This window comes from Mytilus edulis, chromosome 13 (assembly GCF_963676685.1).
Source record: "Mytilus edulis chromosome 13, xbMytEdul2.2, whole genome shotgun sequence".
Classification (NCBI taxonomy): Eukaryota; Metazoa; Mollusca; class Bivalvia; order Mytilida; family Mytilidae; genus Mytilus; species Mytilus edulis.
In genome coordinates, this window is record NC_092356.1 from 14,025,740 (window position 1) to 14,097,828 (window position 72,089).

General features: G+C 34.1%; 2 protein-coding genes across 4 annotated transcripts; one reads left to right on the plus strand and one right to left on the minus strand.

Annotated features, from left to right (window-relative positions):
* The first annotated feature begins 3,884 nt into the window (after nt 1–3,884).
* Nucleotides 3,885–30,858, plus strand: LOC139500965 (alkaline phosphatase, tissue-nonspecific isozyme-like). 2 transcript variants are annotated; one of them, XM_071289893.1, is made up of 10 exons: nt 3,885–4,187; nt 7,564–7,784; nt 12,449–12,623; nt 18,941–19,110; nt 22,017–22,127; nt 25,672–25,774; nt 27,124–27,264; nt 27,618–27,809; nt 28,117–28,254; nt 30,228–30,858. In XM_071289893.1, the coding sequence occupies exons 1-10, from the start codon at nt 4,112–4,114 to the stop codon at nt 30,509–30,511; spliced, it is 1,611 nt and encodes a 536-aa protein (XP_071145994.1). In that variant the 5' UTR covers nt 3,885–4,111; the 3' UTR covers nt 30,512–30,858. The 2 variants fall into 2 exon arrangements, with proteins under 2 accessions (XP_071145994.1, XP_071145996.1); XM_071289895.1 differs by lacking the exon at nt 3,885–4,187 and adding an exon at nt 4,463–4,586.
* A 7,544-nt stretch (nt 30,859–38,402) lies between these two features.
* LOC139501317 (uncharacterized) lies at nt 38,403–50,543 on the minus strand. Of its 2 annotated transcripts, none has more exons than XM_071290351.1 (4): nt 50,306–50,543; nt 46,406–46,493; nt 44,527–44,764; nt 38,403–39,145 (listed from the first exon to the last, which is right to left on the minus strand). In XM_071290351.1, exons 1-4 carry the CDS (start codon nt 50,374–50,376, stop codon nt 38,514–38,516), a joined length of 1,029 nt encoding a protein of 342 aa, XP_071146452.1. In that variant the 5' UTR covers nt 50,377–50,543; the 3' UTR covers nt 38,403–38,513. The 2 variants fall into 2 exon arrangements, with proteins under 2 accessions (XP_071146452.1, XP_071146453.1); XM_071290352.1 differs by lacking the exon at nt 50,306–50,543 and adding an exon at nt 47,984–48,283.
* Between the last annotated feature and the right edge of the window lie 21,546 nt (nt 50,544–72,089).

Genomic DNA, 72,089 nt, shown 5'->3' on the forward strand with positions numbered 1-72,089 from the left:
TTCTTAATATTAAAAAATGATTTTCTAATATTAAAAAATGATTTCTTAATATTAAAAAATGAATTTCTAATATTAAAAAATCATTTATTAATATTAGAAAATGAATTTCTTATATAAGAAATTACTTTCGATTTTCTAATATTAAAAACAAAATTTCTAATATTAAAAAAGGAATTTCTAATATTAAAAAAGGAATTTCTGATATTAATAAATGATTTTTTAATATTAGAAATTCATTTCTTAATATTAAGAAATCATTTTTTAATATTAGAAAATCATTTTTTAATATTAATAAATTGTGTTTTTCTTTTTTAATATTAGAAAATCATTTTTTAATATTAAAAAATGATTTTGTAATATTAGAAAATGATTTTTTAATATTAGAAAATGATTTTTTAATATTAGAAAATGATTTTTTAATATTAGAAAATGATTTTTTAATATTAGAAAATAGCTCTTTTTGTCCACTTTGGCTTGCCATATAAACAACGTCTGTGTTTACATGTGAACACTACAAAGTACATATTACATTTAATATAAAAGTAAAGGGATGTGGTATGAATGCCAATGAGACTGAGCTATCCACCAATGTTGAATTAAAGTTAATGTAAGTAATTATAGGCAAACCGTAAGTCCTTCAACGATGAGGAACAACTTATACCGTATAGTCTGCTGTGAATGGTTTCGACATGAAAAAAATAAAAATAATTTGAATATGCATGAAATACCAATCTAATTAATGTATAGATCTCTGATTTCGTTAAAGGGGCATTAGCTGCCAAATTCATGTTCACCGATTTGACTCAAATTCTCATATTTTATTTATAGCAACGTAAAACATTTTCCCAAACTATCAAAAGTATAAAATAAACAATTTACAGGACATGGTCTCAATAAGATGTAGCTTCGTTTCGTGTGAAATTTAGCCAAGACGCCATCTAATTAATTATCGAGTTGACCTTCTATGACCATATATATAAGCGATGTAAACATAAACACAGATATAAATAGATTAAGCAACTCGTGCAATTGGATTTTTATAGGTCTGTTAAATTTTGTATTAAAGATTTAAAATGTATGTTTATCGTCGTTTTTACCTATATAAGAATTATTTTTTTGTGGATCGAATCAGTCAATCAAATTATTTACCTTTGTTTCACTTTCAATGACGAGACGTTCGTATCTGTTAACCTTCATTTTATGGCATTTTGAAAGTTTTGCATATCCTATTTCAACATAATGTAATTTAAATTCACAGTAATTAGTAATTACCAACGACGAGAAGAGGGGGAAAAATAAAAAGATAAACATCTGAAATTCTTTTCAGAAATCCTTTGATTGAGTTGAAATGTTTTAATACAGGCGGGAATCCCCCGGATATATATTCAAACAATAGGCAAATGTGACAAAAGTCTGTTACAAGTCTGTCCTTCATTGTGACAAAAGTATGTTACACAGTAGATGAGAGTCTGTCCTTCATTGTGACAAAAGTCTGTTACACAGTAGATGAGAGTCTGTCCTTCATTGTGACAAAAGTCTGTTACACAGTAGATGAGAGTCTGTCCTTCATTGTGACAAAAGTCTGTTACACAGTAGATGAGAGTCTGTCCTTCATTGTGACAGAAGTCTGTTACACAGTAGATGAGGGTCTGTCCTTCATTGTGACAGAAGTCTGTTACACAGTAGATGAGAGTCTGTCCTTCATTGTGACAGAAGTCTGTTACACAGTAGATGAGGGTCTGTCCTTCATAGTGACAGAAGTCTGTTACACAGTAGATGAGAGTCTGTCCTTCATTGTGACAAAAGTCTGTTACACAGTAGATGAGAGTCTGTCCTTCATTGTGACAGAAGTCTGTTACACAGTAGATGAGGGTCTGTCCTTCATTGTGACAGAAGTCTGTTACACAGTAGATGAGAGTCTGTCCTTCATTGTGACAAAAGTCTGTTACACAGTAGATGAGAGTCTGTCCTTCATTGTGACAAAAGTCTGTTACACAGTAGATGAGGGTCTGTCCTTCATTGTGACAAAAGTCTGTTACACAGTTGATGAGGATCTGTCCTTCATTGTGACAAAACTCTGTTACACAGTAGATGAGGATCTGTCCTTCATAGTGACAAAATTCTGTTTCACAGTAGATGAGGGTCTGTCCGTCATTGTGACAAAAGTCTGTTACACAGTAGATGAGGGTCTGTCATTCATTGTGACAAAACTCTGTTACACAGTAGATGAGGATCTGTCCTTCATTGTGACAAAAGTCTGTTACACAGTAGATGAGGATCTGTCCTTCATTGTGACAAAAGTCTGTTACACAGTAGATGAGAGTCTGTCCTTCATTGTGACAAAAGTATGTTACACAGTAGATGAGAGTCTGTCCTTCATTGTGACAAAAGTCTGTTACACAGTAGATGAGAGTCTGTCCTTCATTGTGACAAAAGTCTGTTACACAGTAGATGAGGGTCTGTCCTTCATTGTGACAGAAGTCTGTTACACAGTAGATGAGAGTCTGTCCTTCATTGTGACAGAAGTCTGTTACACAGTAGATGAGGGTCTGTCCTTCATAGTGACAGAAGTCTGTAACACAGTAGATGAGAGTCTGTCCTTCATTGTGACAAAAGTCTGTTACACAGTAGATGAGAGTCTGTCCTTCATTGTGACAAAAGTCTGTTACACAGTAGATGAGGGTCTGTCCTTCATTGTGACAGAAGTCTGTTACACAGTAGATGAGAGTCTGTCCTTCATTGTGACAAAAGTCTGTTACACAGTAGATGAGGGTCTGTCCTTCATTGTGACAGAAGTCTGTTACACAGTAGATGAGAGTCTGTCCTTCATTGTGACAAAAGTCTGTTACACAGTAGATGAGAGTCTGTCCTTCATTGTGACTAAAGTCTGTTACACAGTAGATGAGGGTCTGTCCTTCATTGTGACAAAAGTCTGTTACACAGTAGATGAGGATCTGTCCTTCATTGTGACAAAACTCTGTTACACAGTAGATGAGGATCTGTCCTTCATAGTGACAAAATTCTGTTTCACAGTAGATGAGGGTCTGTCCTTCATTGTGACAAAAGTCTGTTACACAGTAGATGAGGGTCTGTCATTCATTGTGACAAAACTCTGTTACACAGTAGATGAGGATCTGTCCTTCATTGTGACAAAAGTCTGTTACACAGTAAATGAGGATCTGTCCTTCATTGTGACAAAACTCTGTTACACAGTAGATGAGGATCTGTCCTTCATAGTGACAAAATTCTGTTTCACAGTAGATGAGGGTCTGTCCTTCATTGTGACAAAAGTCTGTTACACAGTAGATGAGGGTCTGTCATTCATTGTGACAAAACTCTGTTACACAGTAGATGAGGATCTGTCCTTCATTGTGACAAAAGTCTGTTACACAGTAGATGAGGGTCTGTCATTCATTGTGACAAAACTCTGTTACACAGTAGATGAGGATCTGTCCTTCATTGTGACAAAACTCTGTTACACGGTACTGAGATGAGGGTCTGTCCTTCATTTCAGACTCTCTGTTACACAGTAGATGAGTTAAGGAATATTTTATTTTATTTCGCTCATTTATATATTGTCTTTATAAAAATGTTATTCTGTAAAAACTTCTATATACATGTATAGTCTGGACATTATTCTTGACCGTAATCACCATATTTTAAATTTACACCATATGTTTAACCAATTCTGTATTTTTTGCAGTTATTCTAAATATCTTAACCCCCATCATGCCCCATAATTATTGGTTTTGCTCTTTATTCTGTAAAACCCCATTCACATCCTCTTTTAACGCAGGGGTCGGAACTTGAAAAGCCAGAAAACTCAGTAAATATTGCAATCATATCTTTTTTTAGTAGTAAATATTGCAATCATATCTTTTTTTAGTCTGATGACACAGTCTGGTTGTTTTACATCATTATTGGAAAAGGGGAAATTTCTTATTGATCCCCATAAATATCGATTTAATCCGATTGATCATTTAATCAAATGGATATGGGTTTATCAGGGGCTTGATTAAGGGGTTTGTTTATTTTGTCAGCTTTGACTACCGTTTGGTCAACGAATTTTCACACCCACGACAATTTAAATTTAAAAGTATTAAATGTTAAAATGTCTCCATGTGATAAACACGTGGTACTGTTCTCGATTATATTTATTCTATTTTGGAACTATATTTACACACAAGGTAGGTATTTTAAATTTCATTTTTATTTATTAATATTTTGTTTGATATCATAGTTTAAATTTGTTTACAGTGAAACTTGCGTTTATAATATTTGTTGAGAATAAATAGTTTTTGAATAGTTATTTATCATGATATTTGTTTTAAAATTATTTCATATTGTGAAATTTTACTATAATATTTCGAAAAACACGTGACTATAATGTTTTGAAATTACATTTTGACCTTTCATCACCTATACAGGTACCTTGCAGGTATGATATTACGCAACCTGATAACTAAATTACACCCGTTAATGTAATTAAACCAGTCCAACAACAAAAGAGGGTTAAAATTGGGAACGTCGGGGATTTGATCCTGTTTATACGGAATTATCAATTTAGATCATGCAGGTTTGAAAATGTATGTCATCTATTTAACTTATTGGTCACGTTAATACTTTAAATATGTCACGAATCATTCTAACGTTTACCTATACTTGGCCTAAATTAATGATTATCATGATTATTGGAATCAAATTTAAAAATACAAACCGGGTTATAACCGATTTAATTTCGACCTGAAAAGTGACAATAATTAAGTGAATTACTAGATTTTAACCGTCATGTCTCTATTGATGTAGTCCGACATATTGACCGTACCTCCTCTTTGTGCCATTCTACTGTTTAGCATTGGACCAGGATCCCAGGCTACTTTTAGTGTAAGACGGACGAAACTGGGGAAAAAGGGGGGGGGGGGGTAAAAAATATTAATTTATGAATGAGAAGATGCGGTATGATCGATGATTAGCCCGATAAGACAACTCCCAAACAGGGACCAAATGGTTTAGAAGTCGACAACTATATGTACACATGTTGATTTGAAAAGAATTGAAGAAATGATCATCGTATGACATCCAACCGCAAAATAAGCTAATCAGCCTCGAAATGAAAAATGTCAAACATATCACACTATTATTGTTTAATTATGATACTGATTCAGATGGGAAATGAATGGGGAAAAAAACTTTTGCTTTCCTCCAAGATTAGGGATAACGGCAACTTTTATTTTTTATTCAAATGAAAGTCTCAAAGTTGTCATTAGTAAAAATAAAAGTATACCCCTAACACCCCCCCCCCTTTTCCACCCAAACAAGAAAGATGAATGGTCGGTATCTAAATTAAATTAAAATTAAATGAAAAAAAAGTACCTCAACACTTAAGAATGTGAATAAAGACAAATGGGATGGCGATATGTCGATTTCACGGTAGACCGAAAGAAGTAGTAGTTAATATGTCTTACTCACCAAAAAAGGATATTTTTGATAAAGCGTATAAATCTGATCACTCATAAACTGATAACGACATGTTCCATATACGCTTAATAGAAGAACTAGAAGGTCACCTAATTTTAATTTCTGTGTCATTTTTTGTTTTAGAGTTATACCTCATTGACAATCATACCACACTTCTTATTTGAACATATATGAACAGGGAAAATAGACACAAAGTTTAGAAATGGAGATCCAACCCCTAAAATTGCATTGACAGTCACAAAAAGAAAACAACCCAATCTAGATCTAGTTAAATAGAAACATCAGCCAACTTTACATTCCTGAGATACCACATAGCAAGTTTAGAGAGAACACACAATTAAACTTAAATGTGAAGCCAGCTTACTTCAAACCTCAATATTAGCTCAAAATCCATCAAAGACAATGCTTATACTCATGAGAACTACTATTTACGAAAAGATATGATTTCAGCTTTCCGATATTGGACTGTTTATTTCTATGTAGCACCGCATGTCTACGGAATATAACTATCTCCAATGCAGTTGAAAGATATTCTGTAGTTTGCGTTAAATTCCAATCATAAAATTGTTAATGGAAATAGGGAATATGTCAAAGAGACAACAACCCGACCAAAGAGCAGATCGAAACTAGTAACAGCCGGAGGCCATCATGCAATGGGTCTTCAATGCAGCGAGAATATCCCGCACCCAAAGGTGGGCCTCAGCTGGCCCCTAAATAAAAATGTGTACTAGTTCAGTGAAAATGGACATCATACTTAACTCCAAAACATATAAATGAACTATATTAAAAATTAGAAAAACATACAAGACTAACAAAGGTTAGAGGTCCCTGACTTGGGACAGGCGCAAACATGCCATTTTCGATAGAGGGTTGATGCCAACTATATACGAGATATCCGAGATTTCACTAAGATGCTCTTGAGAAAGGAATACAAGTTTCTGCTCCACAAGAATGTGACGACATCCTCTTATTCATTTCCATTATATTTTAGCAAAAGATGTAAAATAACATTAAAAAAAATACCCGCTTAACACTTGACTTGCAACTAAAAAAGATGGGATGGACGGAAGTCAATTTGTAGACCGAAAAAGGATTTATTACTCACTAAGGTTGAGTAAGTGGAGTTGTATTTCTGAAGATCGATACATTACACCTCCAGGTTAATTAAGTAGGGTTTGGCATGTTTATTTGTAGATCGAAACATTTAATTTTCGCATGTCGATGTTTAGACCCAAAATAGACCGATTAGAACAAAACGGGAAAAATGAGGAGGGATGGGGTCATTAGGCCAATTTAGTTTTAACTGAGTAACTCGTATCACTCCATAGGTATATATTTGCATTTACTAATTTATTAATATAGTATAGAGGGTTCAGCTTAAGCGTATTGAAGTCGAACCCAAATTAACAATACTAGTTAATTAAAAGTAAACGTAGTTTCAGCTGAATGAAAGGACCGCTGATTCGATGCTCCTCGATCCGGAGGTTCCGTTCCCCAAACACCTGAAGTATATTAAATAGAGACCCTTGTGGAGCTAGTTATGATGGTTAATTCATATATATAGTCAAACTCCTCATGTTGTCTTGTTCGGTCCCCTTTCAAAATACTGGTTCTGTACCTGCACACTAAGAAATGTGGCGGATCATCCGAGGTTTGCTGTTTGAAAGACTAGATGGCAATGGGAGAAAGATAATTTGGTGTACTGACAGAAGTTTAACCGTACACTTATCACATAAAGACTCATCAACGCCATTTTTTTCTAGCGTCATTTCACTTGAAGAATGATTGACGCTCTACAAAGTTAACCTCCCTATTCAGACTAGATGTGACACATAATTTAACGTCCTTATTTCAACAGGATTTGACCTTTGTATTTATAGAAATACTATTAAGCCAAATAAACATCAGTCACAGTGGTCAGTCAGCATGTATAACTTTTTAACGAGAAAAGACCAGATTGTAAAAAAATCTATATTTCACTTCCCTTGGGGTATAGAACACAAGAGACGGATTCATATCATGTCCATTTATCAATTTATAAATCAAATATCAAAATTTTAATTACGCACGTTTTCTTTTCTACAGAAGCATACGTATGGAGGAAAGAATCTCAAGAGATTTTAAAGAATGCCCTGAATCGCAAACTCAACACAAATGTGGCTAAGAATGTCATTTTGTTCATTGGTGATGGGATGGGCGTGTCAACTGTTACAGCAGCCAGGATACTGCGTGGTCAGAAACAAGGTCGACCCGGAGAGGAAACTATTTTAGAATTTGAAAAATTTCCACATGTCGCACTTTCCAAGGTAAATTTAGTTCATATGTCGCTGAAAATATTGACTTTAATATGGTACTTATTGTAATAAGTGAGATCATGATCATGCACTCTCTAAAAAATGATCAAAAATGACACAAATTTCATTTGAATAAACTACTAACCTTTATAATTTTGATAAACCGTTTTCATTTCTGAAATATATTTAAAGCAGAAAAATCAGATGTGGGTTTAAAGTCAGGAACTTCACTACTTCTTGTCTGTTTTAGAAATAATAGTTTTTTTTCTGCCAATTGGGGGTTTGGTGTTGATGTCCAATTGTTTATAGTCCCTGAGAAATGTATTCACAAATTTGGAAACTCGAGGCATTCTAGAGCTTGACATTTATGTTCATGGTTCATCCGCGTCTATTTTTATGCCCCACCTACGATAGTAGAGGGGCATTATGTTTTCTGGTCTGTGCGTCCGTCCGTCCGTCTGTTCGTTCGTTCGTCCGTTCGTCCGTCTGTCCCGCTTCAGGTTAAAGTTTTTGGTCGAGGTAGTTTTTGATGAAGTTGAAGTCCAATCGACTTCAAACTTAGTATACATGTTCCCTATGATATGATCTTTTAAATTTTAATGCCAAATTAGAGGGTTTACCCCAATTTCACGGTCCACTGAACATAGAAAATGATAGTGCGAGTGGGGCATTCGTGTACTGGGGACACATTCTTGTTATCTATGAAATGCACTCGTTTTACATCAAACAACCGAATAACCATCACAACATTTTGTATTACAGGCACTTGTCCCTGAAAAATGTTCCTATATACTTTTTATGCCCCGCCTACGATAGTAGTAGGGACATTATGTTTTCTGGTCTGTGCCTCCGTTCGTCCGTCCGTCCGTCTGTGCCTCCGTTCGTCCGTCCGTCAGGTTAAAGTTTTTGGTCCAGGTAGTTTATCATGAAGTTATAGTTGCATCCATTTGTAACTTTGCATACATAGTCATTATGATTGGGAATTTCTAAAAAACTACTACAAATTTAGGTTTTGGTCCACATTTCATGGTTCATTGAACATGAAAATGAGATTGTGTGAAACAGCTCTTTCTCAGGTTAAAGTTTTTGGTCGAGGTTGTTTATCATGAAGTTATAGTTGCATCCATTTGTAACTTTGCATACATAGTCATTATGATTGGGAATTTCTAAAAACTACTACAAATTTAGGTTTTGGTCCACATTTCATGGTTCATTGAACATGAAAATGAGATTGTGTGAAACAGCTCTTTCTCAGGTTAAAGTTTTTGGTCGAGGTTGTTTATCATGAAGTTATAGTTGCATCCATTTGTAACTTTGCATACATAGTCATTATGATTGGGAATTTCTAAAAACTACTACAAATTTAGGTTTTGGTCCACATTTCATGGTTCATTGAACATGAAAATGAGATTGTGTGAAACAGCTCTTTCTCAGGTTAAAGTTTTTGGTCGAGGTTGTTTATCATGAAGTTATAGTTGCAACCATTTGTAACTTTGCATACATATAGTCATTATGAATGGGAATTTCTAAAAGCTACTACAAATTTAGGTTTTGGTCCACATTTCATGGTTCATTGAACATGAAAATGAGATTGTGCGAAACAGCTCTTTCTCAGGTTAAAGTTTTTGGTCGAGGTAGTTTATCATGAATTTATAGATAACAGGTATGCTACACAAGCTCTAGATTATAGTTTGCATCAACTTGCAACTAAACAGAACAGTTCTCTGTTCAACACATTGTGTGTGCGTGCAGTTTTGAAGATCTTGGAATTACTGAGTACAATAATGGCTGTGATGTTTTTGTAAGTTTTTATGCCCCACTTACGATAGAAGAGGGGCATTATGTTTTCTGGTCTGTGCGTCCGTTCGTTGTACCGTCCGTCCGTCCGTCCGTTCGTCCCGCTTCAGTTTTTGGTCAAGGTAGTTTTTGATGAAGTTGAAGTCCAATCGACTTCAAACTTAGTATACATGTTCCCTATGATATGATCTTTTTAATTTTAATGCCAAATTAGAGGGTTTATCCCAATTTCACGGTCCACTGAACATAGAAAATGATAGTGCGAGTGGGGCATTCGTGTACTGGGGACACATTCTTGTTATAACATTAAGGTATACATGTAGGAAATTTAAGTGCATGTGTTTTATATACGTAAAAGTAGTTTAACTTATAAATTCAGTGGCTCTAGAGTCGTATGATAAACGACAATGTATTTTGTATATTGATACTATTGATACAGTTTGTTAATTGATACTGTGTTTCACATCTATCTATTTACAAAACAAATACAGCAGGTGTTACGGAAGATAAATGTATACAAAACGAATACAGATGGTATTGCGGAAGATATATTATTATTTACACAAAAAGAGTTCAACATCACGACATGTGAGATATTTTTCATGAATAGTGTCTGCATTTTTGCACTGTAAAGAAACAAATCTTTTTTTTTAAAGAAAATTACATTTTGAACAATTGCTGTGTATTCGATCTTATATCTCTTATCTTATGTGAGGCAAAGAAAATCTTTTGAGTTTCCTCACAGAATGTCACCGCCTTTTTATTTTTTTAAATTTCGAATGGCTTGTTTGGAATTGATAACTTGAAAATTTTTATACAACATCAAATCAATAGAGGTTTGAAATTTAGAGACACATTTCTCCTTGTGGACAAGTTCATCTTTCATCTTTTGCAACTACTTAGGGGGTCAAGTTGTAGCATGTTTGCATGGAGATCGTGATTTCCATTCCCAAGTAAAGGAATATATCATTCTGAATATTAAAGCATGTTATATTAGCTCGCTGTTTAGCCACGGGCAGATTTAGGGGTCTGCAGGGGCCAAGGGCCTAATCAAGTTACGATGCTTCATATATATATGATAAATGCATGACATATTTGTTACAAGAATCACTTAATGTTTGTTTGCCAGACTCCCTCCCCTTTTCTGGATCCGCACCTGTTAGCATCCATAAATCATTTATAGATAAAGGCAACAGTAGTATACCACTGTTCAATAGTCATAAATCGATTAAGCAATAACAAATCCGGGTAACAAACCAAAATCGAGGGAAACACATCGACTATAAGGTGTAACAACAGAAGTGGTAATGGATTGTACCTGGTTTTTATGGGTAGCCAAACTTTCCTCTTATATGACGATGTAAAAAAAATACCGCTATAAAGACACCATTACGTGACTATAGAATGTATTACAAATGAACTCACTCGGGGGAGAGAAATAACGGTACATGAATAAATAATATAAAAGAACATTACAACATTTTAACCACAGAATAACAACGGACACCACCTCCAATGAATTTACGACAGTACAACACAATATAATAATGAACTGTGCACCACACGAATGTATCAACGCCACAAAACGTGACGTACTGTGTGACGTTTATTTGACCACAGGTCAATTTAAAAAAAAAATAGAATATAAAATTGGGATGGAGCTTGGTATGTTGTAATAATTTGTATTTTCTAACAATGTCGGTTTTTCTTCTAAATCAAAACTGTGTGAAAACAAATAAATCCTGTGCATATTGTTGCTTTAAACTAAATATCACATAAATTAACTAGCTGATTGATTATCTTCACTTTTACAAACATATAGAAAATAAAAAATATAATTCAAACCACATAGCGATAAGACATAACACAATATCTTACCAGACTTACAAAAGAAACATGATAATTAAATACATGAATGTTAGGTGCATAAATACAGAGACACGTCTAATAGCAATGCGAATTCACACTCGGCAAAAGATTTATTTTCGGTACTTAGCACAGCGGATGACGTAGATTTAGATGGTAGACCACAATCTAATAAGTGGGAAAAATATCGTTAGTTAGTTTAGACACAAACACATCGTATAGATCCACCAATTGGCGATGATGTCCATGAGTGTCGTTTTTAATCTTTCTTCCTCATAACTCTGTTGGAGCAGTTGAACACACTCCTGTTTATGAAGTCCGTATAGTGTGAACATGCACGATCGAGCATAACGTATCAACATAGATATGTAAACACAATAGGAATAGACACAGGGTATGTTACTGCTGAGAAATGGAAAATTGATATAATTGGAAATTTGAGATAGTTCCGTTCGTCATAGATTTTAGTGTGAAGTCGTCCATCTGTGTAAATATTAAGGAAAAGATCAAGGTATGAAGCAGTTCTTCTAATATCAGTAGTATCCTTAATTTCAAGTTGACTGGGATGTATGAGATGTAAGTATTGTCTGAAATATGGACAATTCAGTGTTGTGACATCATCAATATATCTGATAGTCAAATTTAAGAATTTCGGAAGGTGTTTTTCTATTTTGGCTTTCATAAGGTTCTGAATAAATCCTGCTTCTCACGAGTACATTGTACAAAACAAATGTGCCATTATGGGTACATATAGTTAGAACTCATTGGATTACCAACTGTCTGTTGATATATATTAATCCGGCCTCTGAACTTAACAAATATATTGTAGATCAAAAGGTGCAGCATTTTGATATTGTCATCTTCAGTGTATTGTCTGAAAGAGTGGTTCTTCACAAAATATTAATTATAAAACCCAAAACTAGAAATGTATATCTATGAATCCCGTTTAACGGTTGATAGTATAAAAACTTGTAATAGTTAACACTGTAAATTGATTATTTTTATAATTGCAGACTTATAACATAGACAAACAGACATCAGACTCGGGTGCAACAGCCACTGCCCTTATGGCGGGAATTAAAGCAAACTACTATACAATAGGTGTCGATGGAAGAGCCAAATACGCAAATTGTTCTTCAATTAAAAATGCAAAAGTTGATGGCATGGTCAATTGGTCAAAAAATGCTGGTTTGTTTATTTTGTTTTTGGATAAACTGTACACTTTTTGAATACCATTGCATTTATTCTTAGTTTTTGTAATGCAAATATTCGTTATATATTTACTTGGTAGATTTGATGCCATTTGAATCGGTAAAAGTAGACGTATAAACATCATCCACAGGCACTTGTTTCAATCAATGGGAAGGTCGATTACATATGAATAGTCAACCTTGCCTTCCTGTGGATACAAGCAAGTCTATCTATAGGAAGGTCGATTACATATGGATAGTCGACCTTGCCTTCCCGTGGATACAAGCAAGTCTATCCATGGGAAGGTCGATTACATATGAATATTCGACCTTCAAAGTTGCCTTCCCGTCTATACAAGTAAGTCTATCCATGGGAAGGTCGATTACATATGTATAGTCGACCTTCCCTTCCTGTGGATAAAGCAAGCAAGTCTATCCATTGGAAGGTTGATAACATATGAATAGTCGACCTTCCCTTCCTGTGGATACAAGCAAGTCTATCCATGGGAAGGTTGATAACATATGAATAGTCGACCTTGCCTTCCCGTGTATACAAGCAAGTCTATCCATGGGAAGGTCGATTACATATGTATAGTCGACCTTCCCTTCCTGTGGATACAGCAAGCAAGTCTATCCATTGGAAGGTTGATAACATATGAATAGTCGACCTTGCCTTCCCGTGTATACAAGCAAGTCTATCAATGGGAAGGTCGATTACATATGGATAGTCGACCTTGCCTTCCTGTGGATACAAGTAAGTCTATCTATGGGAAGGTCGATTACATATGAATAGTCGACCTTGCCTTCCTGTGGATACAAGTAAGTCTATAAATGGGAAGGTCGATTACATATGAATAGTCGACCTTGCCTTCCTGTGGATACAAGTAAGTCTATCTATGGGAAGGTCGATTACATATGAATAGTCGACCTTGCCTTCCTGTGGATACAAGTAAGTCTATCAATGGGAAGGTCGATTACATATGAATAGTCGACCTTGCCTTCCCGTGTATACAAGTAAGTCTATCTATGGGAAGGTCGATTACATATGGATAGTCGACCTTGCCTTCCTGTGGATACAAGCAAGTCTATCTATGGAAAGGTCGATTACATATGGATAGTCGACCTTGCCTTCCTGTGTATACAAGTAAGTCTATCCATGGGAAGGTCGATTACATATGGATAGTCGACCTTGCCTTCCTGTGGATACAAGCAAGTCTATCAATGGGAAGGTCGATTACATATGGATAGTCGACATTGCCTTCCTGTGGATACAAGCAAGTCTATCAATGGGAAGGTCGATTACATATGGATAGTCGACCTTGCCTTCCTGTGTAAACAAGTAAGTCTATCCATGGGAAGGTCGATTACATATGGATAGTCGACCTTGCCTTCCTGTGGATACAAGCAAGTCTATCTATAGGAAGGTCGATTACATATGGATAGTCGACCTTGCCTTCCCGTGGATACAAGCAAGTCTATCCATCGGAAGGTCGATTACATATGAATATTCGACCTTCAAAGTTGCCTTCCCGTCTATACAAGTAAGTCTATCCATGGGAAGGTCGATTACATATGTATAGTCGACCTTCCCTTCCTGTGGATAAAGCAAGCAAGTCTATCAATTGGAAGGTTGATAACATATGAATAGTCGACCTTCCCTTCCTGTGGATACAAGCAAGTCTATCCATGGGAAGGTTGATAACATATGAATAGTCGACCTTGCCTTTCCGTGTATACAAGCAAGTCTATCCATGGGAAGGTCGATTACATATGTATAGTCGACCTTCCCTTCCTGTGGATACAGCAAGCAAGTCTATCCATTGGAAGGTTGATAACATATGAATAGTCGACCTTGCCTTCCCGTGTATACAAGCAAGTCTATCAATGGGAAGGTCGATTACATATGGATAGTCGACCTTGCCTTCCTGTGGATACAAGTAAGTCTATCTATGGGAAGGTCGATTACATATGAATAGTCGACCTTGCCTTCCTGTGGATACAAGTAAGTCTATAAATGGGAAGGTCGATTACATATGAATAGTCGACCTTGCCTTCCTGTGGATACAAGTAAGTCTATCTATGGGAAGGTCGATTACATATGAATAGTCGACCTTGCCTTCCTGTGGATACAAGTAAGTCTATCAATGGGAAGGTCGATTACATATGAATAGTCGACCTTGCCTTCCCGTGTATACAAGTAAGTCTATCTATGGGAAGGTCGATTACATATGGATAGTCGACCTTGCCTTCCTGTGGATACAAGCAAGTCTATCTATGGGAAGGTCGATTACATATGGATAGTCGACCTTGCCTTCCTGTGTATACAAGTAAGTCTATCCATGGGAAGGTCGATTACATATGGATAGTCGACCTTGCCTTCCTGTGGATACAAGCAAGTCTATCAATGGGAAGGTCGATTACATATGGATAGTCGACACTGCCTTCCTGTGGATACAAGCAAGTCTATCAATGGGAAGGTCGATTACATATGGATAGTCGACCTTGCCTTCCCGTGGATACAAGCAAGTCTATCCATGGGAAGGTCGATTACATATGAATATTCGACCTTCAAAGTTGCCTTCCCGTCTATACAAGTAAGTCTATCCATGGGAAGGTCGATTACATATGTATAGTCGACCTTCCCTTCCTGTGGATAAAGCAAGCAAGTCTATCCATTGGAAGGTTGATAACATATGAATAGTCGACCTTCCCTTCCTGTGGATACAAGCAAGTCTATCCATGGGAAGGTTGATAACATATGAATAGTCGACCTTGCCTTTCCGTGTATACAAGCAAGTCTATCCATGGGAAGGTCGATTACATATGTATAGTCGACCTTCCCTTCCTGTGGATACAGCAAGCAAGTCTATCCATTGGAAGGTTGATAACATATGAATAGTCGACCTTGCCTTCCCGTGTATACAAGCAAGTCTATCAATGGGAAGGTCGATTACATATGGATAGTCGACCTTGCCTTCCTGTGGATACAAGTAAGTCTATCTATGGGAAGGTCGATTACATATGAATAGTCGACCTTGCCTTCCTGTGGATACAAGTAAGTCTATAAATGGGAAGGTCGATTACATATGAATAGTCGACCTTGCCTTCCTGTGGATACAAGTAAGTCTATCTATGGGAAGGTCGATTACATATGAATAGTCGACCTTGCCTTCTGTGGATACAAGTAAGTCTATCAATGGGAAGGTCGATTACATATGAATAGTCGACCTTGCCTTCCCGTGTATACAAGTAAGTCTATATATGGGAAGGTCGATTACATATGGATAGTCGACCTTGCCTTCCTGTGGATACAAGCAAGTCTATTTTTGGGAAGGTCGATTACATATGGATAGTCGACCTTGCCTTCCTGTGTATACAAGTAAGTCTATCCATGGGAAGGTCGATTACATATGGATAGTCGACCTTGCCTTCCTGTGGATACAAGCAAGTCTATCAATGGGAAGGTCGATTACATATGGATAGTCGACATTGCCTTCCTGTGGATACAAGCAAGTCTATCAATGGGAAGGTCGATTACATATGGATAGTCGACCTTGCCTTCCTGTGTAAACAAGTAAGTCTATCCATGGGAAGGTCGATTACATATGGATAGTCGACCTTGCCTTCCTGTGGATACAAGCAAGTCTATCTATGGGAAGGTCGATTACATATGGATAGTCGACCTTGCCTTCCTGTGGATACAAGCAAGTCTATCAATGGGAAGGTCGATTACATATGGATAGTCGACCTTGCCTTCCTGTGTATACAAGTAAGTCTATCCATGGGAAGGTCGATTACATATGGATAGTCGACCTTGCCTTCTTGTGGATACAAGCAAGTCTATCAATGGGAAGGTCGATTACATATGGATAGTCGACATTGCCTTCCTGTGGATACAAGTAAGTCTATGGGAAGGTCGATTACATATGGATAGTCGACCTTGCCGTCCTGTGGATACAAGCAAGTCTATCTATGGGAAGGTCGATTACATATGATTAGTCGACCTTGCCTTCCTGTGGATACAAGCAAGTCTATCAATGGGAAGGTCGATTACATATAGATAGTCGACCTTTCCTTCCTGTGGATACAAGCAAGTCTATCAATGGGAAGGTCGATTACATATGGATAGTCGACCTTGCCTTCCTGTGGATACAAGTAAGTCTATCCATGGGAAGGTCGATTACATATGAATAGTCGACCTTGCCTTCCCGTGTATACAAGTAAGTCTATCTATGGGAAGGTCGATTACATATTGATAGTCGACCTTGCCTTCCCGTGGATACAAGTAAGTCTATCTATGGGAAGGTCGATTACATATGGATAGTCGACCTTGCCTTCCTGTGGATACAAGCAAGTCTATCCATGGGAAGGTCGATTACATATGGATAGTCGACATTGCCTTCCTGTGGATACAAGCAAGTCTATCAATGGGAAGGTCGATTACATATGGATAGTCGACCTTGCCTTCCTGTGGATACGAGCAAGTCTATCAATGGGAAGGTCGATTACATATGGATAGTCGACCTTGCCTTCCTGTGGATACAAGCAAGTCTATCTATGGGAAGGTCGATTACATATGAATAGTCGACCTTGCCTTCCTGTGGATACAAGCAAGTCTATCAATGGGAAGGTCGATTACATATGGATAGTCGACCTTGCCTTCCTGTGGATACAAGCAAGTCTATCTATGGGAAGGTCGATTACATATGGATAGTCGACCTTGCCGTCCTGTGGATACAAGCAAGTCTATCAATGGGAAGGTCGATTGCATATGGATAGTCGACCTTGCCTTCCTGTGGATACAAGCAAGTCTATCTATGGGAAGGTCGATTACATATGAATAGTCGACCTTGCCTTCCTGTGGATACAAGCAAGTCTATCTATGGGAAGGTCGATTACATATGAATAGTCGACCTTGCCTTCCTGTGGATACAAGCAAGTCTATCTATGGGAAGGTCGATTACATATGGATAGTCGACCTTGCCTTCCTGTGGATACAAGCAAGTCTATCTATGGGAAGGTCGATTACATACGGATAGTCGACATTGCCTTCCTGTGGATACAAGCAAGTCTATCAATGGGAAGGTCGATTACATATGGATAGTCGACCTTGCCTTCCTTTGGATACAAGCAAGTCTATCAATGGGAAGGTCGATTACATATGGATAGTCGACCTTGCCTTCCTGTGGATACAAGCAAGTCTATCAATGGGAAGGTTGATTACATATGGATAGTCGACCTTACCTTCCCGTTGACATCTATCAATGGGAAGGTCGATTACATATGGATAGTCGACCTTTCCTTCCCGTGTATACAAGTAAGTCTATCTATGGGAAGGTCGATTACATATGAATAGTCGACCTTGCCTTCCTGTGGATACAAGCAAGTCTATCAATGGGAAGGTCGATTACATATGGATAGTCGACCTTGCCTTCCTGTGGATACAAGCAAGTCTATCAATGGGAAGGTCGATTACATATGGATAGTCGACCTTTCCTTCCCGTGTATACAAGTAAGTCTATCTATGGGAAGGTCGATTACATATGGATAGTCGACCTTTCCTTCCTGTGGATACAAGCAAGTCTATCAATGGGAAGGTTGATTACATATGGATAGTCGACCTTTCCTTCCTGTGGATACAAGCAAGTCTATCAATGGGAAGGTTGATTACATATGGATAGTCGACCTTGCCTTCCCGTGTATACAAGTAAGTCTATCCATGGGAAGGTCGATTACATATGAATAGTCGACCTTGCCTTCCCGTGTATACGAGTAAGTCTATCCATGGGAAGGTCGATTACATATGGATAGTCGACCTTACCTTCCTGTGGATACAAGCAAGTCTATCAATGGGAAGGTCTATAACACATGGATAGTCGACCTTGCCTTCCCGTGGATACAAACAAGTGCATGTGACATCATCCCATAAACTAGATTTTTACAAAATATTGATATCAAGTAGCCAAAAGAAATTTTAAGTTCTGAATCGAACCAGTTGAAATAATAAATCGCATAATTTCTGACACATTTATTTATTATGTTAGCTATCCTTTGTAATTGTAACGAGGATTATTGAACAGCTTCTTTTTCTACGCCATTCGTAAATACCAAGAGTCTTCTACTATATGACAATCACTAAAATTTCTTGAAAATTTTAATGTTTAAAATGTCTACTTTCCTTTTGTTATTGGTATTCTGCAGCATCATATTAAACTGCACGCTTGGTTCATCTTTAAAGAAGGCGAACGGAAACTATTGTGTTTGTCTTAGTTTTGTTGTTAGCTCGAAATTATTAAATCATTGCTCGTGTTGTAGGTAAAAGTACAGGAATAGTGACATCTACACGTGTCACACATGCTACTCCAGCAGCAGCATACGCTCATGCACCACAGAGAGAATGGGAGAGTGACATCAAATTACCAGCTAATCATGGCGAGTGCAAAGATATAGCATACCAACTTATAGTAGACCAGTCTGATATGCAGGTAAGTAGTTCATAACAACTCTCAGAAGACCAGTCTGATATGCAGGTAAATAGATGGCCTTTTACATATCAGCCTGGGTATCATCCCGAGACAGAGCCGAGGTGCTGATATGGGTCGAGGGATGATAGATACCCAGGTTGATATGGAAAAGGCCATGTATTAATCGCTTTATCATCTACTTCCGACAATAGTTTTATGTAAGGCAAATAAACAAATGCAATAACTAAAACAGTCAAAAACTTATAAAGAAGTTAAATTATGAATCACATATATACATACTATAATTGTCCAACAACAGCATCACTACCTCCATATATATGTATAGTAAAATTTCCTATAGAGGCATTTTGAAACATTGAAAATTTGGAAGAGTTTTATGATCATTATTACTCCATGTTGTACTATAAAATGATTCATAATTGTCAATGGCATTTGTTAGCAAGTACTAAACTATCCCAACAAAAGTTCCCGTAAATTTTGACGTCGTCATAAAGAATATCTGACGTCACAATGGAAAAGTAAACAACCGATACCGGAAACACCGGAAGTAACTTGCATGAGAGGCACTATTATGGGTTTTGTGCAAGAGATGCACCTGATATGGGTTATCAGCCCGGGTGGGAAATTATGGCTTCTTAGTAGTGTTGTCAAATCGTACACTTTTGCCTAACCGGTTACTCGGATAATCGTTCGACCGATTAACCGTAACCGGTAGTTTGAGTTGGTGCTTGCAAGCCTTATCAGTAGTATCCTTCACATGGATATAAGATGTGGTATGAGTGTCAATTTAACAACCTGTTATCTAAGTGATAAATTTATGCTTTTAGAATTGAAGTTTTTCCTCTGGCATTATCAGGCTTGTCTGTGAGGATTCTTACGAAGTTTGACTTTTGATAAGCAACTACACCGTATCAACTATAGCGTTTGTACCAACTTCAGATTGAAAAATAAAATAAAAAAAACTACTTGATGTCGTGGAATTGAATGTGTTTGAAAATTATTATTCTTTCCTTTTCACTTGTTGTCTCCGAAAATGATGTGGAGTGTTTCATTTTGAGTGATTAATTATAAAAAGAAGATGTGGTATGATTGCTAATGAGACAATTCTCCACAAGAGATCAAAATTACACAGAAAGCAACAACTATAGGTCACCGTACGGCCTGTTTCTTTACTTTGTTTGCATGTTACTCGTATTATCACGTATGCATTGAGCACATTCACATTGGTTTGCATTTCACAATTTTTGAGTTAGCATTTCGTTTAAAGTAAGACTAAACCTTGCACGACGGAGGTTGCACATTTAGATGTAGGTTTACACAATATTAGATCAGAAACGAAATAATGAAGTAAATCGTAAAATTTAATCGCATTACTGATTTAGAGTTACTGCTAAAAAAAACAAGTATACTAATTATGTTTCTTTAGATCCTGCCCCGAGCTGAGAGACAAATTCTAATTAATTTTATGTTGATGGGATTAACAATAGTAATCAATTTACAGTCAAATTAATTACCACGACGACATTTTTAAGTAAAACCTAACCTTTTAATAATTTCAATACAAATTTATATAAAATCTATCAAAATTGAAAAAAAGTCCGGTTAACCGGTTAGCGTTTTTGGTATTCGGTATTCGGTCGTTCGACCGATTAACCGTTGACAACACTACTTCTTAGGCATAGATTACCTTAGCCGTATTTGGCACAATTTTTTTTGTTAGAATTTTGGATCCTCAATGCTCTTTAACTTCGTACTTGTTTGGCTTTATAAATATTTTGATATGAGCGTCACTGATGAGTCTTAGGTAGACGAAACGCGCGTCTGGCGAACACAATTATAATTCTGGTAACTTTGATAACTTTGTGTACTTCCGCTCATTACACATATGCAAACGCTATTATATCAATGATAAGTATATGATAAAGTATATTTACTCACAGTAGACCAGTCTGATATATAGGTAAATAGAGTATATTTACTCACAGTAGACCAGTCTAATATGCAGCTAAATAGAGTATATTTACTCACAGTAGACCAGTCTGATATGCAGGTAAATAGAGTATATGTACTTACAGTAGTCCAGTCTGATATGCAGGTAAATAGAGTATATTTACTCACAGTAGTCCAGTCTGATATGCAGGTATAAAGAGTATATTTACTCATAGTAGAACAATCTATTGGGCAGATAAGTTGACAATATTTACTCATAGTAAACTAGTCTGATGGTCTAAAATTGCCTTTTAATACCATCATTATCATGCTAATTGTTTGGACTGATATTGTTAATATAATTGTTACGTAAGTGTGTCACTGTTTGTGATGTCCTGTGGTGTCTGTCGTTGATGATGATGTTCGTTGTTGTTCTACTGTTTGCATGTTGTGTCGACTATTATATTATTTGTTTGTTTGTATGTTTCTCTGTGATGAGTACTTTTGCGTCTGTTTGTGCTGTATTTGTGTCAATTTACTCAAATTCTACTTCCACCTTCAGTACACCTCTGAAATCCCACATAGATGATTTATAAGCAACCATTCATATCAAATCTGAATGTTTGTTTCATTCTCACTGATTACTCTTTAAGTACATGTTAACTTTAAAACGGATACTTATTTTAAAACAAAAATGTTCGTTAATACTCATTGTGTGTCATGTGTTAAGCTATTAAATTGTCTACATGCATTTGTTTGTAGCTTCGGTCCGTGTATCATAATTTATATTAGTACGTTTATTGTTGTGTTTTCGTCATTATTCAAAAGAAATCTGTTATTATTGTCTTGATTTGCAATGGGTTTTTTTTGTATTTGATTTAATGTTAAATATGTTTTAACAAAAAGAAAATCAGATGAGGTGAATACTCAGCATTTATTTAATTTATTTGTTTTAAACAGACATTTAAACATTTTAGGTTATACTTGGAGGCGGTAGACAGTATTTCATGACAAACACGTCTGTTGACCCTGAAACAAAAAAGGTCAACAGTGCAAAAGGCAGACGCGACGGTTTAGATCTAATACAGGTTTGTATTGTTCAGATAAATATTTGAGTTACATCCCTTTAACCGCGCAAAGAATGATATGTGATTCTTCTCTTATCAGTTGACAACATAGTTACTATTACTATGTCCGATCATTTGTGAATTTGAAGGGTTTATTATATTGTGGCGACATTTGATTGAATTGTGACATGAATACCCCTTTTTGAGATGAAATGAATCTTTTTTTTACATTTCAACTAATAGAATGAAATTCAAAACAGTGTAGCTGAGGCCATTGATTGACACATTAAAATCGTCCATTGACTGGGACAATTTAGGTGAACGTTTGTATGTAACGACCAATGCTCACTATGTACTTTTTAAAGACACTTAAACTGTGGGGTCACCAAAGGTTCTCAACACCTAAATAAAGTAATTCGAAAAATTAATCAGAAATAACACGATATTTTGATTTATATCAATTATATAAATCAAAACACAAAGGTTATTCCTGATTAATTTTTCGAATTATTTTATAATTAAAGGCGTTAAGAAACCTTTGGTGACCCCACAGTTTAAATGTCTATCGTAGATACGTCGTGAACAGTGGTCGTTACAGACAAACGTTCACGTAAATTGTCCCAGTCAATGGATGATTTTAATGTGTCAATCAATGGCCACAGCTACACTGTTTTGAATTTCATTCTATTCATTTAGCTGTAATTGGCAAAACGTTTTGGAACGTTTTGTTTGAGCGTCACTGATGAGTCTAATGTAGACGAAACGCGCGTCTGGCATATCAAGTTATAAGCCTGGTACCTTAGATAACTACTAACACCACTGGGTCGATGCCACTGCTGATGAACTTTACGTTCCCGAGGGTAACACAAGTCCTGAAGTCAGCACTTCGGTGACCGTGTTGAAATGGATATCAATTGTATGGTCATTTTTAGTAATCAAAACTGTTTGCAAAAGTACGAATTATTCGAAATACTAAGGATTTTCTTTTCTCCAGGCATAGTTATATTTGTTATTCTCATCGGATTTTGTCTAATGCTTAGTTTGTTTCTGTGTGTGTTACATTTTAATGTTGTGTCGTTGTTCTCTTATATTTAATGCGTTTCCCTCAGTTTTAGTTTGTAAACCAGATTTTTTTTTTTTTTTTTTATCAATTTACGAGTTTCGAACAGCGGTATACCACTGTTGCCTTTATAGATTACCTTAGCCGTATTGGGCACAAATTCTTGATTTTCAGCCTATTTTGATCTGAGGGTCACTAATGAGTCTTGTGTAGACGAAACGCACGATTGGCGTATCACATAATAAGCCTAATACCTTTGATAACTATATATTCTCCCGAGAATATCCACAGGCTAGTAATCAGCACTTCTGTGTTGACAGGAATTATTATTGATTATACTAATAAGTTGTTTACAAAACTTGAAATGTTCGAATTACCAAGGATTTTCTACCACAGACATAGCTTACCTCAGCTGATCATATCTGTATTTGGCAAAACCTTTAGGAATTTTGTAGAATGACGAGCCGTGCTTCTAGCGTGCACAATTTCTATCGTGGCATAATTGATGAGTTTATTTATTCATAGTGTCCGTGCTCTTATCCTGCCATCGTGCGATATTAGTAGTTTTAAAAAAGGGCCCCATGCCTTAAGAGACTGTCAATTTCACTTACACTCGATTTTGAATTGACATGCGATTTTAATTCAATCATGTGCGATTTGTTGTTTGATGTTTCAAATAAGAGTTTTATAGATTCATTTCAATTAGAACTCAACCGAAAAAATCGCGGGCATATACAGCTTGTAAACTGTTTTGGGATGATTTTTTTGTAAAATATATTATGTATGGAGAATTTCATAAAAGGTATCAAAAGCCCTCTCCCTTTTTCCAAAGTCCGATATTTGTTTCCTTTCTGTTAAATTCAAGTATTTTCGTGTTTCTGGCCTCAGACCACAATTATTTTTCTCCTTTGCTAAAATGCATCTTTTGGTAAAAGTAAAAATTTGCACCGCTTCAAACATGAAATAAATGTAACTGCTTATATATAGACCATTATTAGTCTAATAAAGTATGCTTCTAGGACAATCCATCAGTGCTTTTCCTTTTGAGAGCCTTATTAACATGCCAATGGTAGGATATGAATCTTGTATAAATGACTAAGACCGACTGAGGGTAATTTGAGGGGTGGTCGGAGGGGTCCTGATCCCTCTAATCTTTACCCTACTTTCATTTTTGCTAAATCAGTACTTTCACTTTTAAGTTTTAACAATACATTTTTATGTCCCATTTATGGGCATTATGTTTTCTAGTCTGCGAATCCGTGCGTTCGTTCGTTCGTTCGTTCGTTCGTCTGTCCGGCTGTCCCGCTTCAGGTTAAAGTTTGTGGTCGGGGTAGTTTTTGATGAAGTTGAAGTCCAATCAACTCGAAACTAAGAAAATATACTGCCGATGTGGCATCCTAGTACTATGGCCACATGTTTTACTTATTTTAATATATATATGCAACTGGTATGATCCCTTAAATAGTAAACATTTCAAAGAAAACAGTAGACAGAATACAGAGAGTCTCTATATATTAAAGTAGTAAAATCGTAGTTTACTTGTTGATAAACGCGAAAAATAATTGTCCACTATAAGTAGGTATAATAGTTGTGGTTCTTGCGACCTTAACATCATGATATGAAGAATGCTCTGATTGGCTTATTTATTTTTCAGTTTTGTTATCTATCATACGATTGGTTGTACTTGTGTGCATGTTTCAAACCGGAAGTCTTTCCTCAATCGGAACTACTCGGCCTTTCTGGTTGCACGAAGAAATTGTACTGCATAGCGAGAATTGCCGAGTAGTTAAGATTGAGTCTTTCTTATGACTAAAAGTCAGTCTGATGACGGAATCAATATCCGGACTCCTTTTGGTGTCATACCACCAGTTACTCCCTCAAATTTAGAAAGTAGGCCTACTCGGACAAAAAATAGTGCATTTGATGTCATTGTTCACCTAAACTAACCAACAAATTTGCAGAAATGAAAGTTTTGTTGAAAGAGAAATATATTAAGACCATTTTAAGCCAAAATTTACCTGTCTATGAGTTTGCATTAAAAATTGAGGATTAATGCGCTCCATAGTATACTAATTTAAGATTTCCAGAAAACCAGGGGTTATTTTTAGTGGTACCTCCTTTCGGAAGCTCTCTTCTTTCTTATATGATTTTGAATGTATGTTGAAAATTGGCATGTAGAAAGGTGACACCTGTAGGATTCAGGATATACCTAGTTTCTATGAAGTTAAACTTAAGGTAAACTATTTAGAAAGCTGTGAAAATTGCAAAATTTGGTTGAACAGATAGGGACTTTTAATTGGTGGTATGACACATTTTGTCGTTTTTCACCAAAAATAACTCAATCTGAATAATCAAAAGAATGGATGACAAATGCGATTATGCATGTTACTTATAGAACATAGAGGCATGATGATTAATTTATCGTGAAAGGAAAAGAAGCGACTCACAAAATGCGGTCTTCTCGTTTAATAGTATATATAACGATTCTGGTTTTTATTTTATCAGATGTGGAAATTAGACAAAGAGGAAAGAGGTGCTTCTTACAAATATGTTTGGAACAACTCGGATTTCAACGCTATAGATCCATCAAAAACAGATTATTTACTAGGTAAGGCAAATTAAAAATGCTTTCAACAATAAAACATTACGCATACAAGCAACGAACACATTCTAAAAATAATCATACGTTCTCACCTACATTCATTTATTTTAACATAAAGGGTAATATTATATACGTATGCAAAGACTGTTAATGAAACGTTACCAGAACACAAAACCACAAATTAGAATTTTCCTCGCTCACTGTTCATTGTATATAAGTTTTATTTTCATATAAGAATTTTTATAATTAGTTTCATGAAATAAACTAAAATGTTTTCTTTTAATGCTAATCGAAAATAGCAAAAACGTATACATTTTTTTTACATTCTATATATTATCTAGTACAACATTACCTTTAACTAGTACAACATAAAGACATGTTAACATACACCAGTTTGTACAGTGGCATACCCCTGACATCCCTAAATCAAAGACAAAGATTCATTGTACTATTTAAGAATGAAAAAAGGAATGTTTCAAAGAGACAAACTGATCAAAGACCAGACAACTGCTGAATGCCACCAATAGGTCTTCAACACAGCAAGAAAATCCCATTTCAGATGACAGGATTCAGCTGATCCCTTAAAAATGTAAACCAATTAAAGGAAAATGGACGTCAAACTAAACGTCCCACTAAACTCTGAGACAAATAAATGAACAGCCGTAAAATGCAGCAGGGTTACATTTTTTGTGAGATATAAACCCGTATACATCTAGCCAATATTGAATTTAAAAAACCACACAGCAACACGAAACTATAAAAAATAATATGATAGTATATGCTTGCCATTTATTTAAATTTTGCACTGTATCATACTAAATACACAAATTAATGTTGTTCTTTCAAAATAATAGTAACACATTAAACGAATTACTAACCCCAAGGGTGACTGGGGTATAGAAATATGGTCACTTGGTCTTCTCCCGACCGACAGTAAAACGCTTGCTGAAGTGGGACGTCCGTTTGGCTGTGCGGGATGTATCAAGTTCGCAGTCACGTCCGGTCAGACTGGGGACGTTAAATCCGATGCCTCATGTAAAGAGAGTACCACGCGAGAGTACCACGCTCTTTGCACGTTAAGAACCCTTGCAACAACTCTTTGAGGGGTCCGTAGGTGGCATGTTGCAAGGCAAAATTTCTGTCCCTATCCAATATACCCTCATTTTCCAGTGGCAGTCCAAATTTCCTTGACCATCATCCTAAATGGCCTCTATTACAACAACCTACCTATTGTATTTATTGTTAACTTGTTTTCGTCCTGAATATGCATGAAATATTTGCCACTGGACGGTAAGCAGCCAACAATCAATCAATTAAACGAATTACTCAATCGTTTTGTTTTATTTCTGTTTTAGGACTTTTCCAGCAAGACCATTTAGACTATGAATTAGAAAGGGACCAAAGTGAAAAAGGAGAACCTTCATTGCCGGAATTAGTCAGGAAGGCAATTCAAATACTCAGAAAAAACGAAAATGGATTCTTTCTAATGGTAGAAGGTATATATAGTAAATATGTTTATCAATTAAATATACGTCTCGCTCCTAAAAGATCCAAATCAGGCAGTTATTCAACAGTGTTTGGATATGTAAAGAAGAAATTATTTTCGAAATTTTACCCTTTATGTTCATTTATTTTTAAAAACAACTTCTCACTGCTATCCATTGCATTGACTATCCGACTTTTTTTTAGTTGTTTAAATCAAATGAAAATTGTCAACTGAAGAGCGTCTCTTCAACAATTTCTTATATTTTATTACACTCTTACATTATTCGACTCTAATTAATTTAGAACATACATGTCTTACGAACACTTTATAAAATGCATGAATGAACAATGTGCTTTATATAAGGAGGTCGTATTGATCATGGGCATCATGATGGAAAAGCTAAGAAAGCCTTGTACGAGACGTTAAGCTTGGAGGACGCCGTTAGAGAAGCTGTAGCGCTAACTGACGAGGAAGAAACATTGATTGTCGTCACTGCTGACCACTCTCATGTGTTCAATATTGCAGGATATCCAAAACGAGGCAATGACATACTAGGTAAATTTATTTGCAATTGTTGACTTTAAAAGAAAATTTTTGCAGCTGTTAATTGTGTTAAGTGAATTTTTATTTTTTTAATAGCTGTTGCATGTAACTAATTTCGTATTTCTTCAGCTAATGCTAGGAATATTGTTTGTAAATTTTAAAGCAAAGTAAAAAAAATGTATAATATTGCTATTGTTGGAGCATTTCATATGATCCTTCCACATTAGAAAGAGGGGAACCAAAACAGTCCGTTTTAAAATACTTTGTTATATACACAAGTTTTTATGTTAGAACATTACTTTTTAATTTGGGATTTCAGGTGTAGTAGACCCTCTTTTTCGTCAATGGTATCCGTTAGACGGCAAAGCTTATACTACACTATTGTATGCTAATGGACCAGGATTCAACACGTCAGGAGCAGGAAGAACTGACCCTTTAGAGGAAGTAGACAATTTACGTAAGTAAATATTTAGTCAGCAAATAGTATGTCGCTAATCATCATGATTTGATAATGTGCATAGTTAGGACGCAATGTTCATTTATCTTACTCTGCCTACAATTTAATAAAAAAGAAAGGCAAAAGATATCAAAGGGACATTCAAACTCATAAGTCGTAAATAAACAGAAAAAGACATGGCTTTAAAAAAAAAGAAAATGACAAACGGACAAACAACAGGACACGAAACAACACATAGAAAACTAAAGACTGAACCATACGAACCTCGTTAAAAACTGCAGGATATCTCAAATGCTTTGGAAGGGAAAACCGATCATGCTCACATGAGACATCCGTCATGTTGTTCATGAACTGAACGAAAGAAGGTTACAGATAACACAAAATATTCAAAAAGATAAGCAACAGTCCGGAACCACTTCAGAAAAGATAAAGATATTGACCAGCATCATTGAACTTGAACAGACAAAAATAAACAGAGCATGAAGATTTATCAGTTTCACAGCATCGGATGACCATTCGACAATTGGTGTCTCTTCAGTGGTGCTCGAAGCCAAAATATTTGAAAGTAAAAAGCATAATACAACCGTTGACAAGATGACATAACAAATAAAGTAATAATCAACACGGACAAAAAAGATCTTAGGTGTTCCGTGTATGCAGTTTTTGTTCCATAAGTTGCACCTGTTGTGCTGTTAACATAATACTTAAAATTCGACGAAAATCTGCATTAAGGGACAAACAACAAAACCCAAGAGAGAGAAAGATACCAAAAGGACGTTCAAACTCAGAAGGAAAAATAAACTGATCACATCATGGCTAAAAAGAAAAAGAAAAAGACAAGCATACAAACATACAAACAACAGTACATAAAACACACAACATAGAATACTAAAGAGTGGTCAACACAAACCCCACCGAAAACTAGGGCTACGGAAGGATAAGCAGGTCCTTCTCCACATGTGGTGCCCGTCGTGTTGCTCATGTTAGAACAAATCCGGGGATACACGCAATCAACATAGTTTGTAAACTGTTGAATTAATTAATAAATCTATTTTGCATATGACCGACTTTTGACTCCGGAGTATATGATTTTCTGTGAGGTTTCCGACTCGGTAGTAGGACATCCTCGTTCTCGTTAAAGGAAAATCAAGCGTACAATCGGTGCAATATGTGGAAACAATAAACTGTTTTTTGTTTTATTTACACGAAAATTTATCCAGAACAGTTGATTTCCCCGCTAAGTGCACAAATTGTAAGATTGATTTTCTTTAAATAGTTGCTCGTTCTCGGTTGAGTGCTGAAATGTCCTACCACCTGACGGAAAAGAATATACCCCTGAATCAAAAGTTGTTCAGATGGACATAGTTTTTCTAAGGACATTATCAAAATGACAAAAATGTGCAGTTGAAGAATAGTTTTAACTTTCTTACACTTCTTTGCTAAAGCTCTAGACTACTATAACGTATTCTTCATAAAAAAAACTAACGAAAATGTAGGCTTATAGAGTATTTAGGCTTAGCTTCTACATGTTCTAGATATGACATTTTTTGTTGATTTCTACATATTTCATTGCTTACAAAATCAAATGGATCAGACATAAACATTAATATTTTATGCCGCTTGATTCCATTTGTTAGCATCAACTTTAACTACATAAAAATAAGAAGATTTGATATAATGGACTTTAATGGTACAGATATCATGACTTGGATTTTGTTATATTGTATCCATATGGATTTTATCTTATAAATTATTCAACGGCTAATAACAAAAGTGAGTATACATTAACCAAGTCATATGGCCGAAAAAAACGAATATGATCAAACAGGTCACTAGAGTTTTATTAAAATTCCTCCTATTTATATCAAATGGAAAAAATTGTTCTTCCGAAGAATCATCGCAATTTCAGTTTTAATTTATTTTTAAACAATGGCGTTGCTTCAAAATAGTTATTATTTTGCCTTTTCTTTCAGATGATAAAGATTATGTCCAAAACAGTGGAGTTCCTTTAAAATCCGAAACCCATGGAGGTGAAGACGTCGCTATTTATGCAAAGGGACCAATGGCACATCTTATACATGGTGTACAAGAACAACATTATGTAGCCCACGTGATGGCATATGCATCTTGCGTTGGTCAAAACAAAGATCACTGTAGGCAAACAAACACTGCATCATCATTACATAATAATTTCTTCAATTCATGTTTTATTTTGTTGTTATTTGTTAATTGTTTATTTTATGCTATATTTTTATGAGGAAAAAAGAATTATTGAACGACTGCATGCGTCATTGGTCTCAAAATCAGCATTTCGTGTTGTATTGTTATGATGTATTATAAAACATTTTCTGTTCCATTCCTTTTTTACCATGATTTTGATGAAATATGTAAAATTTACAACTAAAAGGAGAAGGATGACACGCTTTATAGGGAGGGGAGTCGGGGTTTGGGATATTTGGGGTCGTACAGTCGGGATTTGGGATAAAGGCAGTAAACGAATTGAAAGCTGGGAAAATGAAAACATACAAAACAATTTCGGAAATGAGCATCCACGTGTAAACCACATCTAATAATTTGTAGTAAAATTAATAAATATTAAGTTATGGTGAGTGTTTTTTCTTTGAAATGTATAACACCATTGTGTTTAAATGTTAACAGTTTATAAACTATGATCTTATACTAAACTATGGTTTTCACTTCCTCAGACAACATTTGATCTAACAGAGTTCGCTGGTTTTGACGTCTGTCTTTGTTAATTTAAGAGCGGTCATTGTTATAAATCTTAATGTTTGCAAACGAAAGTATAAAGTATTCTAAATACTAAGGATTTTCTTATCCCAGGCATAGATAACCTTAGCCGTATTTGGCACAACTTTTTTGAATTTGTGGTTATCAATGCTATTTAACTTTATACTTGTTTGGCTTTCTGCCTATTTTGATCTGAGGTCACTGAATCTTTCTATTGATGAAACACGGGCCTAGCGTATAAACTATAAGCTTGGTACCTTTGATAACTATTAGCATGTCAAAATGTACTATTGTATTGTTTTTTTGTGTATTTCTCTGTCCTGAATGTTTAGTGGGAGATATTATGGAAATAATTGTGCAAATCGTGATACAAGGATTAAATTTGGAATAAAGAATGACTAAATGATACTTAAAAAAAATTAGCTGCTATAATTTTGTTTCCATTTCTTCAAAATGGCCCGCTCATTTTGCATATGGCGTCATATCCAATTGGAAACATTTCGCAAATCATTTGAAAGCTGTGTTTAGGGTATAAACCAATGTTAATTTTGAATTACAGCTCCTAAAGTAAAATAAAACAATACATAAAGAAGAAAAAAAGTGACTTCCGCTTCCAAAATGGCGACAAAAACGTTGAAAATGTCAATTTTTATCTTTTCCATCAACTTAATAAAAGATATCACTAACTTTATTAAGTTCAAATGCCTAGTTTGATTAGAAAGACAGGTTGCTTATCTTATAATTATCTGACATTGTCAATACACCAACTCGTACAAGGAAGGCAAACACGGTAGCATTTCTAGTTACCAACACAGCTGGATTTCTTACATCCGCATTTCAAAAGTTCCTGAAACGAGGATGCAACCACAGCTCAAGAAGTCCGTTTTTAGCTCACCTGGCCCACTGGGCCAAGTGAGCTTTTCTCCTCACTTGGTCCGACGTCGTTGTCGTCGTCCGTCGTCGTTAACTTTTACAAAAATCTTCTCTGAAACTACTGGGCCAATTAAACCAAACTTGGCCACAATCATCATTGGGGGACCCGGCAAACCCATCAAGATGGCCACTTTGGCTAAAATTAGAACATGGAGGGTAAAATGCTGATTTTTGCTTATAACTCTGAAACCAAAACATTTAGAGCAAATCTGACACGTGGTAAAATTGTTTACCAAGTCAAGATCTATCTGCCCTGAAATTTTCAGATTAATTGAACAACCGGTTGTTGGATTGCTGCCCCTGAATTGATAATTTTATGGAAATTTTGCCGTTTTTGGTTATTATCTTGCATATTATTATAGATAGAGATTAATTGTAAACAGCAATAATGTTCAGCAAAGTAAGATCTACAAATAAGTCAACAATACCAAAATTGACAGTTGACCCCTTTATGAGTTGTTGCCCTTTCTAGTCAATTTTTAACAATTTCATAAATTTGGTAAATTTTTATAAATTTTTACAAAATAATTTCCTGTTACTAATGGGCCAAGTTTATTATAGATAGAGATAATTGGAAGTAGCAAGAACGTTCAGTAAAGTAAGAACTTCAAACACATCCCCATCACCAAAACACAATTTTGTCATGAATCCATCTGTGTCCTCTGTTTAATATGCACATAGACCAAGGTGAGCGACACAGGCTCTTAAGAGCCTCTAGTTTGTTTCCAAATGCCAGTGTTCATGACTTACGACCTGTCTAATGCGCCAAAAATGTCCACATTGATATGCATCTCTTATGATGTGCTCCGGAAGAGAACCACTGGTAGGCGGAATAGTATCATAAGGCCACTGCTTCCTCATTCAAATCGTGCCTCGTTGATAGCAAATGTTGATGTTGCAATACATGATGCAAACAAATGCTTCTATGATGGCCCTGTCTGTCTTTATACTAAACGAACGTCTTTATTCCTTCAAAAATCTATCAAAAATTTCTGGGATTTAATACTTCTGTTCAAAGTGACATCTTGGGGCAAGAGTAGTTTGTTTTCCATAGCTAAAGAAATCTTCCAAGTCAAACCGTCTACTTTGACAAGAAATGAAAGTATAGAAAGGAAATCGCAATCACTTCAGGTTATCGAGCTTTGTTTCTGAAAAAGACGTTTCCAGTTTCATTTTACTGCTATAGTAGGAAGTTGTTCTTTTTTATCTGGTTATAAAAAGCAGAATCTCCTTTGTTTTGCATTTGCTTTAAAATATCTTCGTATTGTTTGGACAAAAAACATGTCTTACCTGCTTTTGAATCAACAATTTCCTTTAAAGAATTAAGTTTCTACAAATTTGGTGACTCTTCTAGAAATGAATTTCCAACTTTGGGTGCGGAAATTTCTCTTTGCATTGAAAACTCATTGGTGGCCTTCTGCTGTTATCTACTCTTTGGTCGAGTTGTTGTCTCTTTGGCACAAACAAACAAACAAATATGTTATTGCTAATCAAAGCGCCCACAAGGAGCAGAACAATCAACATTAATTATATACTAATGATTACAAGTGATTCAATATGATTAAGACACAATATTACAAAAAAAAAAAAGACAAGCAGAAGAATACAACAAGCACAGTGTTGATAATATAACTAGGTAAAGAAGGGGTTCACTGGGTATTACTATATCTATATGTCATTTAAGAAAACTTTCCTATTAGAGGATAAATTTAATTTCTAAACCACTAAAATTTTAAACCGTTGTTTTATTTCATTTTAAAAGTTGAGACGAATATTTGAAAGTTTGTGGCACTGAAGACGAAAACGAATTTCATCCTCAACATCAGTACCACACAATTTACAGATAAGTTCTGACACTGTCAGATTTTTGTATCTTCCCCTCTCAATCTAATCGTGAGCAGCACTGATACGGACATTTCTTTATTTAAAATTTCCCTGCAAAAGGTAATTTTTCTAAGCAAAATCTGCTTTTAAAAATTCTATAAGTTCTTAGCTTGTTCCCATAGAGTTTATTGCCTCCGAAATCATTATTAAGCTCAGTTTGCCATATTAAATCATATTTTTATTGCATCTTTTTGCATAAATAGTTTGGGTTTTTTTTCTTTGTCTTTAAATTAAGTGCATAATTTTTATTGTTGTTAAAGTATTTAATTAAAGTTTGAATACTTGTATACCAGCTCTTTTTCTGCTCATCATGTAGAGACTTTGAGATGTTGAACGCCTCTTTTAATAATACATCATCAGATTTTTTAAACGAATATAGTATTTAAACATATTTAATAAAAACCTCCAAAAATAGAGGATATCTGCCCAGTTCACCCATAACTGCAATATTTGTTGCTTTTCACTTACACATTATTATTTTCAATTTTATTCCAAACTCGTTCATCATTTCAGAAAGCCTTTCAAGCTTTTCGAAGAAATCCTATTTTGTTTTCGTAGAGTCTTTATGATATCGTTCATCTGTTGTAGAATGACTCAAACCACTAGAACTTTCAAATTCATCTACCAGTCTACTGACTTCTGATCAAGATACCATCCATCAATTGTGATATTAGAAAACGTACTTCAAATGGACTGTTTGGAAAGTCTGAATCATGAAATGAGCGTACTACTGAAAGCACAAGAAGTTCTTTATTCATAATTTAATACTCGAAATTAAGCTGTTGTCAAAATGACTCTCTTTCCTTACACCAGTCTATCAAATCATAGACGTGACAGATGACAGAGTCAACACCTTAATTTATGCGTTTACATTTTCATAAGCTGACAATTTAAGCAAAACATATGCAGTTGTCTGATGCATGGGTCTAGTCTAGGTACATTTGACATACATGAAAACAATCTGCCATTCTTGGTGTTGCAATATCGACTTCAGTGAGGACACATATCCATCCACTATCACGCAATATATCACACAGAATTTAAAATCAAGCCATTTCCATGTACAATCCACCAAACATGACGATACATTTATTTTACACGGGCCGTACATATCTGACCATTCTCACTTAATTTTCTAAGACAATACCAAAAATTGGTTGGTCTCCAGTATAAATAATTGCTGTTTGCCCTGGATTTAGAAAGTTAACCATTTTTTCCACCTGATCCATCGAATGTTTCATCATTGCAACTGAAGGGGCTTGTTTTCAAACAGTGGCATCATAGAAGTTACACTTACTTGAACATTAGAGTTCTTTAGAGGAATGATAGTACGACCAAGATATGTTTACCAAATCTGAATCCTCGTCTGTTAGAAAAACTACGATTTACGTCAGTGTGCCCTCGAAGCAAATCTCTCTTTATGTCTACAAATAGTTTGCGCATGCGCAAAATTTTCATACGCATGTGAATCAAAACCTTTGAAAATGCTATCAAACCAATTCTTAATATCATTAAAAATTAAAAAGCACTAAGTATATGGTAAATAGTTCAAATATTTTTGTGTGAAATTTGTAACATTTTCACTCATGCTCAAACCCTACACATGTCAAATATTCATTTCTGGTATAAACGTCTCATCTAAGGAAGATAGCTACCAAACCTGATAATATTTTCTAATGAAGGTAAAAGATTTTTTCCCAAGCAAAATAAGTATTCAAACTGGAAAAAAACAGCATTTTACAAAAAGGCCGTGGCTGTCTTGAAAAAAATGTAGTTTTTTCATGGCCAGTAGTTATTTTCTTAAAAACTATATAATAATGATGTTTCGTGCTGATTTTCATGCTTGTATCATCATTTGCACAATTCTCTCGATTTTGCTTGCTAAATATATTCCACTACTTCTTGCATTTGTGTGTACTGTAGTCCTGTCATGTAATGTTGTCATTTGAGTGATGCATTAAACTTTACCATAAAAGCAAGAGGTTTGACTAGCCTCAAAACCAGGTTCAACCCATCATTTTGTTCTTTAAATGTCCTGTACCAAGACTGTACCAAAATGGCAGTTATTATTTTAAAGTTTGTTTTTGTGTGTGTTACTTTGTAGCTTAGTTTATGTTGTTTCGTTGTTTTTCTCTTATAGTAGAGTTGTTTCCCTTGGTTTCCTCTTATAGTAGAGTTGTTTCCCTTGGTTTCCTCTTATAGTAGAGTTGTTTCCCTTGGTTTCCTCTTATAGTAGAGTTGTTTCCCTTGTTTTCCTCTTATAGTAGAGCTGTTTCCCTTGTTTTCCTCTTATAGTAGAGCTGTTTCCCTTGTTTTCCTCTTACAGTAGAGCTGTTTCCCTTGTTTTCCTCTTATAGTAGAGCTGTTTCCCTTGTTTTCCTCTTATAGAAGAGTTGTTTCCCTTGGTTTCCTCTTATAGTAGAGTTGTTTCCCTTGTTTTCCTCTTATAGTAGAGCTGTTTCCCTTGTTTTCCTCTTATAGTAGAGCTGTTTCCCTTGGTTTCCCCTTGTTTTCCTCTTATAGTAGATTTGTTTCCCTTGTTTTCCTCTTATTAGTAGACTTGTTTCCCTTGTTTTCCTCTTATAGTAGAGTTGTTTCCCTTGTTTTCCTCTTATAGTAGAGTTGTTTCCCTTGTTTTCCTCTTATAGTAGAGTTGTTTCCCTTGGTTTCCTCTTATAGTAGAGTTGTTTCCCTTGTTTTCCTCTTATAGTAGAGTTGTTTCCCTTGTTTTCCTCTTATAGTAGAGTTGTTTCCCTTGTTTTCCTCTTATAGTAGAGTTGTTTCCCTTGTTTTCCTCTTATAGTAGAGTTGTTTCCCTTGGTTTTCTCTTATAGTAGAGCTGTTTCCCTTGGTTTCCCCTTGTTTTCCTCTTATAGTAGATTTGTTTCCCTTGTTTTCCTCTTATAGTAGAGTTGTTTCCCTTGGTTTCCTCTTATAGTAGAGTTGTTTCCCTTGTTTTCCTCTTATAGTAGAGTTGTTTCCCTTGTTTTCCTCTTATAGTTGATTTGTTTCACTTGGTTTTAGTTTGTAACACGAATTTATTTTCTCTCAATCGATTCATGACTTGCGAACAGCGGTATACTACTGTTGCTTTTATAAAAAGCCTGAAACATTTCGCTAACTCGAATCATTCAGTCGTTATATGCAGGTTCTCTTAAATTGATTTTTTCAGCCCGAAGGTACAGCTAATGGAAAATCATCAATAAATCATACCCTGAATTAGCTCAGGACACCAACCAACATCCGGAATTCCAGAAGCTGAACTGATGCGTGCACGGCATCTGTACATCAACTTATTGTCTTTAAGTTCAAACAGAACCGAACTCATCTTTTCTTTTAAATGTGAAGTAATCACAAATCAAATAGTACCAAACGTTACCATTAATACCCGTTAATCCTTGCAAGAAATTCTTTTGTTATTCGTATTTATATGTTTTTGTGCCCCGCCGTAGTTGAGTTGGCATTCAGTTTATCCCTTGTCCGTCGATCCGTACGTCCGTACTTCCCCTCCATACGTCCCACAATTGGTTTCTAACTCAACCAAATGTTATGAAACTTACACACACTGCTTATTATCATAAAAAACATACAAATTTGAATTTTTGTGGTTTCACTTTTATCATTCTAGAGTTATGTCCCTTTACAAATGGAAATGTTCTCTAACTTTAGTGAGCCTCAACCAAATGTTATGAAACTTATAAAAATGCTCATTACCTCAATACTCAGATCAAGTACAAACTTGGGTAGCGTCACTCTCTTAGAGTTCTTGAGTTACAGATGTCCCTTTACAATGTTATTTGCAAGCGGGGCATCATCTTGTGTCCTATTACGCATTCCACATTTATTAATAATTAAGCTAGGAGTTCAATATTTATGATTAAATTTCAATTGTGTTGATTTCTATAATATGAGATGTCGATACAACGTCAGACATTTGAGACTTGGCAATCTTTTCGTGTGCATCAATGTTTCAAAATGTGTTATCAAGTCTCGCCACCGAATACCAAAATGGTGCCTAGTAAAGTAGTTCTGCGTCGCGATGTCAACGCTGTTAAGGAGTTTAGGTAAGATATTCAATGTAACATTCTCTACCTTCCCCATTTTTTAATCAAACTTGTAGTTCGATATTTACGTTACTAAAATCCCTTTTTTGTAATGGAAAAAATGCTATATTTCATAATCATAGTTGAATAAGTTTTCAGCCTCGTACAAAAATGCATGTTTTAAATCGACTTGTGATTCATGATTAGTTCTATTAGGAAACTAAATATTCAAAGGCCTAAGGCAACAACCATTTGATTTTCTGAGGGGGGGGGGGGGGGGCTATGGTTTTTTTTTCTGTGCAAACTTTTTTTTTCGTCTTCGGCGAAGAACAATCTATTTTTTTTTAGCGACAAACCGAAGACAATTTTTTTCTTTCAATTTTAGCATTACATATAGTTGCAGCTGAGGGTGAAACATACAATTTTTTTTACTCAGGGTCCAAAACAAATTATTTTTTTCACCAAAACCTGGAAACAAACTTTTTTTTCCAAAAAAAAAACCATAGCCCTCCCCCAGAAAATCAAATGGTTGCTGCCTAATACTCACCTTAAATAATGCAAATAGAGATTTATATATTTTAGTTTTTTTATTTTATCCTACAACAGGAATTTAGAAAATGTATGATAAAATTGGATCCCATGAAATCACATTCACAATTCTGTTTCTTTGCCATTTCGTTCTAACCAATTAAACGTCTTTATGACGTCACCATGTTTATATTGCACTAATCCGGTTCGTCCTTTAGAGTTAAACAGACATGTCTCACATGAACAATTCTGTATTTTTGAATTTGGATTGAAATCAATTAATCTAGGAGACATAATTTCACATAGACTACAACACGTACAACTTTTCTGACCTTTCGACAAAGGCCGAGGCGTAACGTCGCACATACCTGGTAACCCAGGGTCCATAGAATTATTGATCGAAGAATCCAGTTCCTCGGGATCAAAAACTGGTACTCGATTCAATTCTTTTGCACTATTATTTGGGTTAACTGGTATCCTACGAGGCAGTGTGCTGAAACGTGTTTCTTTACACTCGCTCACTTGAATCAGTTTGCAAGTTCCAACATACATTGACTTGGACTTTCGGATATTTGATGGTTTTGGATTGCGGATGTGTATTTCAGTATCGTCTTTAACTGTGATTGGTTCCTCGCTTGATGAATCTGATGTAGAAGTATACCCCGGAAGCATGAATCGACTGTTGAATGATGAACACAAACTTTTTGGACAAGAACTAGCAGATAGAACACGCCGTTGGTGTTGCCTCATTGTGGCTGAAAATAAAACACGTGACTTTTAAATCATAGTTCAATACGAACCTGTCCTATTTTTTTATCATTTTTCCATGTTGTTCATACTACCTCGTTTATTGAAATGAAAAGCAAGGGTGGTAGACAGATACACTGGTATTAAAGAGATAATAGTAACTGCAATTACGATTATCCCAATATGGCGACGGTAGATATAGGTAAAATCTTTACACTAATTTTTCTTAAATGTAGCATGCTTTTGTCAATAGTTACTCAGCTGCAAGGTTTATCTATACCAGTACATCATATTTGAATCGTAAAGGTGCACTGGATTAGTCTAAGCGCTTTGAAAATTGCCGTCGAAAAATTCGGGATGATAATCGTAACTCGGAAAAAAAGATAATCGTAATTATGGTATTTAAAAATGGAAAGATAATCGTAACTGGAAAGTGTTTTATTGATATTGACACTTAAAACATATATCTAATAGCATATAATGAAGTTATGTCGATGAATTATTTACGAAACGTTCCAACATCTTATGACATTTCTTTTTATGCATATATTATTAACAGTTCTTAGGAAAACAGCTACATATGTGTATTAATTTATGTTTTTTGATTGAGTTAAGTCTGCCAATTGATATTTTAACGTGTGTTTTTCTATGTTGTGATGTTATGCTATTGTTTTTTTACACTAGTAATTTTGGGGCCCTTTATAGCTTGTTGTTCGGTGTGAGCCAAGGCTCCATGTTGAAGGCCGTACATTGACCTATAATGGTTTACCTTTTTATAAATTGTTATTTGGATAGAGAGTTGCATGTCTCATTGGCGCTCACACCACATCTTCCTATATCTACATACTAGTATATCATAAAATTCAGTTTTTTTAATAAATAATGCCGTTAGTTTTCTCGTCTAAAGTGTTTTACATTGTCATTTCGGAGCCTTTTATAGCTGTCTATGCCGTATGGGCTTTGCTCATTGTTGAAGGCCGTACGGTGACCTATTTTTGTTAATATCTGAGTCATGTTGGTCTCTTGTGGAAAGTTGTCTCGTTGTTAATCATACCATATTTTTTTGGCATTTTAGCTACTTCATGACTGTCACTGAAATTTCGATATCTCAGAAAATAACTATAAACAACACAAATTTAATTTTGAATTATAACAATATGACATCCTTTAAACATTTAATGCTATATAAGAATAGAGAAAGGTTGGGATTTTTTGTGTATTATGAAATTAAGTAACGTGGAGTTCTTTGACAAATATGGATTTGTGTTCTCTTATAGTTTGGCCAAAAGCCCGAAAATGAAGAATTGAAGTTGATGTGGCTTTAAATTGTCTTACAAGGAATACTTATTCAAAGAATGACTGCAAAGTGGAGAATAAAATAACGCATATTCCGCAATATTAGAAACAAACTAATTCAAAAATTCATAAATACTCGGTATATGAAAAGTATGATGCATACATATGCATGGAAGATATTGTAGAGACAAATATTGAAGGTACTAAACAAGGAACATTTTTGTATTTGCATACTTGCCATACAATAAGTTATTTTCTATTAAATGAAAACAAAAATTAGCCTAACCTAATTGTCATGTATTTTTCTGAAGCACAAAATAATTGTTGTAAAATCTATAAAAATCTTAATAATTAAAAAAGTTCCGACTGTGATGATGTACATGTTATGCCTTCTCATGTAATTTATCAATATACATATTTGTGTGTGTTTTTTTCAGTCCGTCAAGTGCTTCGTATTAAGACTATAGGTAAGGCTAAAAAAAACAAAAAACAAAAGTAACTATAAACAAAAGTAACAATAAACAAAAGTAACAATAAACAATAGTAACAATAAACTGTAACTATTTAGATCCTTTACCATCCACACTGTTTAAAGAAACGTCCTAAAATACATGGGTATTTGATCAAAACATTTGAAGTAAATTTTTAAAATCATATATTATATCAGTATAAAATAGAAAAAAGGGAATCAAAGGGGGAAAAATGGACGGCTATATTTATTGAATTATAAGGAAAAGGGAAATATGAACACTCATATCTACCGATAAAGGTATCAACTGTTAAATCCGATAATGCAGTTATAAAGTTATTGACGGAAACATTTGTTCATTTCGCGCAGAATTTTAATATAAACGTGATATTGGAGGCAAAACATATATATGACATATGAAAATGTGGTATACGTGACTTTCATTTTGAGCAATGAATTGAAAGGATTGCACTTTTGGGATATGGGATATAGCTAATCCCCCCTCCCCCTCCCCCTAAAAAAAACAAACAAAAACGGACTTAAACGCGCACACAACATTGAAACTTTGAAAAAAATCAAAATATCTACTTACCACAATAGCTGTCTCGACAGCTGCTTCATTTTCCGTATCTTTAACAGGTACATGTATATATCAAAAGGTTCACCAGCTAATAGAAATTTATTATAGGATATGCATGTCACTTGATGATCGCTGTATAACATCTCTTATATTATGTGATACCTCGAAAGCTTTTGATAGGGTATGGCATAGAGTCACTTGATGATCGCTGTATAACATCTCTTATATTATGTGATACCTCGAAAGCTTTTGATAGGGTATGGCATAGTGGCCTCTTAATAAAACTAAAAGCGTATGGTATTGATGGAAATCTGTATAAATGGTTTGAAAGTTATATTTCAAATAGAAAACAAAGCGTTTTCGTTTCAAATGCCTATTCGCCTTTTGATAATACTAATGCAGGAGTTCCGCAAGGCTCTGTATTAGGTCCCCTACTATTTCTTATTTATGTAAATGACATAGCTGATAATTTGACAAGTCTAACTCGATTGTTTGCTGATGATACATCTCTTTCTTATTTCAGCAATAACCCTTACACTATAGAGGATGTCTTAAACAGCGATTTAGAACAAATTTCAGTATGGTCTAAAGATTGGCTTATTAACTTTAACCCTAATAAGACAAAGGCTATGATATTCTCCTGCCATACTTCACCAGATGATATTGAAATAGAATCTCAAAACCAATTAGTAGAATTTGTCTCCTGTCATAAACACTTAGGGATTACTTTTGATTCCAATGATAAATTCCATACACATATAGAAAATATTTTAAAGTGTGCAAGCACGAGATTAAATGTTCTTAAAAAATTGAAATATGTATTGAATAGAAATTATCTTGCTCGTATATATTTAACTTTTATAAGACCCGTTACGGAATATGCATGTGAGTTATGGGATGGTTGTACTCAACAAGAAGCCGACAATTTAGAACATGTTCAGTTAGAAGCAGGGAGGTTAGTAACTGGGTTGCCCGTGTTTGCTAGTCGGGAAGCTATATATTTTGAAACTGGCTGGCAATTGCTTGTGAACAGAAGAAAATCCAGAATGCTCAATATGTTCTATTCTATACATAATGAGACTGCCCCTGATTATCTCTGTGATTTAATGCCCCCGCTTGTTGGTCAAGTATCTAACTACGATTTGCGAAACAGTAATAATTATGTAGTACACGGTTATAGACTAGACATAACTAGAAAATCCTTTTTCCCATCCACTACTTTTGAATGGAATAGCCTTCCCCCCGACATACGTACGTCCAAAACATAAATATTTTTAAACAAAAGATGAAGTCCAAATTGATACAGCCACCTTCCTATTTTAGTTGTGGGGATAGAAAATTAATATCATTCATACACGTTTGAGAAATATGTGCAGTTCTTTAAATTCAGATTTACATCGTGTTAATATTAAACCCAGTCCCGCATGCAGCTGTGGCCACCCTGTTGAGGATAGTATACACTATTTTTTTACAGTGCGCTCTTCACAACGAAGCCAGAGAAATACTGTTTTCAAAATTAGAAAGTTATGCTATATCCATTGAGCTTCTTTTAGCTGGTGACGGTGACCTTTCTTTTCAGCAAAACAAAGACATTTTGAGTCCGTACAATCTTATATCAGAATAACACAAAGATTTAAAGCAGTCAATTAACATTCTAAATTTCTACTTTACAACCTTTCACTTCAGTCTAGTTGTTTCATTATTATTCCTTATTATATTGTATTTTTTTTTCTTTTTTCTTTTTATTTCTAATTTTTTTTTGAAGTATGTATTACATGCATTACTACTATGTTGTGTTTTTTTTTCGCCATTATCTAATGTACTTTGTGTTTATATTTATATTGGGAGAGGACGTCTCTAATGTTGTTATAACTTGTGTCCAATCCCTTTTGCTACTTTTGCAAGTAAAATATGTTTAAACTAAAAGGTTATGCATATTGTTGTCAGTTATAAATAGATATACAAGTTGAAATGATAGGACTCTTTTTTTTACTGGGAACTCACTTTAGTCCCATGACTGTATATATATATATAGGTAAATTTGTCCTAGATATTAACCTGTAAGTTTCTTCATTTATTTTTATATGCGTTTATGTCATCGTTAAACTTGACATTTGCATTTTTAACACACAAAATACCATTGAAATGCTGAAAGACACATTTATTATGTTTCAGTTACTATTATCCGATAAAGAAAATTACGATTATCAAAGAAGAAAAATACCATAGAGTTACGATTATCATACCGTATTTTTAAACGGCAATTTTCAAAGCGCTCAGACGATTCCAGTGCACCGTTACGATTCAAATATGATGTAATGGTATAGATAAACCTTGCAGCTGAGTAACTATTGACAAAAGCATGCTACATTTAAGAAAAATGAGTGTAAAGATTTTACCTATATCTACCGTCGCCATATTGGGATAATCGTAATTGCAGTTACTATTATCTCTTTAATACCAGTGAGATACAAGACTTGTTGATTATTTCTGAAGTAGTATTAATACCTTATTTGATATAATCGTGGTATATATACATATGGCTAAATAATTTTTAATCAGGGGACATTGAGAAATTGAAGGAAATATATAATTTGAATATTCGAAAATTGCTTCATTATATCATGGTAAAGTTTTGTTTTATGCCTTTTCTTTCTTTCTTGTTGTTTGTCTTTCTTTCGCGTATGTTTTTAATTGGTTGCCTTCCCCAGCCTTTTTGTATATTCTTCGTTAGAGATCTTTAAACTGGTAGACCTAGTCATTGCAGCAACACATACATGTGTATGTCCATCATATGGTAATAACTGGTATCAACTTCGATTGATGAAAACCGACATTACTATATATTTGAAATCGCTACATAGTTGGAAATTAATTTATTGGCATAATTTACACTGTATAAAAAAAGGAGATGTATGATAACAATTGATCACCACAGACCAACAAACTGAAGATGCAAGCAACTATAATTATATTTTGCAGGAAAAAAAAGCATTTAGTTTTGAAACTTTACAGAATAAATATGAATAATTAGTAAAACTCACATGGCGGTGCTTCAGACGGCATAAAATGTGTTGGTTTGACGATATCTTCGTCATTAACACCTGGTATCCATGTTCCTCTGGGAACCGGTCTTGTGGACTGATTTTTCTGTAAAATCTTATTTGCTTTTCGGGATCTGTAAGGTGCTTTTCCGTATGGAATCGGCACATGCGAAGCTTTATTTAAATCTTGAACAGCACTGTCACTAGAAGTTCGTTTCAAGTCAACCACTTTTCGTAACTACAAGTATAAAAATTAATAAAACAAATCTATTGAATTAGTTATAAAGAAAATACATTTACATATGACGAAATCTTTTTATTCACAAATATTTTAATAGATTTTATTGGATTATTGATGATTTGCTGAAATACAACAAAATGTCTGTCTAGAATTTATAGTCCCGTGTACATTATACAACAATGTCCACAACAGTGCAAAAAAAAAGGAACTTGCAGAATTGTTTAATTTAATTTATAAACAGAAATAGAAACACATGTGTATTGGACGAAACAGACACAGTGATATTGTTTGCCTTAAATAAGTGGAGAATAAAGGCTTTTCCTCCTGGAGTAGAATCCCAATTTGAAAAAAAATGGCTTAAAATTATTCCCAAAAAGGACAACTTTTTTTCCCAAACAGTACAGTCTCAGAAGTGATTGTGCATGAATACGAACTGGAAAACACTCATTTATACATTTTTCATGCTTAAAATGACTATATGTGCAGATTTGAGAGTCTATTTATGTATCATCACTGACAAAAAGGGGTCTTATTTCGAAGCAGGGTTTGACTCTTGAAAGAGGTTTGTAAATTGAAGTTTCAGTCAAATTCATGGTTTATTTTAAATTTCCCAATTTGATGAAAATTACGCATATTTTCCCAATAAAAAAGGGTAGAGGTAGTTTTGAAAAAAGCCAACAATATCACTGAGACATTTTAGACTCAAAAAGGAACAAAAAGCTGATGATAGTAAATTTCGTCTTGTGAATCTTAAAATGATATATTTCTCATGTTTCTAACTGTTGGGATATTAAAATCTAAAGATTAAAAGCACATAAATATTTGACTGACACGTTAAAGTTATATAGGAATTATATTTGCGTGCATGCAGATTTACTCTTTGTTCGATTTTTTTGTTTTTGTTTTTTTGCAATAGACAATTAAGCAACTAAGGCATATTGAGCATGCACTTGTCTTAGACAAAACAATCCGGTATAAACAATGTTGTTCTGGAAAGGTATCCCTAAATTTCTATTGGAGATAGACCATGATTTTTTCAACGGTACATTATACCTTACTCTATACTACTACTGGATTTGATAAGTGTTGCTCAGAGACTGAGTTCAAACGATGCAACTAATTTAAGCACAGTACATCGAGATTAATTTTGACAACAATAATTTACAAAGAACAGCACTAAAAATCCTTCAAAACTAGAGGAGATATAAAACCTTTCTCAGAAATAACTAAATAAATACGTTATCATATTCCACGGGAGTATGGAGAAAGAACAAGACTTGGTGTAATTTTGACAAAAAAAAACCAAACTCTTAGGGAATAGAAATCTTTATTATAGTTGTAAGGGAGAAAAACCATCGCAATTAGATATCAAAGACATTGCTATCTCCATTTTTTTTCAAAAGTGGAGTTATATAAGGTTTATAGATAACTTAACAGCTGAAATATCCTGAAATCGTTTAAAAAACTGTTTTATCCCTAGCAGAATCACGAGAAAAAAAATTGCGAAAAGAGAGGCATGATAAAGATCTCATTGAAAAGCCGGTTTCTTAACGCACACTTTTTATCGAAAGTATGCTTAAAAGTACAGTTGTCATGTTTCCGAACAGTTCCCTCCAAAATATATGATTATCGACTTACTCTGTTAAAACATGCTTTTGGAGACTCCATATTAGTTTCAGTCCAAGCGTCCATAATATGTTTACAATCACTTCTACATAACTGGTATCTGTAAAAAAAAATGTTTAAAGGGAGTAAACTCTTTAAAAATCAGCTCTACGTTTTCTTGCATTTCTGTTGTCTAGGAGACATATTGAAACCGAGACCACTCATCAGCGAATATTTGCAAGTCAAAATATTTCTAGTTCTCCTTCGACAGCAGAACTTCTTAAATAAATATGTTCGTATTCAGGATAACTGTATGTTCAACTTAACTGTCCATACATATCATAGAAAACAAAAACTCATTTGTATTTTGAATTAGAAATTTCGAATGACTGAGCTGCGTCGGATAGGAAGTAGAACTTGTGCAACTTGTTGAAGACCGTACGGTAACCTAAAGTTGTTAATTTCCGTGTAATTTGGTCTCTTGTGGAGAGTTGTCTCATTGGCAATCATTCTACATCATCCTTTTTAAAAAAATATACTGAAATTGAACTGAGATTTCTCGTCTCGAAATCAGTTAGAAGATGAATTGATATTCATTTGCAGAAGGTCGAGTTCTTTACGACGCAGCACAGTCCTGTATAGTATAGTGAGCATGCGTAAACGTCTTTATTGACAATTTGTATATTTGATACCATATATACTTGTGAATCTACTCCGATCTAGTTTATTGTAAGACGAAACATTCCAATCTCCAAAACTACGGCTCAAATAAGATGACGATTGAAAACTGCATATGGAGTTCATTGTGAGGTCATGCCTGTACTGCTCATTCATATACATGTTTAAGATGCACTTAATTGACTACCGTACTTTATCTCTAATATAAATATTAGTTTGTGAAATATTTTCTCTTTTTATGAATAATGTAAACAACATTTTGAATTTTTAAATGTTTTATTTAATGTCCAATTAAAATTTTAAAATTGAATACCTTTACATTTATTTCTTCACAAATCTGAATAAACTACAATAAGATATTTTTATAACGAGTTCATGTTTACATTTCGAATTAGTTTAATCTAAAATCTTAAAAAATTTAAATTCTTACTAATTAAGCAGGTGCTTTTAAGTTTAGAATTTCAATTGTTAAATTGCGTCCGAATCAATTAGTTTTTATTAATTTATTGTTAAATTCTTGTGATCGTGAAACTAGTGTCAAGCCTTCATAAATTAAATCGATCAATTGGCAAAAAGGCGTCCAGTGACAAGTATTTCATTCAAAATTAGAGTTTGCATGTTTAACACTATATATATATATTCGAATGATAAGTTGTGTCTAAATTTAGTTTTTATCACGATTGTCAAAATAATTGTGATCATTGTGAAAAGCTTTCAAAATTTAATTCGATCGATGGTAAATTAGCGTCTACTGACAAATATCGCATGCACTTTTCAAATAACACTATAAATTTGAGTGTTTAGTCGCCTCCAAAATAAGTTTTTATGACGAATGTGTCTAAATATATCGGTGATCGTGCAAAGCCTGGGACAGTGGTGTAACAACAAATATAAGAAATTAACAAACTATAAAAACAGTAGAAAAAGACTTACATCGTTTATCGAAATTTTCTTAAGATGGGTCCTAAGAAGTTCGTAGGACGGAAACTAGGATTAAGTAAATGCAACCAATACAGACCATATTTGTTTTAAAAATAACCATTCTAGATATATCCTAAAGTTAATACTATCCTAATACCATCTTTAGACACCTAAATTGGTATCCTAAAGTTAGAACAATTACTAAGATTTTCCGAAATTGCAACAGGCTTGATAAACCCACTTAGGACTTAAGATATGCCCTAACTTGATCTTAGGACACGTCCTAATCCCAAGACTGCTTCGATAAACACATCCCAGATCAATACAATGTAGAAAAAAATCAAACATAAACAAACACAGATCGGATGTGGTAGTGTACTTGTCCATCCATAACAACAAAAATGACACTATAATTACAGATATGAGAGTATTCGTAGTTACTGAAAGCTAGTTCAAGGCCAACAACGACAAATTCAAAAGTCATGTATATATATATTTTAAAATATCAATCAATACACATAAAACACACAATGGATTTAGATTAAAAATGTCAGAAATAGTCAGAGAAATACACAAAACTAGTTTTAAACGGGAAAGTTCCAACGTTACAGTCCTCATGCATGCATGTCCCTCTGAAAGGCCTCATTATTTAACTCAGAGCCTACCAGTCTTCCCCCTACTTCTTTATTAAAACAGAGTACACATGCATGTCTTTTGTGGTTGTACCTTGCAGATGGTTGCTGTGGTATCAGTTATGACCAGAAGATCCATCAACACACTCAATACACTTAATTTATGTATGCCAACTTTGATTTATACTATATACCATGCACGTATTATCTAGAATTGTACAAAATAATTGTGTTAATCTAAATAATACAAAAGTTTAACGCAATTACTCTTTTAAATCCATACATATTTTTCGAAGGACAATTTTTCAAAACCTTTGTTTCTATAAAAGGGAGGATAATCTAATGTATTTTACAATAGATTTCAATGATATTCTTAAACGCAGTGCAGAAATATGAATGTAAAACCATAGATGTAATACATGTCCTTTATAATTGGGGTTCAACCTTTTATATAATATGACCTATTATATAATAGTATCTAAGACTATTCACTTTAAATTATATAGATGAAATAGAAGTTATATTTAAGCGTTTGTATACAACATGTTCCACGAGTCTTATGTAGATGATTCGCCCGTCTAGCGTACCAGATCAAAAGCTTTCGATGAGGTTTTTGTTTTGTTTTTTAGTACTTCCCGATCTCACATTTAATATACTTAATTCTTTAAATGAGTGAAACGAGATGATGGTAGGGGTTGTTTATATTTTAACAGATTCTGTTTTTTTCTAAAAAAAATCTCTGATACCTTTAATAGGTTTTGTCAACATTTGCGAGCATAGAGACCTTAAAACATACTAGTAGTTCATTCTTTTTTTTTAAGTACATGTGGTGGTCCTTGATATATCTGTTGTATTTATCAAAAAAGTACATTTTCTTTTTATTAAGGAATTTAAGAAACAGTTGAAAAGAAAAGGATGCTGGCAACAACAAAAAACCCTTTTATAGTATAAGAACTAACCTAAAAAAATGAATGTAAGAAAAATGAAATATCACAAAATAGTCATGCAATCGAAACTTTTATGTTGGAAATTTGAGTCTAAATTTCATTATTATAGAGATTTTTCATTGACAACAAATTTCATTGTTTTCACGTTTTCAAATTTCAAATATCTTTTTGTTTCTATTTTTGAACTTGTATTCTTTTTGTCATCGGCTGTAGCATCGTATCTTTAAAGAATAATTCTGAAACATGTAAGATATGTAATGCAATTGGCAGCTGTTCATGTATCGTTAACGCCTAAACATTTCGAATTTTGAAATGGCATTGAGTTTGTAAAATATTTAAATATTATAATCCAAGAATAACATTTTTTAGTTTCAAATTTTTAGTTTGTGAAATTTTGATTTATCAGGTATATCACTGTCAAAGTTTTGAAAAGGCAGTAGGAAAATTGATTTTTTTAAATTTTAAAGTTTTAAGCAAAGTATAGAGGCAACATTATTTTTCTCACAAAATATAGAAATTTAAAAAAAAATCAGAACTATTCAGAAATTCTTCACCTGACGGACATTTGTAATTGACAATTTATCATTACTGCACCTGAAATTTTTGAATATTCGATAGCCCAAAAACATTTTAAAAGTGCCTCCTCGGCAGCTAAAAATACCCAGTAAAACAATTGAATTTCCTTTTCATACCATTATTATGTATGCAACTAAAAGGGATGCATTAACTATTGAAAATAAAATTAGGGTCTATACCTGGCGTTATGAATATGTTTCCTTGGTGAGGAATTTTTATCTCCATCTTTCTCCATGTTCAAAAGTAACATTATGTCAAAATCTTTACTTTTATAAGCTCCACAATTGAAATGTATTTGACCATTTAATTACAACTGCCCCGTCACGTAAATCAATCAAAAATGAAATGTATCGCTGATTATAAACTGATTACAGGTAAGAACGTCTCAATACACATCACGGTGGTATTTAATTTTTAATTTCTTTATCCATTGTTGATTTACGATATTCATTTCAAACTCTCGGACTGAAATTTAAAATAATATAAGAGAAAAGTATTCCTCATCAATAAATTCAAAATTATATTAGATTACCAAATTAAATTTGTTATTATGATGTAAAATGATGAATTTCGTTATATATATGCTATAAAGGTAGAAAATAAGTGCCAATAATTAAGCCTAATTGAAGGTTAACCCCCTCCAAAGGTTAATTTCATTTGTAAAGCATTACATAGAACGACGTTTATGTATTCTCTAAATTCACGAAGTGTTGCCCAATAATAACTTGAATATTGTTAGGTTAGATTTGGTATGTTATTGTGACGAACTTACTTAAATTGTTTTAATTTGATTTTTTTTTATGTTAATTGTTATTGGAGAACTTTTTAATTCTTTCATATGTGAACCTGAAATGAATGAAAATAGTTGTTTAAGCACTGCAGTATATTGAGAAATAATTTTAAAGGAAATATAAGTTAACATGCAGAATCAGTCGTAATGCAACATGCTCAAGAATAAATAAGAAGTCCCACACATAAATCTTGAAAGCAACCCAAGGATAAAAATACATTGACGTAATTTTTGATAATGGAAATAATTTTTATTATTATCATGTTTACAAGTTAGACTTAATTTTCTACAAATTCAAATATCAAGGTTAATATAAATAATTTTTCAGTAATGATCGAAAGAGGTACAAATCATCACTTAATTAGAAAAATCCTGACTCAAACTAGACAACACCCAAATCAAACAAACAGGGGCTGTATAAATTAAACCTCTGAAGTTAAGGAATCTAGGAGTACTAGTTTTTCGTTTGACATGTAGAAAAGTCCGTCTACTCAGAAGTAGCTTTATACATGCGGGCCTAGTACTTTAATTGCTGTTATTTATCTCAGAGTAACAGCGAGACCTTCAACACATGAGAAACGTTTACATCTTGCGATAAGTTCAAGATGGTCGCTAGTGCCGGTTTCAGTGGTGTCGGCAGCACTAAAGTGTTTTAAAAGCGCTTAAATGTATTTATGCAACATGCACCTACAAGGATCAGTACATTTTCATAATTATCTTCTGATCCTATTTTCTTTATTCCTCCTAAATGTTTAGACACTCTGTTATGACGCGGTATGTTGTGGACTGCTCCTAAATCTTTAGAGAGTCTGTTATGACGCGGTATGTTGTGGACTGCTCCTAAATGTTTAGACACTCTGTTATGACTCGGTATGTTGTGGACTGCTCCTAAATGTTTAGACACTCTGTTATGACGCGGTATGTTGTGGACTGCTCCTAAATGTTTAGACACTCTGTTATGACGCGGTATGTTGTGGACTGCTCCTAAATGTTTAGACACTCTGTTATGACGCGGTATGTTGTGGACTGCTCCTAAATGTTTAGACACTCTGTTATGACGCGGTATGTTGTGGACTGCTCCTAAATGTTTAGACACTCTGTTATGACGCGGTATGTTGTGGACTGCTCTTAAATGTTTAGACACTCTGTTATGACGCGGTATGTTGTGGACTCCTCCTAAATGTTTAGACACTCTGTTATGACGCGGTATGTTGTGGACTGTTTGTTCTTCTACTCTTAGCCTTGATGTTCATGATATTTTCATCATTCCGCTCATATCCACAGTCTTATGAAGACGAAACGCGCGTCTGGCGCTTAAATTATAATCCTGGTACCTTTGATAACTACACAGCTACTTTTGCATAGGTACTATTTCTGTACCCAAAATCTGTAGTACTGGAAATCTACTTTTAATATTCAGTACTATTTTGTTACTTTAAAATTATTGTAATATTTATGTACCTGTATTTTACAGTACTTGATTTGAACTTAAAATTTAAGAACCACACATTATTGGTTACACCGTTACATTTTCAGCATTTTGAAAGTTTGTCTATTTCAAATTTCAGTTATAATATTCAAACATGGAATATTGTGATCACTATTGGTATTATTTCTGTACCAAAAAAATGTTGTACAAATCAAGTACTGTAAATTACAGGTCCTTGAATATTACAATATATCTTAAGTAATAAAATAGAAATAAACATTAAAAGTAAATTTCCAGTACTACACATTTTCAGTACAGACATACTGGTACCTATGCAAAAGTATTGATGTATTTACACCACTGGGTCGATGACACTGCTGGTGTACGTTTCGTCCCCGAGGGTATCACCAGCTCAATAGTCAGCACTTCGATGTTGACATGAATATCATTTATATGGTAATTTTTGAAAATTTCCTGTTTACAAAACTTTGAATTTCTCGAAAAAATAAGGATTTTTTTTTTATCCCAAGAAGAGATTACCTCAGCCGAATTTTGCACAACTATTTTGAATTTTGGGTCCTCAATGCCGTTCAACTTTGTACTTGTGGCTTTATAACTTTTTAGATCTGAGAGTCACTGATGAGTTTTATGAAGACGAAACGCGCGTCTGGCGTATTATATTTCAATCCTTTGATACCTATATTCTACCTTCCACCCCCAAAAAAACCCGAACCCCTTAAAAACATATAAACAACAGAAAGCAAGCACTCAAAATAAATAAATACTTTCATAAATTGTGACGTGGGTGAAGAGTTGTCTCATTGGCACCAATGCCACATCTTCTGATATCTAAATACCGTTGGTAGTTCAATTAAACATAATTTGCACTCATCTACATGCTTATTCTAGTTCAAGTGTCTTATTTAAGTGTCCGATGTTAATATAATAGGAATAGTTGTGCACATAACAACCACACGAACACATAATTAAACAAGTGTGTTTACATCAACGCCTGTGTCATCCATGACAATTAAATCCCTTTATATATCAATTCATATTTAAAGACATTAACATTTATATACAGGACTTTAAAGAATATATATGCAAATCAATTTTGACATTTGGAACATAACTGTTTGATTTTAAACAAAATCAGTTATTTAATTTATAATTGATATTCATTTACAGAAGACGAATTTCACCGATGTAATGGAGCTGTCATCCCAATTTTGTAATATTTTGATAATATATTGTTCTATTTATTTTTCTCTTTGGCCGGTATTTTATGAGTATTAAATATATTATATATGACTTCATATACAAAGACATCAACACTTTAGTGGTACTATTTTAGTATGCATATTAATTTTTAATTTTGAAATTCGGAACAATACTGTTTGATTTTAAAAAACAAATTCAATTATTAAATGAGGGGCTTAAAGTGGGGTATCTGCACGGAAGATCGCGAAAAAAATTGCCATTTCACGATGAACGAACAATTGAAAATTTCTTGCACGTTGATCTTTTTACCGATTTCACGAAACACGGTGAATAACGAACCTTTTTCACGGCTGCACGTGAAATAAAAATGGCAAAACACGTTGCACGAAAATAACACTTTACCACCCTCTTGAAAAATGGTTGATGTTCAAATCAATTTCATCGATGAAATAGACCTGTCAACCCAATTATGTAATATTTTGAAATATTTTGTTCTATTTGTTTCCCCTTTAGCTGGGCTTTTATGAGAATGTCTTACTTCGTTTTGTTGTGCGTTTAAATATTTAAATCAAATTAGATTTAATAGTTAAACCTTCTCAACTATACGTTTGTAAATTTAATGTATATGTAAAATTGCATATAATCATTATTAAACACACAAAAAATCCATGGCGTATGCATAACACTGTTGTTTAATTTTTATTTATGTTTTGGATTTATATATATATATGAGAATGTGGATGAGTGTCCCTCATTTCTGTATACTTTAATTTTTTTCGGCTATTATGTCCTAATCATTATATGTTTTGTCCAAAATTCTCTTTTTTATATATATATATATGTATTATCACCCCGTTATTATCTAATAAGATTATTCTTTACTCTTTTAGTCCATTTTTCTTCATTCTTTATATTTTTCTCCCATTCACTGAATTTCTCTATTTTGTAAATCCTTATCTAGATCAATATTTGACATTCTGTTCTGCAACCGGAAGTACAACACGAAGATCTGGATGGGATAAACAGAATAGTGAATAGTAAACCAGTACTACAGAGAAATGAACAAAATAAACGAGAAATAGAGAAAAATAGGACAAGATGATAAAGAATGGTGAATAATGGTGCTAAGATATAATAGAAATATTGAGGACCAGAGTAAATTTACCTTAAAATATAAAGAGCACAGAAATGAAGGATTCCTCCTCTTTCCAGACTACAAAAGTGTCCGACAAATAACCCAAAATTAAAAGTCATTAAATAGTTTGCAAAGGTACCAGGATTATAATTTAGTACGACAGACGCGCGGTTCGTCTACATAAGACTCATCAGTGACGCTCATATCAAAATATTATTAAAAAGAGAACTTTGAATAGAAACATGTTTTTCTTACCTTGTTATGTGTTTTGTACTATAAAATAAAATAAATAAAATATCAATTATAGGTTGTAAATGTTTTTAATCCAAGATTTATTGTTAATAGTGATTTATGTATGACCAGACTAATGTTTTGTTTTTGAACATATGCATGGATTAGTTATAATCCGATTATATATCTTGATTTACTATGTAGGTGAAATTAATATAAACTGTGCCTTATATAGGTCAAGTAAATAAATATGTAACTGTGGTCAAATTACTATAGCTTAATGCAAGCATGCTAAAATAGAGGAGGAATAAACAAATAATAATCTTTTATTCGTAAGCAATACAGCTTATAGAATATAAATATTACAAATATTCAATTACATCAGTGAAATATATTTACATTTAAACAATTAGACAAAAAATCATATAAGTAGGTATACCCATATAACAGTACAACAGAGTATGATAAAACATAACACATATTTAGCATTTATAATGATTAAATTAAATACGTGCCTTCTCGGCCAGAAATAAAAACTTCCCTAAATTGTTAAGTTCCTTTACATTATGAACAGATAGCAGTTGTATGAGTTTAAAATTAGAAGGTTTTCTCCAATAATAAGGTTTGATAAATTTCTTTCGAAGTTCATTATACTTTTCACAAACTAAAATAAAATGATATTCATCCTCAATTACTTGTTTATCACACATATTACAAAGTCTATGATGTCTCTCGATATTATAAAATCGACCAGTTTCTATATTCAAACAGTGAGCAGATATGCGATATTTACAAATAAATGGTTTATAAATATAATTTACAGCATGATCTAAATAAAATTGTAACATGTTGGGGTCAAATACATATCTATACAACATACATTTTGGCGAGTCTTCAAAAAATGAGTTCATTTCACTATGAAAGCTACCCTTTACTCTATCTTTGAATTCACTTAAAAACAAATCCACATTTTTTACACCCTGATATAACCAAATATCCTGGAACCCATATAGAATGAAATTCAAAACAGTGTGGCTGTGGCCATTGATTGACACATTAAATTCATTCATTGACTGGGACAATTTACGTGAACGTTTGTCTGTAACGACCACTGTTCACGACGTACCTACGATAGACATTTAAACTGTGGGTCACCAAGGTTTCTTAACGCTTTTAATTATATAATAATTCGAAAAATTAATCAGAAATAACCTTTATGTTTTGATTTATATAATTGATATAAATCAAAACATCGTGTTATTTCTGATTAATTTTTTCGAATTACTTTATTAAGGTGTTGAGAACCTTTGGTGACCCCATAGTTTAAGTGTCTTTAAAAAGTACACAGTGAGCAATGGTCGTTACATACAAACGTTCACCTAAATTGTCCCAGTCAATGGATGAATTTAATGTGTCAATCAATGGCCACAACCACACTGTTTTGAATTTCATTCTATGTATAATATGTCTCTAATTCGACAGGCCCAGTTATATTTGTCGTTTGGTTTTTTATTACATCTCTCGAGCATTTCTTCATAACAACATTTAAGAATACAGTTATCAGTACATAATAGCTTTAACCAATATTTTAACATTCGACAATATCTTTCTATAAACATAGGGTATCGTCCCAACTCACAATAAACCATATAATTAACAGTAGATGCTTTCACCTTTAATATACGTTTTAAGAATTTCATTTGAACTTGTTCGATATCATCACATTTGTGATTTCCCCAAACTTCACAACTATAATTCAAAATACTTGCTACATACGTGTCAAACAATGACAGCATAGTTTCAAAATTAAAACAGTCATCCTGCAATTTACTATACAGGCTAAATAATGCTTTACGACCTTGGTTTGCTAATGATTTTTTAGTGTATGTAAAATAACCATTATTACTATACTATATATAAAAATATTAATTTTCGCGAACCATTTAGGTCACGGAAATTCCAAAATATGGCATCAGTAAGGAGAGTTGTGCAAATAATGTGAATACACAGAACCCCCATCCAAATTATCTTTAGCTGAAAGTATTCATCATTTTCTATTTTATATGTACTAACAACATTCCATTTTTCTATAATTTCGATTAAAATATTCCAAAATCTGAGTTAAAAAAAGTCAAATGCCCAAAATAAACATTGTCTGATTGGTTGAAGTACTGTGGCGTCAATGATAAGCATAGCAAGCCTCGATGTAAAGCACACGCTTCACATGAATAAGGAGAGTTTACAAATAATGTGAATACACATGTAGATCCTCCATCCTATTTATATTTTGCTGAAAATGTTGCAATGTTCATCATTTCTGTTTTGATTCTGCTAACAACATTCCATTTTTTCTTCAATTCCGATTTATATATGTGGAACCCGCAATAAAAATAGATGGCCTCAATGATTTAAACGCAACGCAAAAAATTCCGTTGACCCTGAATTCAACGGATCGATAATAGCATCATCACCATCAACAAAATGTTTACCGTTATCTTTGTGAAATTTCAGTTATATAGTTCTTTAGTTAGAGAAATTTTGGTAAGTATTACTTATTAATGTTAAGGTTCTACTGATGTGCTCCTCTAGACCTTTTTGACGGTCCGTTTTATCCCATTTATCTCAATATTATCTCCGATGACAGTAATGTCAACCCGACCTATTCGTGTCAAAAGTGAAAATCGCATCGATTTATTGATCTAATTTCTTCTTAAACTGTGCATGCATTATTTCTGTATTATATGATAACCAATCACATTCACGTTGCATGTTTGCATGAAAATGGTCATGGATTAGTGAATTGTAAGGGCGATGCAACTTGAGGTCAGTGCGCGATCACGTGACATTATTATTTGTAAACAAATTTAAAACATGCTCCCCGCGTAACACGTGTCTGAATTATCCTTTCAAAGTGTTATGAATCTTTCAATCACTATTTTATGAAATATTTCTAGGTTTGCATATCAGTAGTCAAAGTGAATTAAACGTAGTTCTTAGTTGTGTTTTTTTATATAGAATTAGAAGGTAAATCTACATAAGGGGGTCTCATTGGGGGGGGGGGGGGGGGGGGGGGGGGGGGTGTTCTGATCCCAGATCCCACTTACTGTTTTGTCAGATTCCCATATCCCGCTTACACTATGTACATGAGCAATTTTCATTTTTTTGTCATTTCCGGGGTCCTGCAGAACCCCATTTCCCGTTTTCACGACAGACCTCATTTCCCGTTTTCATGACACAATAATTTGACTTTCACGTTTCACGCTTGCGAAAAATTGTCAATATTGGTCACGCTTAGACCCAATGAGAACCACACACTAGTCAGTATTTAACTTCACCCAAAAAGATGACTCAACTTCCCTCTATATTTAAAACCTGCATACTAATTTAAATAGCATTTGCTCCCCTTGAACACTATTTGGCCCCTTCCGTGTCATTTCCCTTTAAATTTGCTGAAAAGTCATACTTTAAGTCCATTTACAGTAACGGCTAATATTTGATTTTACCATCTTAATTTCAATTTTCATATTGAACACATTTGACCATTCAATATGAGTTCCCATGTATTTTTGTCATATATGAAGGAGGTTTTAGGTCATGTTTTCCTAAACACCTTATTGCTATTTGTCTGTCTGGATTGTTAAAACCACAAAATCAAATATTGATGAATATGCAAGTTTTCAACAATCCCGGAACATTAACAAAGATGTGTGTGAGAGGGTGAAAATTACCCTTCTGATGTACTGATATTTTTAGCACCCCAAGTGAGAATCTAACTCAGGACTTTCAGCACTGTAGCCATCGGTCTTAACCACAAGATCACGAACTCACATTTGATGAACTAATTTCTTCTATATTAACTGTACGTGCATAAATTCTGTATTATTTGATAACCAATCACATTCACGTTGCATGTTTGCATGATAATGGGTTCTGTATGAGTGAACTGTAGTGTATTGCAAAATTAATGCAAATTGTGACGTCAGTGCGCCTTCACGTGACATAATTATTTGTAACCAAACCGGCTTCTCATGTAATGTAACGGTTTATTTCGTCCTCTGTGATATTTTATCCTGAGGATAATTTGTCCCGGTAATTTTTTTCCAGGCATGGTATTTCATTTCACAGGTTGATTTTTCCCAGAGGAGTGAAAATCTATCAGATTTCTGTGTTATGCGGATAGTATGTACGGGTATATATTTGCCGTATTATATTTCACAGAACCGTGTGAAAAAGAGTCCCATTAACTACTATGTAAGTTACTCTCAATCAATATATACCTGACTATAATTATAAAATGTTTACAAAGGTAAGCAACTGTCTAGGGCCAGGTAAGGGAGGGGAAAAATTAGTATTAGTACTATTTCGCAGAACGATAAACAGATGCATAGACAGACCAAGGGGGTGGGGGAAATTTAGCTTATGACATATATGTAAGAAATCATTGAAGCTTGATGGGAGTGGGCAACCCTCTGGTCCATCAGAGCCCCCACACCTTTTTGAAAAGTTCTGGATCTGCCACTGAGATTTGCAGGTTTTCTTAGTAAAGATACCTTAAAATATCACAAACTGTGTGCTTTCCAGACCATAGTTTACATTTTTTTTTCATATTTTGCCGTGTCAAAATGACCTAAATTTAAAGGACAGTATATAGACCCAAAAATGGTATATCACATTCTACGCATCAAGATTTTAGCAGGAAAGACTGCCATTGGAGTTTTTAACCATTGTGACTTTTTAATTTGATCTACTCCACTAATTAAAGTCGTTGAAGTAGAATATTTAATGTAGGTTTGTCCACATTTTGGTATATATTAATACATGTTTAGAAATAATGTTGAGCCTGTTCCTAGATGCCTGTTATAGACTTCAATATTTATTGTTTATTGAAAATAAATGGAATCAATTCTTTCAGAAAAGTTTAATTCTATGGAAATGTATCCCCCCTTTTATAAGTTGAAAAGGCTACATAGAGGTCAATATACAGTCTCCAACAGAAAACCAAAAAAGGAAAAATAAAGTGAATTTTGGAGAATTATTAAATGTACATGCATTTGAAATATTTAAGATATATTGTTTCAATTTATTTAGTTCTAGGTTCCACATAACTACCATTTTAGAAAACGATTTCAATGCTAAGTCTATTAGAGGGATATTTGATTTTCATTGGTTGTAAATATGGAATCTTATTCAGTGGCAAAGGAAATAGACACTGACAAGTCTTAGATACGGGTGCGGGAATTCTCGCTACATTGAAGACCCATTGGTTGCCTTCGGCTGTTGTTTGCTCTATGGTCGGGTGGTTGTCGCTTTGACATATTCACCATTTCCTTTCTCAATTTTATATTAGATAACATTTTATATAGTTTTGAATTTTTCTTCGTCAGTTGACTAAAATTAGATGGAGGTGTGTTCTAATTTCCAACAGAGGAGCAATCAACCTATATCAATATGTGCATGAAGCAAATTGATAGTTGCTAGATACTGAATGATTATATCCACAATAAAGGTTTAACCTGTGCATATATACTTAAAACAAGATAAAAAAAGTCATGTCTTTTTCAGGACTTCTGAATCCAATCATGTAGTATGGAATGTTATTGAGATATGGTTTGGGTGGATGGATGGTCATGAAGGACCTGTAGTACAAAGTATATCACTGGATTTAGCTCTTTGTCTAAGTGTATTATTAAAGTACTTTGCTTTGAGCTCAGTTCATTGTTATGCAATTCATTCTTTGTGAAATTAAGATTTGACAGACAACTCTAATGGACAAGGATTTGTCAAAGTAGTATCATCTCTATGTACAATGTAAGTATTCAGGAGATAAAAGCATTCTATTTTGATTTGAACCATACATTTTATAAAAAAAAGTGGGAACAAATTTACCGGACAATGCTACTCCCACTACTAGCAATATGATGCTAGGTTGTTTTAATACATCCGTATTGCCTGCTGATGACAGGACAGGATTTTGAGTTAAAAAAAAGACAGGATGAGTAACTTGGCAAAAAAAAAAAGGCAGGATGACAATTGTTGTAAAAAAGTCAGGATAAGCTAAGAAAAAAAGAGGCAGGACCGAATAGACTGAAAAATAAAAAGGCAGGACAGAGATTACAACTAAAAAAAAAGGCAGGACAAAATTTTTCATCCTAGCCCCCCCCCCCCCCCCCCATAAAAATCAAATGGTAGCTCCCTAATCGATTTCTAAAACTATACTTCATTGCACATGTTCAACATTTTTATACAACCACAAAAAATTTGGGGTCGTAAATTGGTATCCTGTCCGAAAGATGGTTTCTGGATAATAACTTTATTATAAGTCAACAGAAATCAACAAAATTATAACACAACGTTTATAACCACAAATGGAAGCTTGGGATTGATTTTGGGGGTTATGGTCCCTAAGGTTTAGGAATAAGGGGTACAAAGGTGCCCAAAACAAGCTTTAATCTAGTGTCGGTTTAAAAAGTTGTGTATAAGTATTTCAATTGTTCTGAAATTGTACCACAATGTTTAATACCATAAGTAGAAGGTTCGGATATATTGTGTGGGTTATGGGACAAACAGTCTAATAATTACGGACCAAAAACAAACATTTTTGTAAATTCAAGACCCTTAATTGGAGTTTGTCCAGAATGGTTCTTGAATTACCTAATACCAATGCTTTATGAAATCTTCTTTGAAAATTGGAGTTATCTTTCTTTGTTCAGTCAACTTAAATCAATTATACAATATACAATGCAATATTCACTTTAATACCAACTGATAAATTAAAGCAGTCATTAATAACCATTCAGTGATTGCAAGCACTTTCTAGGGTATGCCCTTTTACAAATGGAAAAATTATACATTTTTTTAGTTTCTGATCTCTTAACTGAAGTTTGTCTCCTCTAAATGTTTCTCATTTCAGAAATTAAAAAGAAAATTTCTTTAGATATTTTTGTTTGAAAGGATTAATATTCAGCAGCATAGTGAATTGCTCCTAACACAAAAGCAAAACAAATATTTAAGTTCATTAGACCACATTCATTCTGTGTCAGAAACCTAAGCTGTGTCATCTATTTAATCACAATTCAAACTCAGAGCTGTTTCCAGCTTGAATGTTGTGTCAATACTAGCCCCAACTGTTCAGGCTTCGACCTCTGCAGTCGTATAAAGCTGGGCTCTGCGGAGCATCTGGTCCATTCATTTGTTTATTTTTCAATTTGTGTGAATTAACATAGTTACAGTAAATGCTAATTACTGCACTTTCATACCACAACAAATATTGTATTGGTACATGTATCACTCAAATGTGTATCCATATAACAAAAAAAATGAAAAGGAATAATTTTGCATTACCTTTTGAATACTATGATTTTTTAGATATGTAGACATATTAAGACTCATTAGTAGATGTTGATAATATTGGCTTAAAATGCTTGAAATTCTATCAGATTACTTTTGGAGCAGTTATGAGTTTTGAAATTAGAAAGATCATATCATATGCAACAAGTGTAGTAAGTTTCAAGTTGATTGGAATTCAGCTTCATCAAAAACTACTTTGACCAAAAACTTTAACCTGAAACTCCCACTTCCATTTTCTATGATCAATGGACCGTGAAATTGGGGTCAAAAGTCTAATTTGGCTTTAAAATTAGAAAGATCATATCATAATGAACATGTGTACTAAGTTTCGAGTTGATTGGACTTCAGCTTCATCAAAAACTACCTTGACCAAAAACTTTAACCTAAAGCGGGACAAACGAACGAACGGACCCACAGACCAGAAAACATAATGCCTATCTACTATTGTAGGTGGGGGCATAAAAAATTTAATAAATAACACTCATAATGCTCAGATTGGTTGTCATCGTGCAACATAGTTAATAACACCATATAGAAAAAACATAGAACTCATTTTGTCATAAGACACTGTCAAACATCCATACATACTATCCACACTCATCTGTGTCCACACTTGTATCTAAATAAAATACCCAGATATACAAATTCATCACACATATCTATTGAATTTCCATTTAAATACCATCTCTCATTTGCTTTAACAAAAGAAACATTCGAACTCATTAGTCCAAATAAACTGACAACGGACCAACAGACGTACACAAAACAGAAAACAGAAAAATATAGAGACTAGGGTAACGGAATAGAACAACAACAATACGCCACAAAATACTTTAAACGCTTCCGGCGAATACAATTATAAGATCATAAACATAAAAAGGAGAGTAAATCCTACTCGTTAAAGACAGAGGGGCCGTATGCATAAAACATCTTAACTTAAGTATTCCTTAAACTTAGATTTCACTAAGAATTTCCTTAGTTAAGTCAAATTCTTAAATGGTATGCATAAACTTACTTAAGTATTCACTTAACTAAGGAATACTTAAATCGGGACCTTTCTCTAGTTACCGTATGATAAATATTAGCTCATCACATGTACTCATCCGTGTAAAAGTTTGTTATGATTATTTTAATTTATTGATCAATACATGCTTTTATTTTAAAGAGCTGGGGTTAAATTGATATAGGCATGTAAAAAAATTCAATAGAACGTAACATAGTTTAATGATGAACAATTGGCGCATATTAATAAGACAACGCTTTTCATGGTTGATGCTTTGACGGATGAGCATTGGTAATCCAAAACTTTCCTCTACTTAATCTTTAATTATCTTTCATGGGTGTAATATTTTCTGGAGACAACAATATGTTTTAAACTCTAACAAAACATGATCAAGGTTAAATCAGTGGCGTAGCACAAGACTGAGTACAGCATTGTAAGCATGCATGTGCTAACAAATAATTTTACAAAACACTTTTTTTCAATAAAATGTTCACTTATCGTTGAGCTTATTATGCGCTGCCATCTCCCTGTCCAGAACCCTTGCCTACATTTGCTTATAGCTCTATTTTGATGTGAAATTAACATTTTTATCACTTCCCTTTTACAACAACAAAAGGGGGAGGGTAGATTGTTTTCCAGAAATCCATATACAAACTAGGGTATATTTCAAAAGTTCTACAATCTTAACTAAAACAAATTATTACAGTAAGTATATTCTCCACATCTTAACGAACTTAGAAATATTTTCGAACCGCAATATATCTCTCTGAATATATAAGGTAATATGAAAAAATAATTTAAAACGAGTAAGGTATCACAAATACCTTATTTAACCGACGAATTCCATGGGGACTTCTGACTGCCGTAACAGTGATTCCAAACAATCAACCTAATTGTTTCATATCCCCCCCCCCTTTCATGAAAGAAATCCACCTCTGGGTAGGTCTTAAAACTTTTCGATTTTGTCCCGGTAAGTGAACAAAAAATTAGGATATGCCCTACATCTTTAGAATAAAACTGAATTGAAAGTTCAAATGACGCACCCCCCCCCCCCAACCCCATCCACCCGGCAAAACAGAAACCACCCCCAAACATATATAAAGTGTGGTTTTTCATGCTCTCTTCATTCCTTGATTCGGTTTTTAACTAACGGTTAAAATTGATACCGTGCGGTGTATTTTAATAATTAAAAAAAACCCGTGCACGTACAAAGTAAACAAAAGAAAAAAAGTACCATGAAATACATGTGTGGAACACTCAGTACTTTTCGGTATACATAACATCGAGATTAGGAAATAGTATATATAACTACCCACTGTTATTTCTTGATTTGTTGATTATACGTGAAAATAACGATGATCTTTAATATTTACTTATTATTTAGCAATAAATAAACGAATAATTAGTTTATTACTGATATATATATATTAATCAATCAAATTGTAGGTAACATAATAATGTTCTACCAAAAACGCAAACTTTCGACTAATTTTTAACTATTTTTGAAAATTTAAGGTAGCTCTATAGGTACCTTAGACTTAAGTGTTATCTTAGGCGTTTCATTAGTATAAGGAGTTTTATGCATACCACTTAAGTTTTGTGGGCGTGACTTAAAACAACTATTAGTTTAAGATTTTTTATGCATACCACTTAGATAAAAAGGGCGGAGTTTCCTTAACTTGAGTGTTTACTAAGGAAAATCTTAACTTAAGTAGCTTTATGCATACGGGCCACGGCCCCAGGTGCGGATCCTGGATTAGGAGAATAAAGGCGGTTGTCTCGGCAAGTCAATGTATGGAATGACATTTGCAAAAAGGCCTTATCAATGTTTGCATATGAAGCTTGATAAGGGGATATGAATATGTCTTTCTCTGCAAACGTCTTTACCAAGCAAGGACATATCTTTTAAATCTGTAAGCTTTTATCAGTTTCGAATTGTTTCACATTTATTTATTTTTATAAATCATCCATCCATAGCTTACTAAATGGTATTGGGTTTTCATATTCGTAGATCTATTCAACTATTTTGTTGGAAAGCTATCTCAATGACAATTAAACAACATTTCCTTTTATTTGCATACACAGCAAGATCAGAAACATTATCCTCTAGATAAATCTGTATTTGTTTATAAAATTGTTTTTTCCCTAACGTCTGCCGACTGGTAGTAGTCAAACTAGTCATATTTATATACCCTAGTCAACACTTAAAGTACAAAGCGCATGATAGTGATAATACAGTTTAAAGATATTTCAGGTAAACTATAGTAATAGTCAATATATTTTGGCCAAGCACCGTTAAAGTCCAAAACGTTTTCTTGATCTATGTGAAATATATCTTAAAAAGTATATAATTTCACCTACCTTCCAACCTATGCATATCCTGTTTTGTTCTGCAAGAAGACAGGAAAAGAGAATATATATGTTTTTGGCCTCATCAATGGAAAATCGAATGACCAAAATATTTAATGTGCATTTATCAGGGAGTTCATTATAGAAGAAGTTTGTTTACCGAGTATCAGGGAGTTCATTATAGAAGAAGTTTGTTTACCGAGTATTTCCGACCGGTTCACTCTCAAACTTAAAATAAAGTCCAAATTATGGATATGTATACTTGGACAATTTACGAACAAACTGAAAGAAGTCCAGTTCACGCATCCATTGACTTAAATAACAGTTATTACTTGTAATTTGTATAAAATTAAACTAAGGCCTTTTACAACTAGCTTTACAATATGGAGTTTGCCCAATGTTGAAGACCGTATGGTACTCTTTTACGTCATTTTGTCTCTGGTGAAGAGTTGTTCAATTGGCAATCATGTCACATACTAGTATTCTAATTTTCATACTTACACGACTCTTACATGACTCTTTTGCTTGTGTAAGAACATTTCTATTACCCATGATATCATGGAAGAGGGTGATACATGCATGCACGTGTTGATTAAAAGGCTGGGCACTAGCATACAATTTTCGAGTTATTGGATAATATCCAAAAGTCATTTCCATCTTAGAAGGGGAGTTTGGTTTCGATTCCTTCGAATAATAAGGAAGATGGATGCATGGCTTGTTAACGTTTAGTCGCAAATCAGTTGTATATTGAGGATGAGAAGTCTGCCGGATGACATGCTAACATTCTCGGAAACATTATTCGGACTAGTCTATGCTCTTACTCCTACATGCCACGTGGTTAATGGACAGACAACGCCAATTTTTAAGTCTTTGGTTTTACCCGAAAGGAAAAAAAACTTCTGAAGATTGTCATGGATGGGTGAATTATTTTTCACTGTTTCGTATGACTTAACTTAATGAAATTGTATTATCTGTACAAAAGTTAAGGTTCATATCTGTGAAAACTAAAATCAACGTACTGTTCTAAATCACCAATTTACATGATCAATTCTAAGTTTTCAGTTAATCATACTATCATAATTCTTTTTCTATAATGGGTTGATTTGAAATTCAGTGATACGAGCATTTTCTGTAACTTTTCTGTTTTTGAAATATTCAAGACTTACGGGTTTCTACCCACAGTAAGATAACCTTAGATGTATATGCTACAATTTGAATTTGTTCGATTTATTTTGCTGTCAGTGATATTCAACTTTATGTTTAATTTGGCTTTTCAGCTGTTTTAATTCGAGCTTAATTGACGTGATGCGCCTTAATCACCCTATACTATAATCACCCAAGCAACTTTATTTTGGTTGAAAACTGGACCAATGGAGTAGGTAGTTTGCCCTTCTTACAACGTCAGAACTCAAACTGCTCAAACTTTAGTTTTCTGTATCGCGATTTTTTTGCCTCTTATTTGATTAATTCTGAGTCTGTTTTGTTACACAAGGTCATGTTGGCATCTTATACTGCTTGATTCCTAGCTTTTGCATGATAAACCTTGATAAAAGTCAATTAAACCACATATTTACCGAAACAAAAGACAGTTAATGTTTTATTCCATATTCCGAGAGAAATGAATGTAATGAAAAATATTTACCAAAACCAATTGTACATCAAACGTTTTTTTACCAAAATTATATACGTAAAAGCACGCGACGTTTTGCGCGGTGAATATCCCTTTTCCGCAGATGAATATGCTTATTTATTCAAAATCCCATTCATATAGAAAAACCTACTAATATTTTATCAATATGGAATAAACCTTGTGATTTGTACGCAACAATAGTCCGCTTAATCAGATTTCCACATTTAGGGCAACACTTTACCAGAGAGAGGATAACACTTTCCCAGAGAGAAGATAACACTTTACCAGAGAGTGGACAACACTTTACCAGAGAGAGAGGATAACACTTTACCAGATAGAAGATAACACTTTACAAGAGATAAGATAACACTTTACCAAAGAGAGGATAGCACTTTTCCAGAGAGAGAATACACTTTACCAGAGAGAGGATAACACTTTACCAGAGAGAGGATAACACTTTACCAGATAGAGGATAACACTTTACCAGAGAGAGGATAACACTTTACCAGACAGAGGATAACACTTTACCAGACAGAAGATAACACTAACACTTTACCAGAGAGAAGATAACACTTTACCAGATAGAGGATAACACTTTACCAGATAGAGGAGAGGATAACACTTTTCCAGAGAGAGAATACACTTAACCAAAGAGAGGATAAAACTTTACCAGAGAGAGGATAACACTTTACCAGACAGAAGATAACACTTTACAAGAGATAAGATAACACTTTACCAAAGAGAGGATAACACTTTTCCAGAGAGAGAATACACTTTACCAGAGAGAGGATAACACTTTACCAGAGAGAGGATAACACTTTACCAGATAGAGGATAACACTTTACCAGACAGAGGATAACACTTTACCAGACAGAGGATAACACTTTACCAGACAGAAGATAACACTAACACTTTACCAGAGAGAGGACAACACTTTACCAGAGAGAAGATAACACTTTACCAGAGAGAGGATAACACTTTACCAGACAGAAGATAACACTTTACAAGAGATAAGATAACACTTTACCAAAGAGAGGATAACACTTTTCCAGAGAGAGGATAACACTTTACCAGATAGAGGATAACACTTTACCAGAGAGAGGATACACTTTACCAGAGAGAGGACAACACTTTACCAGAGAGAGGACAACACTTTACCAGACAGAGGATAACACTTTACCAGACAGAAGATAACACTAACACTTTACCAGAGAGAGGACAACACTTTACCAGAGAGAAGATAACACTTTACCAGAGAGAGGATAACACTTTACCAGACAGAAGATAACACTTTACAAGAGATAAGATAACACTTTACCAAAGAGAGGATAACACTTTTCCAGAGAGAGAATACACTTTACCAGAGAGAAGATAACACTTTACCAGAGAGAAGATAACACTTTACCAGATAGAGGATAACACTTTACCAGATAGAGGAGAGGATAACACTTTTCCAGAGAGAGAATACACTTTACCAAAGAGAGGATAAAACTTTACCAGAGAGAGGATAACACTTTGCCAGATAGAGGATAACACTTTACCAGAGAGAGGATAACACTTTACCAGATAGTGGATAATACTTTACCAGACAGAAGATAACACTAACACTTTACTAGAGAGAAGATAACACTTTACCAGAGAGAAGATAATACTTTACCAGATAGAGGATAACACTTTACCAGAGAGAGGATAACGCTTAACAAGAGAGAAGATCACACATTACCAGAGAGAAGATAACACTCTACCAGATAGTGGATAACACTTTACCAGATAGAGGATAACACTTTACCAGATAGAGGGCAACACTTTACCAGAGAGAGGATAACACTTAACAAGAGAGAAGATAACACTTTACCAGATAGAGGATAACACTTTACCAGAGAGAGAAGATAACACTTTACCAGATAGAGGATAACACTTTACCAAAGAGAAGATAACACTTTACCAGAGAGAAGATTACACTTTACCAGATAGAGGATAACGCTTTAAGATTTTACCAGATAGAGGATAACACTTTATCAGAGAGAAGATAGCACTTTACCAGAGAGAAGATAACACGATAACACTTTACCAGAGAGAGGATTATTAGTTACACAGTGTGTAATTGTCCTAATACGAGAATGTATCGGGTCAATAAAATTCATATCGGGTGAGGCGAAGCCAAACCCGATATATTCCGTATTAGGACAATTGAACACTGTGTAACGAATTTATCCTGATTTTGTTATATTGCATATTATTATATTTAAATTCAATGTAAGGACAATATCAACTAATTATATTTTAGATATTTAATCTAAAACTGTGAAAAAATAAAATATTAGGACTATGAAGCAACTCATTTTTTAGTAGGTCAATGGTAAAAGGGAGATAATCCCAATTGACTTAATAAATAAGGGAGATAATTCCTATTGACGTAATAAAAAATTGTACTGAAATTTATTAGGACAATATCAGCCAATCAAATTGCGAGAAATTACTCTAAATCAGGATAAAATACTTTACCAGAGAGAAGATAACACTTTACCAGATAGAGGGCAACACTTTACCAAAGAGAAGATAACACTTTCCCAGAGAGAGGACAACACTTTACCAGAGAGAGGATATCACTTTACTAGAGAGAGGATAACACTTAACCAGAGAGAGGATAACACTTTACAAGAGAGAGGACAACACTTTACCAGAGAGAGGACAACACTTTACCAGAGAGAGGATAACACTTTACCAGAGAGAGGACAACACTTTACAAGAGAGAGGACAACACTTTACCAGAGAGAGGACAACACTTTACCAGAGAGAGGATAATACTTTACCAGAGAGAGGACAACACTTTACCAGAGAGAGGACAACACTTTACCAGAGAGAGGACAACACTTTACCAGAGAGAGGACAACACTTTACCAGAGAGAGGACAACACTTTACCAGAGAGAGGACAACATTTTACCAGAGAGAGGATAACACTTTACCAGAGAGAGGACAACACTTTACCAGAGAGAGGATAACACTTTACCAGAGAGAGGACAACACTTTACCAGACAGAGGATAACACTTTACCAGACAGAAGATAACACTAACACTTTACCAGAGAGAGGACAACACTTTACCAGAGAGAGGACAACACTTTACCAGAGAGAGGACAACACTTTACCAGAGAGAGGACAACACTTTACCAGAGAGAGGACAACATTTTACCAGAGAGAGGATAACACTTTACCAGAGAGAGGACAACACTTTACCAGAGAGAGGATAACACTTTACCAGAGAGAGGACAACACTTTACCAGACAGAGGATAACACTTTACCAGACAGAAGATAACCCTAACACTTTACCAGAGAGAAGATAACACTTTACCAGAGAGAGGACAACACTTTACCAGAGAGAGGATAACACTTTACCAGAGAGAGGATAACACTTTACCAGAGAGAGGACAACACTTTACCAGAGAGAGGACAACACTTTACCAGAGAGAGGACAACACTTTACCAGAGAGAGGATAACACTTTACCAGAGAGAGGACAACACTTTACCAGAGAGAGGATAACACTTTACCTCGGTGTTGACGATAGCAGTTTTCTTCTTTTTTTACTAATATTGCAGCAATCGTTGTAGTGTTTATGACTGCAACACCGAAACAAATATCCTTTAGTTGAATAATTTTATTGATTCACCTTTTTTGGCTACTTAAAACAAGACGTGTGTTTGACGAATTGTCGATCATTATATTTCTTCCATCGTCTAACGTTTCTATGTCTGTAATAAGTGTTTCCATCGATGTCCGATGGTGTTTGAAAAAAAAACTAATATTGTCAGGTTTATTTTATGAATGGCACTTTTAAGTAGAAGTCAATGTTTGTCCTTCATTTAGATTTTCTATAAGAAAATTCTTAGGTGGAGAACACGTGATATGAATAAAACCATAACTGATATATAAATCTTAGGGCACGCTCCCGTATTTTCTCTATATTCTGGTATTACAATCACCATAGAAGTGCCATATTACAGGACAATAATTAAAATTTGACATAATAAATGAATAATATATAGTAAGTCTACCTAATTTTGTTAGATGTTTACCAATACGTTTAAGTAAATGTAACTGTATTGATGCCTTTTTACAAATGTTAAAAATATGGGCATCAAACTTAAGCTGATAGTCAATTGTTACACCAATTAATTTCACTTCTTTTTCACAATGAATAATATTACCATCTAAATTAAATGAAATATTTTTATTTTCAGTTTTATTGCCTATGGCTATTGCCTGAAACTTGTCAGGGTTGGCCTCCATATGATTTTAATTTTAGACTGAACCAATTTATTAGCTCTAAACTTTCTTTTTCTAAAATATTTACCACAGTGTCTATGTCAGAGTGTGACTATGACAAAGTATTGTCATCTGCATAATTATACAATGAACTGCTTGACACAAAATGAAAAATGTCATTCAAGAAAATATTAAAAAGTACAGGTCCTTATATAGAGCCTTGCGGCACACCTTTATATATATCTTTTCAGGTACTCATACATGTATCTATACCAACTTTTACACATTGTTTTCTTTTACTTAAATATCTGTCTATCAAGCTTAAAGCTGTTTCAGGTAATCCATATGCCTTTAGTTTTAAAATTAATAAATTATGAGGAATGCAATCAAAGGCTTTCGAGGGGTCCATCAACACAGCAGCAATATATTGATTATCATCAATAGCCTTCTTCCAATCCTTTATCAGAAATTCGCCAAAATCAGACCAAAGGTGACACCACTGGCATCATGATCAGTAACTCATCTTTCTTCCTTTGTTTGTATATATATCTGACTGTTAGAA

Coding starts and splice junctions, on each gene's coding strand:
- LOC139501317 (XM_071290351.1), bottom strand. CDS start 50,376: ATGTTACTTTTGAACATGGAGAAAGATGGAGATAAAAATTCCTCACCA. Junction 44,765..46,405: donor CAAAAGCATGTTTTAACAGA/GTAAGTCGATAA, acceptor TTATACTTGTAG/TTACGAAAAGTGGTTGACTT. Junction 39,146..44,526: donor GCCGTCTGAAGCACCGCCAT/GTGAGTTTTACT, acceptor TTTTATTTTCAG/CCACAATGAGGCAACACCAA.
- LOC139500965 (XM_071289893.1), top strand. CDS start 4,112: ATGTCTCCATGTGATAAACACGTGGTACTGTTCTCGATTATATTTATT. Junction 4,188..7,563: donor GAACTATATTTACACACAAG/GTAGGTATTTTA, acceptor TCTTTTCTACAG/AAGCATACGTATGGAGGAAA. Junction 7,785..12,448: donor CACATGTCGCACTTTCCAAG/GTAAATTTAGTT, acceptor TTATAATTGCAG/ACTTATAACATAGACAAACA.